Source organism: Lytechinus variegatus, chromosome 4 (genome assembly GCF_018143015.1).
Source record: "Lytechinus variegatus isolate NC3 chromosome 4, Lvar_3.0, whole genome shotgun sequence".
NCBI lineage: Eukaryota > Metazoa > Echinodermata > Echinoidea > Temnopleuroida > Toxopneustidae > Lytechinus > Lytechinus variegatus.
In genome coordinates, this window is record NC_054743.1 from 55,733,602 (window position 1) to 55,795,412 (window position 61,811).

The 61,811-nt window shown below is 36.5% G+C and overlaps 1 protein-coding gene and 1 long non-coding RNA gene across 2 annotated transcripts; one reads left to right on the top strand and one right to left on the bottom strand.

Moving 5' to 3' along the window:
• The first annotated feature begins 12,031 nt into the window (after window positions 1-12,031).
• LOC121414358 lies at window positions 12,032-59,566 on the top strand. The gene is made up of 6 exons (XM_041607512.1): window positions 12,032-12,418; window positions 39,696-40,451; window positions 50,181-50,344; window positions 50,828-51,093; window positions 53,273-54,855; window positions 59,108-59,566. The coding sequence occupies exons 2-6, from the start codon at window positions 39,711-39,713 to the stop codon at window positions 59,324-59,326; spliced, it is 2,973 nt and encodes a 990-aa protein (XP_041463446.1). The 5' UTR covers window positions 12,032-12,418; window positions 39,696-39,710; the 3' UTR covers window positions 59,327-59,566.
• Window positions 16,409-16,980, bottom strand: LOC121414359. Its single transcript, XR_005969844.1, has 2 exons — window positions 16,906-16,980; window positions 16,409-16,869 (listed from the first exon to the last, which is right to left on the bottom strand). It is a non-coding gene; the product is annotated as an uncharacterized LOC121414359 (long non-coding RNA).
• Window positions 59,567-61,811: the final 2,245 nt, after the last annotated feature.

Genomic DNA, 61,811 nt, shown 5'->3' on the forward strand with positions numbered 1-61,811 from the left:
TTTTGCAGCAGATGAGGATAATCATTATTAATGATAATTATAACATTATTGTTATTCATTATTTATTTCTGCATCGCAGAAGTGAGAACTTTCTGCTGTTTGTGGCGTTAATTTGATGAGTATGAATACAGATTGCTGGTTCAAGTAGTGTAGATCAAATATAATGAAACTGATATGAGATTGTCATTTAATAGCATAAAAGATATGTAATTAATAACAAGTTTCTCAATCTCAATCAATGAAGGTCAAAGTTCATTTGAGGTCAACAAACTTAGTGCATCTATTTGTCTCCATTTGTGAAAAACTATTCATCTTGATTGCTTTCAAAGTCAACCATTATTGTAATATTTCTTCCCCCCCCCCCAATTTTTTTTCGTGGGTGGAGGGGAGCATTTTAGAAATAAATTAGCAATGTAACATTTTTGTTCCTGGACCTGATTTTTCCCATTTGAAGACGCAAGCCAGTGCCATTGCCACTGGTGGGATTAGTATGCTGTGCATGCCTAGTCTGCAGGCACAGACCATGGATGGAACTTTGATCAACAAGTGGGTCTCCACACAAAGACTAACACATACAAAACTTGCTTGAGCGAGAGGGCCTTCAGTACACAAGTCGTGAGTAGGCTGCACATTCATATCCTTAACTCGAGTGAAGGCTTTGCACAGTAGACACGTGCAAACCCTTCCTCGAGGAAAGTGGTCTGAATATGCAGCCTAAAGTTTCGGCCAATGACTCCAAAAGATCATTTTGTTCAACAGAAAGTTGTATTTGTGCTAGTCTTGTGTGAAGACCCACTTGTGGATTAAAGTTTTAATAAGGGTCTGTGCGTGCAGACTATATGTAGGGGGGGCAATATTGTCTTAATGTGTTATAAAATGGCATAAAAAGTATTGACATTCAAGGAAAAATGAAAAATAAATAAAAAATAGTGTAATGCAAAGTTTTATTTTTTTCCATGTTGAATTGAAAAGCATTAATGCTCCATCGTGTAATGGATACATGGACTATAATGTTTTTATCTACAGTTTGATAAGTAATATATAGCCTGGGCAATTTAAAGAATGAAGAAAATTTTAAATACAAATGCAAAATATAATATTCGAGGATATCAATTTATAATTTTGTTTTTAAAAACAGAATTTGTCACTTTTTGTGAAAAAAATGAAAATTCCCAAAACATTCCATAGAAATTTTCCCAAGTCTCCGGAAAGTTTCCGGCACTTTGCAACCCTATCATTGTGTAATACCCCCCCCCCCTCCTTGAGCAAACGCCCCCTCTCCCTTTCTATTTATTCCTTTCCCTCTCCCCTCAATTTCTCCCCAGAGTCTTTTAAATGCGAATCTCTCTTTGTATTACTCGTTAATTTCTCTTTCTCTATTTTCTCATTTTATTATTAGTCTTTTTTTTACTCCCAATACACAACAGCCTTATTAATATGTGTATATTTCTCTTTCTTCTCTCACACACCTCTATACAGTAAGAAGTTTTGAAGATGAAGTTGCGGCATCAAGGTCATGACGAATCAGACGAGCTTAATATTTAAGGATGGCAGCCAACAAGAAGCCATGAGTTATTTTATTTCGGAGTACCATAATTGGAACAGATTTACTGATAAGGAAGATCCCACACCTCAACCATTTGTTAATGTGTCGGTTAAATCATGGACCTATTAGACATTCAACGCTATCATTTCTTTGATCGAACGAGATCCGCCACCCAATGATAATGTGCATCTTAACGAGAACATACAGGTATTTTGACAATGGCGACTACCATGGCGTATATCTCATTATTGTCAAAGCACAACTTTACTGGTTTTAGTTATGTTGGCTGATGCCCTGTGTTAGAGAATGCTTTTCAGTCAACATGCTTTAGATTTGAAGCAGCAAAATTAGGAAGCAGCCGATTTTTCTGAATAAATTATATTATCATTTTATCCGCTGGCTTTCGTACGCACATATTTACCTCAATCAAATTAAGAGATAAACGATCTCTACATAATATGAGCCATGCATTTCTTGAATATTAGGATAAAAAATAAAAAAGGGATTATAAATATAAGGCAATCAATCACAATATTGCATCTATCTTGAAATATGCATAGGGTAAACCAGAACTGTACATTTATTTCTTAGGATTTAAGTGATTTTTCATCTTCTGCGCATGCAGTTTGTGCAATATCAATGCCTTATCACGAACTGCTTCTTTCACCTCAAGGCCGAATTGACAGCGGAACATGGCAGGATGAAAGTAAAAAAACATATAAACCAAATGAAATTCAGCAACATTGGCCACGGCATGATTTTGTTAAGGGTTGAATGCCCGCCTCTCCCCGGCAGTCCCCGCTCACGCCGACCCTGCGTAATACTCGGGGGGGGGGGCTGTATGCGCATTCTGGTCGTTATGCAAATGAAGAATTAATACAGTAACCGACTCATTATTCCTGTTGTGTTTCATTATCAAGTATTCCTGTATGCTATGTGCCATTGTTGCAATCTATGGTGATTCAGTGACAATTGATATCCTTATGTAAAAAGTCCATGCATTGGATAATACTGCATGGATGTATAACTGTATTGTGGATATAAGCGAGATTCTTTAAAAAGTGTATAAGCTATTAAACTTTTATAGATTACTGAAGCGACGACGTCGGTTGCCATGGTGACATGGCGGCCTGGTTCTAAACAAGTGAACCCGGAAGTATTGCGAACTGCTCATATCACAAAGCACGTGTTTCTCAGGAAAAGAAGGTTGCTATCGGAATTTCATCGCTTGCAACCTCACAATAATGGTAACAATCAGGGACAAACACATCATCATTTTTCAAAATTAGAATGTGTATAAACGATTGTCAGCAGCGACTCTGTTTAGAACCAACCGGTTCATTGCCATGACACCGTGACGTCACAATTCGGTACTGAAAACGTCGGTCCATATTTTACATCCGATTTTGAAGAAATTTCGCTTGTTACACTTGTTTTGCGTCCCCTATTTCATTCAAATTTATCTTCTTGGTGGTGGACGGGTCCTTAAATTATTTTGTGACCAACCGATTCAAAGACTCGAAGATAAAAAGATACCCAAACATAACCACTGCAGCTGTATGACCGTCCTGTACCATGAAAGGTTGTGTTTGATCGAACATTGTCATAATTCTATTAGATATTTCATTCTTACCGAGCAGTTACAACCTTTAAACAATAATGGACGTTCGTACGCAATTGATTTCTAATGCCTAATACGATACTTATTACTCTATTTTTCTTGTTTAAAGAATTACTTTTCATTGAATTTTTACATTGTTATAATCTTGTTTAGAAACAAGCAATCATTCCAATGTGTGAAAATGAAGTTGAATCGTCTGTAAATAGGGTAACTACATGATTTGAACCAAACGTAATCTAAGCAGAGAAATACAAACTTACTAATATGTTTATTAAAAAACAAATTATAATTCTATTTTGCTCATTACATCATTGGTTCGATGTCTTGTTTTGTAGCATGTTGTATACTGTAGATATTGATGGGATGACCAAACAAAAACAAAATCCGATGAGTTTCTATCATCTCATAATTTCATTTAATTTTTCACTCTTTCCCATTTCCCGCGATGGCATGTAATATTTTGTTTGTTCATCTTGACATAAGCAAATACAACATAATATATTTAAGTACAATCATTCAAAGTGGGTATGAATGGAGAATGATGTAAAAAAAGTTTTTAGAGGGATTGAATGCATGAGCGCTGAAAGGCAGCTCGAGCTAAAGCCGGGGTAATAATAACGACATCGCGCCTCGGAATAGAATATTTCTAGATAGATGGCGCTATATAAATGCCTATTATTATTATTGTACAGTGCATCTTTTTTTGAAATATTGTTGTAAATAATATGAATAATAAAAAAAAATCAGAAAAAGGAAAAACCTTATTGCCTGCAAATTGCACAAAATTAAAGAGAAATAACACAAAAGAGATCAGGAAAACCATTTTTGTCAATACAGGGCAGTAACATGAATGCGAAGTACGTGACAAAAATGCATGGTAAACCTTAAACTGGCGTGCAGGAAAAGATGGGTAATCATAAATGGTTCGCTATAACGGTATAAGTTTGAATTAAAAAACCGGATTATGTTCAACAATCTCTACAAACTCTCAATATTGCTTGTTACTGTACTTGTATCAAATCACATAGTATATGATGTAAATAGATTAAAAGTGGTGTCTGTATATTGTGTAAATACTATATTACATAACGTAGTTATATTATTTGTTCATTGTTTTGCATTACGGTAATTATTTACAATGCCCTACCAGACGAAGTTTGAAATGAAATGAAATGTGGCTCACAAATTGGTCTCGAGGTAAAAATGTGCAGGAAATAATGCTTCCATAAGTCACAAAACATGTTGCCGTGGTAAATACATATGCCATATTTAAAAAAAATTGCAAAAAAAAACAGTTTGTACTACTTCATCAGTTTATAAGCAATTATCATGATATGTATCTCACACATTAGTCTTGAGGTAAGAATAGTTAAGACATTTATGTTCATGTGTTGGAAACTGTTGACATGGTAACGACATACAGGTGGGGCATTGGTAACCTACATTGATAGTTCTAGTTCCTATGTTTGAAGTCAACAAGGGCACATGACAAAATGTATATATATATTTTTATGGAACTAACCTTACAACGTAAGTTTATTAAATTTGTATATAGTTTGTTAAAAAGTTTTTTTAAGATTTGGTCTGATCCAGGTATTATAATATATTGATCATTAGGAAGTTACATTAATCTTCCACTAAAGTTAATTTACTTGAGTTATAGTATAAAAATATTTAACGTTGTAAATTTTACTATTTCGAGGCCCCGTTCCGATGTTTTGTTTAGTTGAATACTCGAGTTCTAGCCAACAGAAACAATGATTTTTTTTTTGCTGTCGAGGCAACATGCATAGAAATCCAATCAATAGATTTGTATTCTAAGTATGCTTTTAAAGAAAAAGCCCAATATATAACAACTATAAAGTTGGACATGATCGCATGTATACATACTGTATTTTCTAACAAGTATACAATGTAATGTACTTTTTTTAAGGGCAAGAAGGGGAAGAATGTTGCTGCAAGATTGGCGTGTTTATGAAGTGTGTAACATACTGGTTACTAAGTGCTTATTGTCCCTAACAAACATCATGGGTGTTGTTAATAAATACTTGATAAGTGTAAGTGACGCCTGGATTTAGCCCTGGAATTGGATTCGATCCTATGACCTGATAATTGACAAGGAAGAATCAGAACCACTGCCATGACTACTAGTCTCTGTTATCATCCATGTTTATGTTGACTCGCTGAAACATTTCAATTCGGTATAATCTATATTGCTTAATGTCTTGTGATTCTTTTTAATTTGTAATTTATGTTTAAATTGCTTAGTGAAAATAACGCATGAGGTAAGATTCGATCCTACGACCCGATGATTGAAGTAAGAATCAAAACCACTACTAGTCTCTGTTATCATCCAGGGTTATGTCGACTCGCTGAAATATTTCAATTTTGTATACTCTAAGCCGCTTTATGCATTGGATTTTTTTTTTATTTTTAAGTCATGTGTATATTGCTGAGTGAAAATAACGCCTGAGGTAAGATTCGATCCTACGACCGATGATTAAATAGGAGGAATCAGAACCACTACTAGTATCTGTTATCGTCCAGGTTTATTTTGCCTCGCTGAAATCTTGAATACTCCATATTGTTTAATGTTGTGTGATTCTCTGAATTTGTAATTCATGTTCATTAAACATGTAGGCCTACTTCTAGACATGATGCTTTGGTAAGATCGATTTATATTAGAGATTGTGGATATTTTTTTTAGATCTATTCAAGGTCAGAATCATAAATGATTCATTCTGTGGAGGCATATTATAATAGTTAATATCTAAATACATTTATTAATCATGATCGTTCTATGCGTTATATCACAGTGCTAAAAACGGTTTATTGCCTTAATTATCAATATGTGCCCGTCAATCAAAATCTGTCTTTCTACTACATATCATAAATTAAATGATTACCGATGTGTTACATATTCGTTCTTCATTTACCGAATAAAGAAATAAAGACACAAATAAATGTTCAACATTTTTTTATTGAGTTTGTAAAGATATTCTATGTAATGAGATCTCGCCTCGAATACACATATCATAAACGAAGAAACCCTTCAGCGCCATAAAATAAAGGTTGTGTTATTCACGTCATAGCGCCACCTTATCTCGCTTTGGCTTGTTAAGTTTCTGCTTGTTTTCGATGCAATTCGGTAATGCCGCCGCCTACCTGTTGCGACATTTATGGTTTGACACTTAAGCAATTGGAACCTTTTTTTAAGGGTGAGCTTATGTAGATTAGAGCCGTAAAAACGGAAAGAAAGGGGCAGGGGTCAATAAAAACATGAAGTCCATTTTGGACCCGAGAAATTATACAAGAACAGAATTAAAGAAACTAAGAGAGACAAAATGAAGGTCATTTTGTTTTTATTTCTCCATTTTCCAACACCTACCAGAATTCCATGTGGTGCTGCCTATGGGGAATAACACATAGACCAGCCCATGTAAATTTGTGAGGGTGTTTCAATGCTTCACCGCCCTGCTTCCGAGGGCCATGGGTTACACGTGAGACCAAATGAGATCAAACTCAGAAAGTGCATTTGGATATGACTATTAAGTACAACAATGTTAATTTGTATAAAAGAGTGAATGAATATTTATTTCAATAGGGAATAATTGCTTAATTTGCATGACCATTCATTTAGACCACTTCTCCATGATTGAATGAGTGGCATGTTTCTTACATTTTTTTCTTACTGTTTCTCCCAATGTGTGCATAAGGAAGATGTCTGTAAAATTCTACCTGAGAAAAATATCAGATACTACCGATATCATCAATAATGCTTAAAGTGTATATTCATGTTGGAAGCCTTAGACAAATATCCAAAGGCGTATATCACTAGCCTACTACATGTCCGAGCCCCTGAAATAATATGAATTATAATGAATAAAGATATATATGTTTTTACAATAATTCAATTTTCGATTTTGTATGAAAATCAAAATAAAATTGATGTGGTTGTGAGTCCAAACTGCGCGGATGTCCATATTTTACGCATTAGTACAATACGCGATATAATGACTGCGGAAGGACGTTCGAAAAACGGAAGCAACCAACCAAAGTTAAAAATGCGACACAAAAGACGTAAGTTAATTCATTTTAAGTTCATTTCATGCAAGTAAATCATGATTATTTACAATATTTCTGCTTTATTTGAAAGAAAAATCTAAAAAAATAACCATCAAATTATCGAATTCTTGCCAAAAATTTAGCGTTGATTCTCCCGTTGTCAGATACATGTAAATCATTTTGCCATGATTCAAGCATAGAAACTAATCGATGTATTCATGTGCAGATACACCTTTTTGCCATGATATTGCTGTATGAATTGTATGATGTATCTACAGATATATCATTTTGCCATAAACGCAGGACAGTTGAATAATTTTGCTTATATGGTGTATCTACATAAAAACAGTTATTTTGATGAAAAACAAAAGTTAAATGTTATAAAAACTATTACGGAAGATGAATTGAATGACATTCTTATAAATCTAACTAAATTCAACACTGGGAAATTTTCTTTTGAAGAAAGACAAAAGCTGTAACTTCAAAGTGATTTTTCTAAGAATGTGCATTTTGCAGATACATCGTTTTGCCGTGTAACGGCCGCTTTGTTAATGGAAGTACATTCAAGGATAACAAGGGGAAGACTTTTGTTTAAAAAGTTTGATTTCTTTTCCCATAGACATTGTATAAACAATGAATGCATGAGCTTGATAATGAGTAACCCCTTATTCAATATGGTGAAACTTTTTTTTTTCAAAACTGTCTTTAGCAATGTTATTTGGTAGTAATGTTGATTAATCTATCGGCAGAATTCTGTGCAAAAATTAAATCGATTTATGTATTTATGGATGAGTAAACACGCATTACAGAGGAAAATGACATTTTCTAACGTCACAGAGTCTTTTCTGAGGGGTTATAAAGGGAATATTGGAGGCAAAATCAGTTTTAGATATGACTTAATTGTTGTTTTATCATCCATAATTTTTATTGCCACACACTCTCTGAACTTTTTTACACCTTCATGGTTGAGCGAGCACATTGGAAAACTAATAAATGAATGCTATTTATATTGCATAAATGCATTATGTTTTAGAACAATTTCTCAGGATCAGCTAAATTTATGGAGTATTCAGTGATGGATCCAGAATTAAAATATAGAAAGGGGCCGATGATTTGTGAGAGGGGAACATGATTAACATTTCCCAATTTTAACATTTTTAGTGATAGAGGATATTAACATAAACCCCTAAGATGATACGTCACCAAAAATTGTGGTCACTCAACCATGAACATACTATGATGGATAGTAAAACGACATTGGCACTCGAAAATTCACCAACAACATTCGCTCGACTTTACCCAATCTGAAAAACGACTCATGAGCCTTTATAAATTGTCATTTATTATTCACTATGCTGCTTGCATAGTTGTAAGACCCTACATCTAAATAACAATCCATAATATCAGTAATCAAATCACCCATTGATATAATCGGAACGTTGACTTCCCTTAATAAATCAATTTTCATAGGAATGAAGTACTTTACAAATTTACAAAAAGACAGGTTTTGAATATTTGATGTTAAGAATACAAACATTTTCTTAGTGTTCAACACAACTGGGTATGCACACTTGTCAAATATGATACTTTCATGTACATGTATGCTAACCCCTCCTCCGTTTCTGCTTGTATATCTTCGGCCATGCGTTTTGAGTTTTGCCAGTTTTGTGCGGCGAGTTTTTGCGACATGCAAGTTTCGTCTTTTTTAATATGAACACTTGTTTAAAACGTTTATACAACTTCTGTGCGATTCACATAATAAACACTGTTGTTTACTACTGTGTAGTATTTAACCAGACCCATCTGAATCTAGCTAGTCGCTATCAAAATGATTGTCAGGACCCTGCTGTATGTAATCAAACAAAATAAGAATAAATTATTGTTTGTTTGCTTAACATTTAGTATGGCGTAACATTTTACTCATCTATGGTTATTAAAGGTTTGATCTCCATGCTATCCAAAGTGAATAGACGGATTTAGATAAAAGTTACAAGGCAGTTGTACACATTAGGTCTCCAAGACCCTCTTTTTCAAGAATGCAAAAGTTATCTGTCTTAGGAAGATGTATTCCCCAAGTTTGGATTTAGTACAATTATATTGCCTCTTCCATGTTTTTGGTACTTCCAATACTTCACATTGCCATTCCTTCAGTTAGACTTACATATTTCTTGATAAATGACAATGACGTTAAATAATTCTGTTGAGGGCTTCCATGTAACGAGGATTTCATTGCTGAAAATTGTCTCGTAGATGTCTGTCCTCTACTCAACATATTACTGGCTCAAATCAAAACGCATGGCTAGACGCTTTGGCAACCAGAAATATAACATTTTTTGAATACATGTAATATATCACTAATTTCATCGAGGTTCTTCAAATAAGCTGACCCCATTCAATTGAATAAATTTTAAATCGCTACCCCACGATTCCCTGAAATTACCGGAATTGTAATGTGCTTAAAAATAAGAATTATTGATAAAATTGTGTGACTGTTTTGCTTTCCGTTTTTGGATGCAAAGGGTCTTACTCAGCTGAAAAGAGTAAATGTTTAAATACACAACGTGGACAAATCCATTTTACAAAATGTTAAAATAGATCATTGTATCATAATAGGTATCTCTTTAAAACGTTTATAGTTTACTTTCACAAATCTTTGACATATTTGCCACAAAGATTATCCCTACCCCAAAACGAATTTATCCTTAAAACAAAACTTATGACAAAAAAAGTTCATCAAAATGAGAAAAAAGTGAGATGTATTAGAAGGATGTGAATAGACCTGCAACATGGCCATGGGAAGCGGGGATGCCGAAGCACCTCGAATATTTTCCAGGGGGTGATGCGCGTATTATTCTACATAAGCAGCATCCCTGGAATTCTGGAAGATGCGAAGCAATGGAGAAATATAAACCAAACTGACCTTTATTTTCCAGTGGAATACCTCATTTGCCTTTCAAATTTACGTCAGCATCCCAAGTGGAAAAAAACTCGCTCCCAGAGTCTTGACTTGCAATGATGGAAAATGCAGGAAGAAAAAAAATAATACATGTATAAGTAATATATAGCGTACATTTCCATATAGGTCTGATGCTTTTTTTAACGGACATAATGGGTTTCTTTATGGACTTTACAGAGCTGCGAATATTTTTAAATCCATTAGAGACCAAAAAATGAAACAATTTTTTTAAATCCCCGTTCTGTGTTCAAGATTCCATACTTTCAGTTTTTGGCGGTGAGGTCCTCGGAAATTGATATCCCAGTTTTATTCAGTTTTCTTCTGTTAAGGAAGGTCAAAAGTTTCTGATGCAATTTCGTCTCCAATTTTGTTCCTCTGAATTGCCATCATTTTTTATGACTTAAAATCTTAAATTACCAATTGATTACTTCTGACTAATCATATATCTGTTTCTCCAGGTCGTTCAGCGTTGAATATTTTGAATCTCTGTCAATTTCAAACACTATAGATTTCATTTTTATATTACCTCCCCTATGCAGATGACCCGGTTCTTTTGGCTGAATGCAAAGAAGATATACAGTCACTTGTAACCAATATCAAATATAGAAATGAACAATTAGACCAGAAAAGAAACATTTAGAACACAAATACGGAATGTCCTAATATAGATAGTGTTATAAAGTGAAAGGTGGTGAAAAAAGATCAATAGAATATATATTTTGGTCAGCAAATAACAGAGGATGACAAATTTGAACGAGAAATTAAAAGAAGGATCTGCCTTGCAAAGAACGCTCTCTCATCAACCGGATTATAAGCTGTATCAGTTAGCACACGATAATGCCTCAATAAATGCTTCGTTTGGTCCATCTTCATGTACAAATATTATGGAAAGAAAGGAAATCGAAAGATTATATCCCGAAACTCATGGATCTCACACGGAAAGAACGATTAATATTATTCAAGGATCACAAACTCTCATACAATGGCCATACAAGAAGACACGAATTTTTGCCAAATAAAATAATAGAGGGTAAATTTGAGGGAACAAGAGGGAGGGGCGAAAAGACAAATCTGGTTTAGGAATATATTGATGAGATGACAGGCAAAAAGATATATGCATGTTGTGATATAGCGCTGGACACAGACAGACGGAAAACCATGACCTCCAACCTCTTTTAAGGAGAAGGAACAGCAGTAAGGCACGGTAAGATTTTTAGAATCACTTTGTTTTGCAAGATTCGATAACTTTTACCTTTCATACTTCAACTCTTGTATTTCCTCTATTATCACTTGAAATGCAATATTCCTTGCGTGGTATCTCATGCAAACATTCACTGGTATACGAGTGCGTTATTATTTTTTTTCTAAGCCGGATTATGCCTATAAAAAGTCGCATTTAAACTTACTAGATATGATAAATTAAATACGCGAAAAAAACCATAGGGGTCCTTTTCAGAGAGCTTATCTTGTATAAATATTTTATAATAAATAAATGAAATGAATGAATCCACTCTCAACTTATACACACCCATAAACGCCCACAACACGACACCCTGAGGATCAGAAAATGATTTCCTCTTCCATGTATCAAGTCAACATATATCATTGGACACGAACGATAGACATTACGACATATTATACAGTATTTTATTTTTCTCTCTCTCTTATTCTCTCCCTCTAATTTCCGTCCCAATTTTTCCATTGTTTCCATCTACAGTATCTCCACATGTCAACGAAAAGAAGAAAATGCGAAATAAATAATGGAAACACCCACTCCCCTTGTGCAAACTAGAGTTGCCTAAAAATCCACAATACATTCGCACCAACACTCTCATGGCTATCAAGCTGCACAAAACCTCGTCCCGCGTGATCGAACAAAGATTCCAATGTCATATTCGTGGTTAAAACCCCTTTATACAATTTAAAAACTTTGCTTGTGGGCGTCGATGAAGTTCGTAGTCGGTTTTGGCATTTTGCAGTACATAAACTAAGTTGCAATAATTCACCAGGAACCGAATGGCAGGACTCTAAGGGTTGTCCTAACTTTTATGATAGGCCTACCTCTCAGAGGAAGGATACCAAGTTACGTCACCTACGCCTACATCTATCTTGAATGTGCTTGAATGTGGAAGATAAGGTGCAATCGAGTCATCATGGATGGTAATATTATGCACCGGCATGAAGGAAATTGAGATTGTTTCATCGTTGATATTGGAACACACTGTTAAAGGTAAGCGCATTACAAACGTGCATGACCACGTATATTCAATTTTGACCCAGACAAACCGACACACACCAACTTTTTGGGCCGGCAAATTATTTCGTTTTAGAAGCGTGTTTTAAATTTGCAAACTAATTGAAGCACTAAGGGATGCATTTGAACTTCTTTTCTCACCCTTCCCCCTTATTTAAAATCTTGTCTTTATTTGGTTCTTATCTTTTTTTTTCGTGTTTCGAATCCATTTCTCTCTCTCTCTCTCTCTGCTCTTATTTTTCCCCTTCACAAACCATCAGATTCTCTTTAGTCTGCTATACAGACTCTGAATGGCTCGTGAGATTGGAGCACAGCGCGCGAAGCGCGCTGCTGCTGGTTTGCGATGCAAACCAGTCTGAAAGGACGAGCGAAGCGAGCCATTAGACATGTTAGACCTAGTCTGCTATGTAGACTTTGTCTTCCGTTCTTTCCCCTTTTTTTCTTTTTCCCCTTTCATTCTTCTTGACTTCTTTTCCTACATGTATGCAGACTCCTTGAATCAGCTGTGGTGCAAACACTGCAGATGTGGGGCTACATTTGTAGACCAGTTTCTCTTAGCAGTACAGGAAGCGCCCTGGTGTAGCTGTTCTGAGTTTCGCCTTGTAAGCAGAGGGTCATGACTGTTTTCAAATCCCACCATGGCCTAGCGTCCTTTGGCAAGGCTTAAATCCACACTTTGCCACTCTCACCCAGGTTTTTAATTGGGTACCTGTAGGAAACAACCGTCATTGCGGTTGGTTTAGCAAGTGTGCACCTACATTTAACAGGCGGCTTGAAATGCTATAAATCCAGTAACCGGGTAATAATAATTGTGAACAGCTTTGAACAGTCGTAGATTGATAAAACGCCATATAAATGCAAATTATTATTATTATTATTGTTGATATTATTATTACAATTAAAATGGGTTTGCTTACAGCACCAAAGAGAGGTGTCAGTGGTTACATATATGGGCATATTTTTTATAACATTCAACGCTTTCAACAGAAATGTTCACAACAAAAACGGTCAAAAAGAGTGCGCTGAAATGCTTTATTGTAATCAAAGATAATAATCATAGAAAAAAAAGTGTTCCGGCGCTCAGTAACGGTTAAAGGTAAAGCATTGCTAGAGCAGGATTCAATTTCCATTGATGGAGAGAAACCCTTTCTTTGTATATCATTATGATTTCCTCCTGTGTATTCAGAAAAGATCATAAAAACTGATACCTAGCTTTTCTTTTCTGAGCATTGCGTAGATAAAATTTATCTCTCTTAAAAGAAATAAGGTACAATAAATCGTCGAATGTTTTATGGCTACATATGGAATAATGTCAGCAATTTATACAAATGCAAACACTCATCTAAGAGGTATTCTGAATATAAAAATCGTTCTTTCATTTAAATATCTTAGATTCAGGATATTTTTGTGATGCAAAACGTCGACCACTTCATGGTCATAGACAGAAAACAGATCTCGTCGTACGAACTTTCGTCTTATTTTCTGGAAGTTCTCAATACTTTCATGACTTTCTGATGTTTCTGTGTACAAGATCAAATGATTTTTTTGCTATGCAATAATGATTGCCGTATACACATGAGCATGTTCATGTATACACAACAAACATGACAAATGGGTTTTCTTCATCTTTTATCAGCATGAGATTATATCGACCATATGCATCAGACACCTGTCACCTTTTATCTCGTAAAACCATCCTTCATTGAAATCTAGGATACCTTGAACGCACAGAGGTCCATGTGAAAATCAAGACTTTCATTTAGTTTCTCCAAAATACTCTACTGTGCACAGTATATTTGCTGTTTTGTTTTGAAAAAAGAATCGTTTATACCAAGTTCACTGGGTGAAATGACCCGTCTTTTGTTTCTCATGTTTAAATGTTTAACAAGACAACCTGAATATAAGAGAGACTGTGGTATTGTCCTAGTACATTTACCGAATTGGCAATAACTCGTAGATAGAGTGCAGTAATGATTTACAATATGGATGTATAGAATAATGAACAAAGCAACTCACGAACACATTCATAATATTGTGTTCAATCGAAATTAAATTTCCACACTTAATGTAGAGCTATCTGACCGTGTTCTATTCGTAAAAAATCCGAGGCAAAAAGAAGCTGCTGAAAACTGCTTATCTAAAAAAAAAGAGCCAATGAAGAAAATAAGAGAGTCAAAAGGGGCCTAAGCTTTCGATCCTAGCAGAATCTTCTTCGGAGGCAAAAAAAAATCCGAGTCAACTATTTTAAAAGATCTATTTTTCTGTCAAGGTTTTATTTTCATTCATTAAATAAACTGAAATTTTTGAAAAGAAAAACACTACAAACATTTTTTCCACAACATAATCATGGTTTTTTTTTTTACAATAGGCCTATTGTTATTCGTGTATTGTTCTTTGATTAAAACTGACTCACACCCTGCCTCGTTTCGATATCATTGTACATTTCTTGCTTATTTTCTATACATTGTATGTGATCAATGTACATCGATATTTTGTTACCATAATGAATAATTCAGTTTTCATGATGGAATGGTCACTTGAAATAAGACCTCGTACCAGTGTGCGAAAAATGGTTCTGATAGACTGGTCCTTTTTGCTAATCTTGATAATTTTTACCATGTTTAATCAAAAAATGATTCTGATTGGGATTCAACCCTATCTAGGCCGGGGTATTTTGGGAGTTCCTATGGCCGGGGGGGGGGGGGGGCCTCCCAGGCCCCCCTAAGATCTCGGCCGTCGACCGCGCGATCGCGCCGAAAATTGGCACGTGGGTTATCTGGGACATAATCTACAAGATTGTATAGTAATTTATTTCATGCGAATTGCTATTAAGTGATTATGCTAATTTATGCGTAATTAGTATGCGAAATCATACTTTTTCCTCTAACTCCCTAAATAAAGCTCCAAATGTACTAATTTTTGGTATAGAAACTCTTTGTGGTGTCCTTAGCAAGAATATATGAAAAAAATTGTGATATCAAATCATTTTCTTATGTATTATATTGTTTTTTGCAATTTCTTATGTATTTCTCTGTTTTTTGACCTTTTGTTTTTCATTGTTTTTTGAATGAAATTTGTTGGGGACTCTTCTGTGATCATAAAAATCATAACATGAATAAATTTAGACTAGCAAAACTAAAAATAATCATACATTTATGAAGTTTGGTTGAAAACACAATTTGCATTGACTTTGTACACAAAATCACGTTTTTGAGCAATTTTCGGTCTGACATGCACTTTCATAATGTTGCGTAATTACGGAACCACGTATCTTGGTGACGCGAAATTGGTCTCAAAAGTTGCGCAAGACTTGCACACCATCAATGAACTGTTTGCAGTTATTTTGAGAGAGGAATTATCAGTTCTCATCGAGATCATCAACATCATCAACCTGTTCAATGAACTCGCTTCAACCCATGGATTGCTGAAATTGACTGTTAATCGTCGTCAACATCGTCTTCACGGACACTTCAACTCGTTACAGTGACTCTTATTATTCATCGTACTTCAGCATCAGTTTCATCATCGCCATCATTAATAAGGAATCTTCCCAGCCTACCTGGAATCTATATCGGACTATCATAACAGTGAACTATAACCATGGATTGTACATCAGCCACTTCAAGAGATTAATGTAAGATTATTTGGCTTTATTTTTGTTTAAGTACATGATCAATTTCCTGTGATAAGATATGGCGGGAGATCGTGTGGCAGGGAATCGTCTCTGACTAGTTTGGAAGTGGAATTTGTGATGCCTTTCGGGGTTTTTTTTTCACTGGATTACTGTGAGTCCGTTGCAATTTTTATTAGTAATCGATTTTATCCTTGCTTTTTGAGAATTTGTGAGGGAATTTTCAGTGGTTTTGTATGTATTTTTTCGCTCCTTGCTATCGAGTGACATTTGTTAAAGTTGAATTAAGAAGGGGGTGAGTTTCCATAAATATGGTTTCCACACATAATATAAAGTATATATCAGTTGTTCAAACAAATAGCATGTCACAAAAATCTTCTGCCTTCTCGATATTTTGCTTTGAAAGTCTATGAAATTAGCCACCTGTCAGAGCCCGAGAGACGAGTGTACAGAAAAATCACTCTGAGTGTGACGTCACCGGAGGGAATTTAGTGTAAGAGGTGCCTGGGTGTAATACAGAAATGCTATGCAGAGAGTGAAAGATGATTTTACAATTTTTTGTCAAAGCAACTCAAATCAAACAAATAGGAATCATATGTACAAATCTTTACTTTACCTGTATAAAGAACAGTATGAATAACTATCATGAACTCTTAAATCATGATGAAAGATTGAAAACAGTGAGTTATTGAATGATATTTTCACTATTTCTCATTTATTTTATCACGATGTTCCATCAAGTGAGTAGCTGGAAAGTAATTCCGGCGGCTAGCTCAGCTCTGCGCGCGCTGCATGCCTATATGCTATATACATGTACAATACACTCAAGTACACCCAGGCATTGAGTGTGTACTGCACTGTAGTGGGGAAGTGTTCTGGTATGTCGACCCCCAGACCATCCCCATATACATGTATATCTCTATGGTCGAACCGCAGTTCATGACCATGCCGCAATCCCCTAACGTCTTTTTCTTCTTTCCTTTTGTCTTTGACACCATTTTTATATCCTGTGGATCATTTCCACTCATGGCTCATTCCACAGAACAATCTTGAATCAACTTACTATTCTTCTCGGCCTCCCGAGTTGTTTTCTACCTGTATATTTAATTACGCTAGAGGTCACCGTCAAACATACAAATGCAATTCGCAAGTGAGTTCAAGACAGCATGAAAGGTATGCGGTCCGGCAGCTCGACAGCTAGCTGCCCCGGAGCGGGTGGCCGGTCGGCACAAAGCAATTCCGCAACCAACTGTGTTTTTTGCAAGAGCCGCGTCACACGCGGATAAATATATCATGATAACACGTCTGCTACGTTATCGACTGGTGAGAAGATCTTGGTCAAATTTCATATTATTCGTCTTGAAATTATTCCTTTAGGGTCTATGGTATCATTATGAGGGAATTTACATATTTGGAATAATAGTATGGCCATAAATATAATTTTAATCATTTCCTTTTTGCAAGTTCTCCGGCTCGAAATACAACTTCAACTGCAGTTTATTCAATTGTTTCGCCACGGACACAGTCCGGAACGAAAACAAGGCATTAAAATCGTCTAAAATTGCTACAAAGAAGAACAGTTTTAACAATGTAGGGTCATATTATTGACAATATGTCTTATGATAATTATTACTTCCTTTCAACATCGTTCACATAAAATCAATAGCGATAAAATGAAGTTTTGACACAAAAGTAAATATGAAGGCGTACGTGCATAGTACACAAAACAGCACTGCCTTGTTTACTACGATACCCCCGGTGACGTCACAGTCAAAGAACACCCGTCTCGGTAGGCATTGCAGGAACGAACTCGAGGAAAATGAGTAGGGATAAATCGTTCAAATTCAAAAAAGAAAATGGGGGGTCGAATCACCCCTTAGTGTTTGGTTGGTTGTAAGGTTGCTATTAATGTAAATATCTCAATATTTTGAATCGTCTTCTTAATTCAAATGACATTTGTTAAGCAGTTTAGTCCCATGTACTGATTTTGGTGTGAGTGACATGATTTGCAGCTGTTCGCTGCACAGCCACTTGACTACTAGATCTAGGTTAGTTGTGGACATTATACTCGTGAGTGTGAGATTTTTCTTGTCTTTTCAATGGTGTCTGGTTTGTTAGATTACCTTATGATATTTTTGTGAGGTTTAGACTGCTTCTCTTGTCTTGAGTTTAGTCTTGATCTAGACTTGAAGTTGAAACTTGAAAGTTGAATCTTGATTTTTCTTCTGTCGGTTGTTGCTGATCTTGACATTGCCATTGCCTGTGTTTAATTTATACTTACTTTTCACATTGATTGTGTATGGTTTGTGTCTTTGTGAGAGGTTGATCATTAGATCTAGTTTTTTTTATCTCGCTCTTCCTTTTCTTTTAACCTCAATATGGCTGCTAAGAATAGTGGTAATGAAAATTCTTCCATGCATGATCGTGCGTCTCAAGGAAAAAGTTCCACTAGTTCTGGTGTTCAGCTTCCCCAGCTGTCTCACTCAAATACAAAGTGTATTGGTCCTTGCCAGACTAGGTACAAGGATTCTAACCGTCAGATTGAAATGTTAGAATGTGATGTGTGTTATGGCTGGATGTGTTTCAAATGTCTTCCGTATAACAAAACAGAGAAAAAAATGTTAAGTAAGCCTGAAATACAGTGGAAATGCCCTTCATGTGTGACCCTCCCAGCCATTGATCAGTCTGATAAGTCTTCGAATAGACTTGCCAGCATTGAGAGTAAGTTGGATCAGGTTATGACTATGTTTCAGAATAGCTTTAAGATGGTGTCAGATAAACTTGAGCAAAAAGCTGATAAATGTGAGGTTGAGTCCCTTCACTCCCAGCTTACTTCTGTGCAGTCTGACTTGGATTTGTTGAAATCGAAACAGTCAAGGAATGTCGAGTCAGGTGTTGATACATGTCTTGGTGAATTGGATGAGAGGGAGAAGAGAAAATTCAATGTTATGATCTTCAATGTCCCAGAGAGTGATAGTGCTGATGGTAATACTAGGAAGTATGAAGATACAGAGAAAGTGAAAGCTGTATTTACCAGCATTGAAGCGGCGCCAGTTGTTATCACAGACTGCAGACGCCTCGGTTCTTCCAAACGTGACTCAGCGACAGCTGCGCCGCGCCCTTTGCGCATCAGCACTGATTCTGTTTCTCAGAGGGATACAGTTTTGAAGTCAGCTCATCGTCTTAAGGAGTTTGATGATCTGAAGAGTATTCAGGTTAGGCAAGATCTAACTCCGCTCCAGAGGAAGCAAGAAAAAAACTTGATGGAGGCCTTAAACAAGAGGAAGAAAGAGTCCTTTCAGCAGGGCGACCTGTCTGCAAAGTGGATAAGGAGAAATGGAAGGGTTGTGAACATCGGAAGGTACCAAGCTTCTCCTATGAGATCAGTGCAGGATCCTCGCCAACCCCAGGTGATAGGGCAGCAGGTAGCTCCAGAGCTGGATCTGGCAAGTCGAAAAGACTTCCCGGAGATCAGCAAGTAAATGCATATCCTAGTAGCCTCAAGTGTATATATTCTAATGTAGATACGTTCCTAAATAAAAGGCATGAGTTACAAGTTCTTATTTCTAGTTATCATCCCCATGTTATTGGTTTGACAGAAGTTAAACCAAAGAATTCTCGTTACAATCTATCTTTAGCTGAAATTCAGCTAGATGGTTATGAAGTTTTCCACAACCTACAAGAAGACGGTCGTGGAGTATGTTTGTATATATCTTGTTCTTTGAAACCCGAGTTATTTACAGGTTTGTCTGTGTATGGATTTCAGCAGGCTGTGTTTGCTCAGATTCCTTTCTCTGGAAGCACCAAACTTCTAGTCGGTTTAGTTTATCGCAGCCCAAATAGTAATGATCTTGAGAATGAACAACTCTGTTCTACTTTACGTGGGATTGGATCAGGTGGTTTTAAAGATGTTTTGATTTTTGGTGATTTTAATTATCCCGAGATTGATTGGAAGTCTGAAACATGTATTCCTGGTGTAGAACACTCAGCCTTTAAATTTCTTGAAAGCACGAGGGATGCTTTCCTTGTACAGCATCAACAAGAACCAACTAGACACAGACAAGGCCAGCGCTCTAACATCTTAGACTTGGTTTTTACTTGCAGTGAGGATGACATTTCTGAAATTAATACGACTGCAGGCATAGGGAAAAGTGATCATTGCACTCTCATTTTTGATATGAAGATTAAGGGATTTATCTCTTCCATTAGAGACAGCAAGTACCTGTTTAACAAGGCAGACTTTGCAACTATGAGTGATAAGCTACATGATGTAGATTGGGAAGCTGAGTTTGCAGATAAGTCTGTTGAGGAATCTTGGCTCTTTTTCAAGCAGAAGTTACATGATGCTGTCGATAGATATACCCCAAAGATTGACTCAAAGAGGCATCAACAAAAGAAACCTTGGATGGATGCAAAGACCCTTGGCCTTGTGCAGGAGAAGCACAGACAGTATAGGAAACTGCGTGATATGCTAAAGGATGTTAATCGTACAAGATACAGTGGAAGGGATATTGATGAACAACGCCAATGTTACGCCCGTTCAAGTAATCAGGCCAGATGGGCATGTAGAAAAGCTGTTCATAATTTTGAGGGACGTATTGCATCTGGATCTAAACAATGCCCTAAAGCTTTTTGGTCCTATGTAAAATCCAAGACCACTGTCCGGGAGTCAGTTGCCAACATTGTCAAACCTGATGGGAGTACCACTACTTCAAACAAGGAAAAGGCTGAAGTTTTGCAGGATGTTTTCACATCAGTTTTTACTCAGGAGAATATGAATGACATGCCAGCTCCCCCTGTGGGTGTTTTTATTGCTCCGTTTGATGACATAGAGATATCTTCCAATGATGTATTCAATCTTCTGTGTAAACTGCAACCAAGTAAAGCTCCTGGGCCTGACCAAATCCACCCACGTGTACTCAAGGAATTAGCTGATGTACTTTGCTTTCCTATTTCCATTCTGTTTCAGAAAAGTGTAGGACAAGGAGTTTTGCCTGAAGATTGGAAGAGTGCTAATGTGACCCCTGTATTCAAAAAGGGTAGCAAATCAGAAGGTAGGAACTACAGGCCTGTAAGTCTGACATGTGTTATTTGTAAGTTACTTGAAAGCTTGATAAGGACACAACTTATTCGTCATCTCCAGGAGAATGAGCTGCTCTCTGTTCATCAGCATGGTTTTATTGCTGGACGTTCTTGTACTACACAGTTTTTAGAAGTTTTGGATGAGTGGACCCGCATTTTGGATGATGGCGGTAGTATAGATGTAGTGTTCATGGATTTTATGAAAGCCTTTGACACTGTCCCCCATCACCGACTTCTTAGTAAACTACAAGCTCTTGGAGTCAAAGGGAAAATGCATGCATGGATAAGTGATTTCCTGCTTGGTAGACGTCAAAGGGTCGTTGTCAGTGGTCAACATTCCCACTGGTCAGAAGTTTGCAGTGGAATACCCCAGGGCAGTGTTCTCGGCCCCATTTTGTTTTTAATGTATGTTAATGATCTCCCAGATATAGTGCAGACTTCAGCCAAACTGTTTGCTGACGATACTAAGTTGTATGTTCGTTCTGATGTTCCAGGGGCCACCGGTAAATTGCAGGATGATTTGACTGAGCTTGAGGCCTGGGCTGAGAAGTGGCAGCTACGTTTTCACCCAGATAAATGTACTGTGTTGAAGATTTGAAGAAGTAGTTCTGACTCTGAGTATCATATGACCAAAGGTTCACAATCGGTTGTTCTACGTGAATGTGAGAGTGAGAGAGATTTAGGAGTTCAGGTAGACTCACGTCTTTCTTTCAAGGAGCACATTTCTAAAGTGGTGTCAAAGTCTAATAGACTGCTTGGTATTATTAGAAGAACTTTTGTACATTTGGATAAGACCTCTATTAAGCTTTTGTTTAAGGGTATTATTCGCCCTATCTTAGAGTATGGCCAGGCTGCATGGTCACCGTATAAGCTGGGTGAGCAGAGGCGGTTAGAAAGTGTCCAACGTAGAGCTACTAAATTGATCCCAGGTATTAAGCACTTATCATACTCTGAACGTCTTCGCCTCCTGAAATTGCCATCACTCAGTCATCGACGTAAAAGAGGTGACATGATTGATGTGTACAAATATCTGCATGGTTACTATGATTCAAGTTCTGAACTTTTCTATCTGAGACAAGGTGGTAAAACGCGAGGTCATTCCTTAAAGCTAGAGAAAAGATATTCGCGTCTTGATGTGCGTAAGTTTTTCTTTGCTAACCGAGTGATAGATGTGTGGAACAGTCTCCCAGAAGATGTAGTTACTGCTTGTTCAGTGATTGCTTTTAAGAATAGACTGGATAAGCATTGGGAGAAGATTGCCTATGACTTTTAGTAATTTTCGTTTCTTGTGTGTTTCCATGGGATTTTTCACTGTCTACGATACCCCTGCCACCCCTCCATGCCAACATAAGTAGCGCATCTAATTTTGTCTGAAGGAGAGCAACAATAGACATTTCTACTTTGATCGATGAACAGGCTTCGTCCTACAACATCGTTGGAGTAAACTAAACTAAACTAATAAAAAAAAGAAAAAAAAAATAAAATCTGCTTAATTATTTGTTGCAGTATCGTACAAATGTGACTCCCCGTAAACAAACGGGGAGTCACATTAACGCACGCTTTCCGGACAACCGGGGAGCTTTTCACGAAAGGCTATTAGCCCTCCGAAACAGTTCGTTCTATGACAATTATTTATCAACCAATAACAACAGTTTATTATTAATAGATTATCAGCACTGGCGTACAGATAGAAGGGGGGGGGGCTGCCTACCACCCCACTTAATTTTTAAAGACCAATAAAAAAGGGAAAGAAAAGGAAACAGGGACAGAGATGGAGAAGAGGCAAAATTTTACATTTCGTCAAAAATCTGATAGAAAATTGGATTTTCAAACGCATTAACCTTAAAAAACCTTCACATTTATAACTTAAATGAAAGAGGAAGTACAAACGGCGTATCACCAACTTATTGACAATTAGTGTTTTTGCGCGAGTAACTTCTTTTTTGTTTGTTTCGGATGAGTCTGGTTTTCCCCAATTTTTTTTTGGTCAAAATTAAGTTTCTTTCCGCTATCGTGTTAAGCAATTTGCAGCAATAGTCGCACTTTTGGTGAGGAAAAAAAAGTATACGTAACAAATAGCAGAAAAAGGGTTATTGTTTTGTACAATAATCGAACTTTGCAAACTGTAATAAATGTTGCATAAAACATGTGCTTAAAGAGTACTGTATTAAAGATAGCAAATAAAGATCAGTACTATATTCAACGAAAAACAAAACTATGTGCTCACAGAACGGAATTTTGTATTGGGAATGACGGTCGCACCGGCGGTCGCAAGTCATTTAAGACCAGCCCTTCCAAAGTCAACAAGTCCTTAGGTAAACATCCCATTTGGTTCTGCTCTAGTCCTTAACAATGCGATTTTCGCATACATATTAATTTACGCAGTTCCCCCTCCCACACCCTTCCTCCCTCGGCTGCTTTGCTTCCACGCCGATCAACCCCAAATCATCACAAGAAATCGACTCCTATGGTCGAAATAGTATGAATGTTATTATACACTCTTCCCAATGTTGGTAAATGATATAATGTATTTAAGGGCAGGATTTTATTTGCAATCAGATTAATCATTAAATTCCTTAAGATGGCAGCACATTGAAAGTTGAAGATCAATTTTTTTCATTTAAATTTGAAGTAAAAAAATCGAAGTTCCTAAGTATGTGTGTTGGTTTCAAACACATCGCACTCAATTAGAAGCATGTAGCATTAAAATTGAAATATTGATGTTGCCAATTTGAGTAACATAATATAGATTTAACCCTTAAACAAAATAAAATAATTTATTTTCTAAAGGTGTTATTTAGTCAGCCTGTTCGTACAGCTACAACTTAAACTCTTGTAAATCTAACATGCCTAAAAAACGACATTTGAATAAAATTGAATAAATAATCATTTCTTCAAATACAGCAACAACTTCAGCCACGTTCCCTTTTAACCAACATAATACTAAAGAGTTTCATATTCCCTATTGTGCCAGATATTATGCACACTTTTTAAATAGTAAAACATTTTACACAACATGTACTCTGTCACTTTTTACCCAACAACAACAACAACCATGTTCCCTTTTACCTAACAAATACTTAGAATGTTACATTCCTCGTTGTGTAATACGTATTCTGCACATTTGTTGATTAAAATACTACGCATTTATTGTGAAATAGTTTACTCAACCTGTGTAGTGCCGTGTTTTACCCAACAACCGTGTTCCCTTTTACACAACATTAATACTAAAGATCTTACATTCTCCATTGTGTCAAATGTTCTGCACATTAGTTAAGTAAAATACGGCAAAAAACATATTCGTTTTACATAGGTAAAGGGTATTTTTTTTTACTAGATATTGAGCAATTATTTTTCAGAGTGTAAATTTGAATTATCGCCCTTGACAATACTAATTCTCTTCCAGTTGAATTCGTACAAATCTTCCTAGCTATACAAGCTTCACCTTTATGTAGAAAATTACAAAAAGTGTACAACAATAGAGAATACCAAGTGCATTCAAATGAAACATATTTTTCATAAAGAATCGGTGAATAAAGTCGTATGATGTATTCAGACCGGATTGTTCGTACGATATTCCAATATTGCCCCATTCCAATGGTTGTGTACGAAGCTTCATGCAGTCTTTCAAAGATATTTGAATATTCACGCGTGATTTGTTTTCTTTTAAAATGGCTTTATTTGACTTGCATCAGACAAGGGACGTCACAAATATCACGTCTGGATCTATCAATGGATAATAAACTACAATATGGCTAAAAATAGAGTTCAATGTGAACACTGGCATGCCCTTAGCATTTGCGAGTGACGATGTATAGTCTCCAATAACGGTGAGTTAGGAAACTAAATTAAAGCTTTACGTACATTTGTCTTTATGACTTTTTTGACTCGACATATTTATATCTCTATATACATATGTAATGGGAGATCTTAATGGTTACACCAGCAATGTGTCTGATCAGAATACACCAGAAAAGACAACATAGTTCGATTAATACCACAATATAGAATAGAGAATTATTTTAATGTGATGGATAGAAGAAACAAGGATTGTAGACCCCCCCCCCAATAAAAAAAGGGGGAAAGATATGAATTATGTAAAAATGTGTGATCTCCGAATTCTAAATGGTCGTACGTTTGAAGACCCGGATGGAAATGTTTCATGTTATAGTGCAAATGGTGCTACACCGAGCGTTATTGACTATACACTGGCAGATAGTGATTTATATGCAGAGGGGGGGGGGGGCGAGGGGCGCCCCCCCCCCTTTGGCAAAAAAATAAGAAAAAAAGAAAAGGAAGGGAAAAGAGAGGAGAAAAGAAAAAAAGGCAAACATAAGAGGAGGAACGTGATTGAATAAAATAACATGAGGGGAAGACTTTGAAAATAATTTTTTGAAAATCTATTTGTTAGGATAAAACATTTTCGCTCGCGCTTCGCGCTCTCATTGTCTCTTAGGGGATTTGCATATCTTGATCAATATGGAGGTTGAAATTTTGAAGTATTATAAAACATATTTCAGCTGGGAAATTGAATTTTCATTATTTTGTTTGATTTACAAATTGATTTTTAAAAAGTGCTCTGTAAAAATGTCTGTGTTATGGTCTGAATATTATCATTTTCAGCTTGCGCTGCGCGCTCGCAAAATTTGATTTGCAGGTTTTACTTGTATTCCATAAAGTTCTCAAAATATCCCTATTCAAGTCATATTGTCAAAACGTATCAGCTAGCGCTGCACGCTAGCATTTTGATTAGTGAGTTATGTATATCCCAATATTAATTCTAAATCAAACTACTTTGATGACAGTTTATCAAAAAATTCGGATCGCAATTTCCGCTCGCATTATCATGCATCTTATGCATAATTACAAAAGTGCTTTAAATGTCCAATTTTCAGGCCATAATATTAAGAGATTTCGCGCTCACATGCTTAGGAAGAAAAATAGGAAGAGAGTCATCATTTTCATATGATGGCATAATGCCCTTATAGAATGTTCCGGTCCTATGTAAAAACTCAAAGTAATAATAATAAAATACATCAGCTCTTTTTAAACTGTGATCCATCACAATTCACAATTTTCCCACAAAGTGTTTGCATTACAGAGCTTAAATTGACCCTTTATAGATCGGAATATCATATACTTTTAGCTCGCGCTTTGCGCTCGCTTTATTAATTTTCATGATAAGAAAAGTACTTAGAATACCCGAATTCTAGGTCGAAATCTAAAACACACGTTTATTTAGATACGCAGATTGTTCTCTGTTTAAATCATTATCCAGTTTCAGATCACAATATCATTGTCTGCTCGCGCTTTGCGCTCGCATTATTTATGTATGAAAATTGATAATAACTTTTCATGATTTACAAAACATGAATAGAGTGTCCAGAAGTTTTCCGCTCGCACTTCGCGCTCGCATAAAAAAGTTTAGTTTATATACTTAGAGTCCTTCCAAGATTACAAAAAGTGATTAGAATTTCCATTATTCAGGTAAAAGAGGTCAAAAATTTCAGCTCGCGCTTCTCGCTCGCAATATTTGAATGTTGAAATATGTAACGTCTTCATGGCTAAATGCAAGCAATTCAGAACAGGTACAATTTCGAGCAGTTCAAAACGTATACAAATATTTTCTGCTCGCGCTCTCCGCTCGCATTATTAATGTAAGGAAGATCCCCACTTACTCATCATTTTCATGATTTACAAAACTAATTGAATAGCGTCTTGTTCAGTAGGTCTAAATCTCAAATCTTTTTGCTCACGCTTCGTGCTCGAATGTTTAATTATATACCTATTCTGTTAAGTTACAAAAAGTGCTAAGAATTTCCATTACTTAGGTAAAAATGTTTAAGAAAATCGGCTCGCGCTTCGCGCTCGCATTGTTTGATATCTAAAAATATGTAACGTATTCATGGCTAATTGCAAGCAAGTATTTAACAGTACCTTTTCCATCACTTCATTTCTGCTAACTGTTTACGCTCGTAGTAATTATCAACTTGCATACATGTTTTTTCAGGAAAACAAACATTTCCAAGAATGTTCAAAATTTTAGGAAAAAGTACATAAGATTATTTAAAAAATTAGCCCGCGCTTCGCGCTCGCATTATATAAATAAGGGTTATGGTATGATACATTTATGTTTCATAAGAATAAAGCTAAAAAGTGACCATTAGGACTACCCCTTCAAAGAAACAAAGAATCCCGGCAAAAATCATATTCGAGCGGCCGATCAGGGAAAATAATCTATGGCTGAAAAAAATTCCGCCCCCCCCCCCATTGGCGATAGCTGGATCCGCACCTTATATGGTCTAATCACATTCTTCCATGTATTACCTTTAACGACTCATTCAGACCACTGCACAATAGAGGTATAGATGAGGGCAAATCATTACAGAGATATACATAAAGATCAATGTGAAAGCAGTGTTAAAGAGTTAAAGCAACCCTTAGAAATTTTTAAATGGCAGGGTCGGTTTAGCAGGGAACAGTCTGAAAGGGCCCCGAAAGAGCCCCAAGACAAGGACATGATGAATGCTTTGTATGAAAAGAATTACATGTTAGATGAAAACGGAATAGATACTGCAGTGAACGAGCTGACTGACTGTATTTTACACGTGGCCGTTTCAGCTCAAATACCAAGGAAAATACCAACGAATAAACATAATATACGAAGAAAATGTACACATTTTCAAAGTGATAGAGAAACAGAAGCACTTAGGAAAAGGTTAAGACATTGTGTCGGGAAGTATGTAAGAATCCATTCGATTGTCAATTGAGAAATACGTATTATACGTGTAGGAAGTTATTCAAGAAAAAACTCAAAACAAATGTTAGAGAAAGCAGAGAAAATATGTTAACAAGGTTAGAAAACATGTAAAGCACTAACACAAAAGAATGGAGTATAATAAATTATTTGAATGAACTGCATACTGAAAGAAAGGATATTTCCGGAAAGATTTCAGATATAGAGTGGTATACTTACTTCCGCAAATTAATGAATAAGGACTACTCACTTACTGAAAATCAACGGGTGATTGAGGGTCAACTAAATGAAGAACATCTGAAAAGAACCTTCAGTTCGTTGGATTTTTCTATATCATCTTCCGAAGTCATGGCATGTATTAAAAAAACTTTAACCAAAGAAAGCAACTGGTTTTGATGCGATTCTAAATGAAATGTTAAAAGCAGGTATATACAATTTTTCACAAGTGTTAGCAAAATGTTTCAACTTGATCCTCGTCAGTGGAAACTTTCCTCAAAAATGGTCAGAAAGTTATATTATACCATTGTGCAAAGCAGGGTCTAAAACCAACCCTGCCAAACTATCGAGGAATTTCCCTTTCAAGCTCCATTGGAAAATTATTTTGTATTATTCTAAATAAACGCCTTGTGAAATATCTCATGGATAATAATATTTATGTTAAATCAAATAGGTTTCAAGGAAGGCCATCGAACATCAGATCACATATTTACGTGAAAGACCATCTTAGACAAATACGTGAGAACGCATAAGATGGATGACAAGTGTAATATATATTTGTGTTTTGTCGACCTGCAAAAAGCATTCGACAGTATATGGAGGAATGGTCTGTTTTATAAAATGCTGAAGTATGATATAGGAGGCAATTTTTATGAGATTGTAACTAATATGAATTAAAAAACCTAAAGTTGAGTGTAAAGCTGAATGAAGGGATTACTGAAACTTTTGGAAGCAATTGTGGTGTCAAACAAGGGTGTACGTTAAGTCTCACCCTTTTCAACCTCTATCTAAATGACTTGCCTCAAGAGTTAGGAATTACTGACACTGATCCAGTTGAGTTGAATGGAAAGTAAGTCAACTGTTTAATGTATGGAGATGACATTGTATTGGTATCAAAATCAATGTGTGGAATGCAAGCAAAGTAAGATAGACTTGGTATTTACTGTGATAAATTGTTATTGAATGTTAATACTGACAAAACAAAAATGATGATTTGTAACAAAAAATGAAAGATCAGGCTTTCGAGGTACATGATCAGAACATTGAAATTGTTAAACATGCAGCATATTTACGTTTGATAACTGCGGCTCATTCAAAGATACAAGAGTTAATCTGGCAGATAAAGCCAAGAGAGTATTATTCATATTATTTCAATCCTTTGGCTACAATCTTCTAAATATAAAAACCGCATCACGAATATTTGACTCTTTAATAAAGCCAATACACTAATATTGTTCGGAGGTATGGCGGGCTTTCACCATCAACTTTAAAAAGTTAGCGGAGCTTGCAAATGATAATTCAAAGTTGTATTTGAGAAATGAAATTCAGTGTGTCCAGTTTCAATGGCTGAGAAATGTCTTCGGAATTAACCAAATGAGTAGCCACTTAGCAATACTTGCAGAAATTGGAATGTATCCACTGATAACACAAATTAGCGGAAACTTGGGAAAATATTATGGTCGAATGAGGAGTATAGATGAAGATTCTTTGCTACATCACTCCTTTGAAGAAAACAAAAAAGATAATGGAGAATAATTGCGAACGCTGGCTACGAAATCTGTAACATCTTCTTATTAGGGATTTAACATATATTTGGATGTGAATAAGAATAGTTTAGAACTAGGTGAGATAGTTGATAGTGATAGAGTAGTAAAAGAAGAAATAAAAAGAACAATTTTCAATCGCCAGTTCTTTTGGATTTACGTCATGATCGAGCAAGTGATGCTGAGCAAAATAAATTGAGAACTTATTAACTTTTTAAACAGAATATACAAACAGAGAAATATCTTTTAACTGTAAAAAATCAGAAAATATGGAAAAAACATCTGTGGATTTAGAATAAGTTCCCATAATTTATCCATTGAAAATGGAAGACAGACGTCCAAATAAAGTACCCTTACATTTAAGAACGTGCAATAATTGTAATTCAGGAAGTGTTGGGGATGAGTATCACACGATAAAAGAATATGTACACACAACAGAAGGGGTGGTGTTTTTTTTGACAAAATAGCTGAAATGTATAAACATTTTAAAAACCTTAGCAATGAAGACAAATTTATATTCATTATAAAACTTGATAATGAAAACATAATTGATAATTTTTGTAAGTTCTTCAAAGCAATTATAAATAAAAGGGGTGAGTGTTAACATCAAGTACATTTTTCTTTTAAAATTCCATTCAAGCTATCTAAAAGCCACCAAAGCCACCATTACCAAAAAAGATATCTCTACCGTACACATTTATTTACTTCCCGATTCGATAATTAGATAACTTATATATATTGTATTATGCTACACCTTCTTTGTGTTAAATTTCAATTTGTCATTTCTTTTTGTATATAGATGTATATCTTTATGATATTTGGAAATCTATCTATTGATGTATTACTGATATATACGACATACAGTGATGAATGTTTTTGTTTAAGTTACCATTGTATATATTTTCAAACAAAATACTTATGCCATGTGAATGAAGTTTGCTAATAAATTCAATTCAATTCATATGCCTAATATTTTTTCCTCAACATATATGTAAGGAAACGTGTGGTATGTAATGGGGGATCTCTTATTGTCTAATGCCAGTTCGTCCAATTACCAGTTCGTCCAATTACCAACTCGTGCACTATCAATGGGCCTATCATTAGTGGGTCCACCATCTACATTGTCTAATTGCCATTTCATCCACTCACCATTTTGTCCAATAACCATTTGGTCCGATGGCAATTTACCATTTTGCCTGACTGGAGTTGGTGTTGATTGAGTGACATGAATTAAAAGAAATTGGGTATTACACCAACTTGTTATCAGACGAAATTGTTATAGACGAACTGGTGATTAGGCGAAGTGATTATTGGACTAAATGGTCATTGAACCAAATGGTCGTTAGGCGAAATCGTAATGAACAGAATGGCACTAGACCAGGGTCGGCAGAATGTTTTTTTTTTTTTTTTTTTTTTGGGGGGGGGGCAAGCTAAAAAAGGCACTTTTGGCATTTTGGTGCTTACGGGTATTTTTAATCCTCAGATTATCATCTGCTTGAAGTAGTTTGTGTTGTAATTAAGTTGAGCAAATCTTTTTTTTTTCAATTGATTTTTGACTGATAAAATATTAATTAAGTCCTTATCCCTTTTCCGCGAGCGAGCGCTTTGGGGAAAAAATCATTTCATTGAAAAACACACTTTCTATTTTAAAAAGGGGCATTTTTCCCCAAAGAGGATTTTTTTTGGGGGGGAGCAAGTCCCCCCCCCTGCTTGAGTGGAAGAGTTGGCAATAGACGAATCGGCAGTTTAGCAAGGGGAATGGGGGATGGTGACAACATTGTGACATGCCAAAATGCTGTTTTCCATTGTCATGTTCAATCCCCCCCCCCAAAAAAAAGAGATAAAAAATAAACAATTTCAACAGTAAATCATCACAAACATGATATACATGTACATGAATGGATGTAAATCGTGTATATCTGAGGATGTTTATACATCTGTTTACACGAAGTTTACAGTTGAAAATTGTATTTAAATTGATCATCAATTGACCAATAAACGTATGGATAAACAAAACTAATCGATTTGCTATTAAAGTTGCTAACTACTAATATCAAGTTTTCGCAAACCTCTGGGACGCGACATTAGGATCCGATTACCCAAAAGTTAACTTTTAATCAAACACTCGATTCTTAAAATTGATTGTACAGTATATTTAATAGAATCGAACGTAGAAAACTGTTCTACAATCGTTTCTAAGCTTTGTGTTCCAGACCCTATCGATCTGCTTTTCGTGTGCAAATTTTTTTCATGCGACACCAGCATGCCATTCCAAATTCTTAGAATCTCGCTTTTATGCATGTACGACTGGTCATCATAGCATATCTCCACCTAAGCTCGGGGGCGGGGCTGTACTATCATGACTTTGGCAGCAAATCAAGTACATATTGAGTGAGGAAAAACTTAGACTTAGACTTCGACTCAGAAACAAGTATTGGAAATATATATCTTTTTTTCAGTATTTCGAACATCGTTTTTGACATCTTATAACGTTACATAGGCCTATACTTAATGTACTTGCCCTCTCTTTCCTTTTTTACGCGTGGTCGCGCCTCGTATCCACTCGTCAATGGCCCCGGGCGGACTCTTGAGCTCTGGGAGGAACCGAATGTGGCTATGGAAAGTCGTCATAAATCGGATAAACCGCTGTTACCAAAGTAGCAACCATAATTTTGCAAACGAAACGCAAATTAAATGTTTTCGTTGAAGATGCGAAACGAAAAAAAAAATCTGTCACACAACTTGCATTGCAGGGTGTATTGCGACCATGACTACAGGCCCAAAAGTATCTTCTAAAATCAATATGCCGTCGTAAATGCCGTCTGCGTTGCACACCGAAAGTAGGGATTAAGCGAAAAATAGGAGGCACAGTGTATATGCAATACTATTATTAAATTCCTATAATTCCGTCCTGTCGGATTGACACAACTGAGCATAAACAAATCGGTATGCAAACGAGGAAACCGAATTATCCATTGCCTGACATTGGTGAATTGCAGATGTTGGAACACAGTAGTGATTTACCCGAAAGCTTCCATAGTGTCAACTATGTAGGAATTCAAACATTCTGTATTTCATATCATTAAAGTAGTAAGGGCCTGGCATTCCCACATTATTAGCATTCCACATGCGTTTAAAAACTCCTATCAAAATATACGAATACTAGTATTTAAAATATAGCTTCCAGATATAAAAAATGTTGAAAAATTAGGGTTTTTTGCTTTTGTTTGGATAAGGGGAACTTGACATCTAAAGATAAGATACCTGGCTGGTTGGATTTGATGAAATATTACTATCATAGTAAGATTGAACTATCCAGCATGTTCAGCATACCACCTTCACAGATCAGACAGTCAGATCAAACAATATACCTAACATGATATAATGCGGAATTCTATCATACCGGAAATGACATGACGTGACGTCATGTCATCATGTCTCTTCGTGGAGTGTCACACTTACAATCACAAGCTATGTTAATACAAGCGTTGGAAATATGTAGTGGCAAACTTGACCACTTGATGAAAATGTACAGTGCATAGTCAAATCATGAACATTTTTACATGGTTCTAGGACAATTACCCCCAGACAATTACCCCCCGGACAACTACCCCCGGACAATTACCCCCTAGGACAATTACCTCCGGAAAACTACCCCCCGGACAATTACCCCCAGAGGACAATTACCCCCGAAGACAATTACCCCCGGACAATTTCCCCAGAAAATTACCCCCGGACAACTACCCCCGGACAATTACCCCCAGAGGACAATTACCCCCCGGACAATTACCCCCAGGACAATAACCCCCTAGACAAAGGGAGTGCACAGAATCATAGATCCAGGGGGGCCAAGGGGCCCGCCCCCCTATTGGCGGAGCAAAAAAAAATGAAGAAAAAAAGGGAAAGAAAGAAAAAAAGTAAAAGGGGAAAGAAAGGAGGGACAGAAGAGGTAAGATAAGATGAGGAAGACGAGTGAAAAAAGGGGTCAGGGGAAGACTTGGAAAATGATTAAAAAATATATTTCACACTCGCTTCACGCTTACATAGCCTGTTTGATGAGGTACATATCTTGCTAAATAGGCTGATATGTAGCTTAAAAAGTTTTGAAGTCGATATACAAAGCATATATCAGCTCAGACATTATTCATTATTTTTGTTTATTTACAATTTGATTTTTAAGTACTCTGTTTAATGTCGCATCGCTTGCATGCGCTATCATAATTGGATTTGCCAAGTTATATAACAAACTACTTAAAACCCCCCTTTTATGACAGTTTACCAAAAATTTCGTCTCACGATTTGCGCTCGCATTTTGTTAAAAATATATCAACTCACAAATCCTATTCATGATTACAAAAGTGCTTAAAATATCCAGTTTTCAGGCCTCAGTGTCAACACATTTCACTCACTCATTAGGATTATTACATTAATAAATATAATAAAAAATTCATGAATTCTTAATGACTAAATTGTTCCTTTTCAGAAAAGAATATCGACAATATCACAGTTTCATATGTTTCATATCGCGCTTAGGAAGAGGAATAAGAAAGTTGTCACCAGTTTCATATGACAAAATGTCCTTAGACCTAGAATGTCCAGGTCCTAGGTCGAAATACTAATGAAGATATCAGCTTGCGCTTCACACTCGCATCATTTATTAAGTGCTTTCCACATCCACTTCACCATCTTCAAACCGGAATATCAAGTATTTTCCGCTCGCGCTTCGCGCTCGCATTATTGATTTTCGTGTTAAATATATCAGAATGCCCAGATTCTAAAACATGCGCACAATATTGAGATATGCAGCTTCATCTTTATTCGAAACGTGCTAAAATTGTCTAGTTTCAGATCAGATCGCGCTTTGCGCTCGCATAATTAATGTAGGAAGAACAAAAAAATTACCCATCCTTTTTCATGATTTACAAAACATGATTAGAGTGTCCCATTTTTAAGTCTAAAATCTCATTTTTTTTTCTGCTCGCGCTTCGCGCTCGCATCAATTGTTTGGTTTTATACCTATACTGTTAATGATTACAAAAAGTGCTAAAAATTCCCTTTTTTAGGTCAGAATTTTACCAGAAATTCAGCTCGCGCTTCGCGCTCACATTAGTTAATAGTTGAAATATGTATCGTTTTAATGGCTAACTGCAAAACCTTCTTAACAGGTCTCTTTTCGATCGAGCCAGAAACCGTATTAAAAGTTTGTGCTTGCGCTTAGCGCTCGCAGTAATTATCTATATAGTTACATACGCATCTTGTTTAGCTTCACAAACATTGCCCAGAATCGTAAATTTTCAGGTGAAAATATATATTATTATTGTTTATTATTACTTATTATTTGAACTGCGCTTTTCCCATTAGGCCATAACCGCTTACAATGAATTAATTAAATGTAATATTTTAACAACTACAAAGTACGAAAGAGATTTTGAGTATTTCGCGCTCGCACTATTAAATAGGGCTTATAAGACAATTACACTTTTTATGTTGTTTTATAAGAATAAAGCGTAGAAATGACTAATACGATATCAGCATTTTGCCCCCCCCACCGCCCTTATTTTTCACGACTAAGAAAAAAAGACAAAAGCAAAGGGATGAGGGTGAAATATAAGCCTATCATTTTCGAAAAATGTTATGTCAAAATCTATCAAAAACTTTGATTTTTGTGATAAAAATGTTGAAATTTTTGCTCGCTCGCTTCGCTCACAACTTCTTATTAATGTTTACGTGATACGCTGTATTGAGCCCCCTCAACATTTTTGGCCCATTACTCCACAGGGACAACCCCTTCAAAAAACAAGTTAAAATCAAATTTGAGCGGCCAATCTGGGTAAATATGGGTGACAAAAATTTCGCCCCCCCCCCCATTGGCAAGAGCTTGATTCGCCCCGGCCATCTACAAATCTTAACGAAACCCAGAATTCGATCATAATTTGTATGTCACCATAGCATAAGATCATTCATTTTGCAATCTTCGCATTGGCGTAGTATACGGGGGGCCAGAGGGGTACGTGCCCCAGGCCTCCCTGAGACTTGGTTTGCCCCCTGAATAAAATTGACGGAGCAAAACAAAGGGGGAGAAAGAAAAAAAAGAAGGGGAAAGATAGAAGAAAAAGAAGAGGAAATTGAAAGGAAGAAGAGGATTGAATAATATAAGGTGAAGGGAAGACTTTCTTTTTATGTCACTTTATAAACTTTTCGCTCACGCTTCCCGCTCGCATTGCCTTTTCGATGAGATTCATATCTTGCTCAATATAAGCTGATATGGAGCTTAAAATATCAAGTTTTGAAGTCAATATAGAAAACATATTTCATCTCGGATATCGAGCTTTTATTATTTTTAAATTTACAAATTGATTTTTCAAGTGCTCTGTAAAATGTCCGTTTTATGGTCTAACTATTAATATTTTCAGCTCACGCTGCTTGGTCGCATTATTTGATTTGCATAGGCCTACTTCTTTATAAATTCTTACAAACCGTCCTTATATGTATACTACCATGATTGTCAATTTGTATAGAAAAAACACTGTATTTGATTATGTCATAATGTTTACAATTTCGTAATTTTAGTACTTAATTTCCTTCTGTAATGTTTACTTGCTTTCACCCAAGAATAATACACACAAAAACACCTTGTAATTTTACCATTTAGGGCCTAAATGGTATAATGACAAGGTGTTCTTGTGTGTGTTATTATCTTTGCATAAATTATTATTTGTTTGGCGTCACCTGTGCCTGGGAGGCGAAAAGCGAACTGAATCACTATGACCCGCAGGTCTCTCCTCCCGATATAACTGATTGGGGGGAATGCAGGTGGACCACTACACCGGGGTTTCCCCCTACTCTTATACGAATAGTGCAGTGGGTTCTTAACGTGCAAAGGTGGTGACTCTCCTCTACACGGGGCCTCCATTTAACGTCCTATCCGAGGGACGGAGTGTTTTCCATTGTATCATAGCCTGCATCTATGAAACATGGGAGAGACGTTTACACACAACGCACTGGCTTCAGTCATCCGCCCGGGGTGGACTCGAACCCACGATCTTTGGTTCGACGGGCAGACGCGTTACCGACTGAGCCAACACCGCTCTCTCTTTTACCTTACTGTATTAAGTCATAAAGCCACATGTGCTGCACTCAACCCAGGTGAGGTAAATGGGTACCTGGCAGGAATTTATTTCTTGAAACGCAGCGCGCGTAACAGCTGCACTGCTAAAGCCAGGGTAATTATGCTGCATATACTGTAGAGCGCTTAGAGACTTCTGACAAAGTAAGTGTTAAGTGCTATATAAGCAAGTTATAATTATTATTAATCTGGAATGTGCACCAATTGTTTCATAATTCTTAGCTACTTGTTAGTTGAATTGTTTTAAAATATCAGGTTTATAGGTCCTACTTGACGGTGTTAGTGTTGATAGTTGCGTTATCAATATTTCTACCTGTGAAGGTGTCTTTTTTACGTTTTATCTATTTGCCTGATTTCTTTCCTGAAATTAAACCCAAAATAAATATTTTTAAAAATCAGATCAGTTGGAATCAGAGATATTCAGCATTTATGATTATTATGACTAATCGTGTTGAATCTTTCTATGAAAACTTGGTATGAGGGCCACTTAACACATTTTCTGATGTATATATGCATAGCCAAATGGGAGGTTTGAGGTAGAAGCCCCCCCCCCCCATTTTTCATGATGCAGAAGGCGCCGCTAAAGAAAAAAAAAGGAAAAAAGAAAGTGAGAGAACAGGAGAAAGACCAATATAATAGAGAAAGAAAAAGTAAAAAGTTATTAACGTAAGATAAAATATTTCGAAAACCAGTGACACCGACCAAAACTTACAATAGGTCCCGCTTAATTCTAACCTTGATGCTGGAGAGAAGGGGGGGATTTTCTGGGGGTAATTGTTTGGGGGGAGGGTATTTGTCCGGGGGGTAGTTGTGCGGGGATAATTGTCCAGGGGGGAATTGTCCGGGGGTAATTGTCCGGGAGTAATTGTCCGGGGGTAATTGTCCGGGGGTAATTGTCCGGGGGGTAGTTGTCCTCGGGAGGTAATTGTCCGGGGGGTAATTGTCCGGGGGTAATTGTCCTCGGGGGGGGGGGTAATTGTCCTCAGGGGTTAGTTGTCCGGGGGTAGTTGTCCGGGGGGTAATTGTCAGGGGGGTAGTTGTCCTGGGGTGGTATTCTGAGGTCATTTTATCTTTAAAATATTTTATTTTATCTCTTAAAATGAAATTGGTATTCTGAGATGAGATTTTATCTCTCAGATAAAATTTTAGATTTTATCTTGCGTATAAATTTTATCTTGCGTATCTACAGATGATACGCAACAGAACAATGCCTGCGTACACATACCCATCGCGTATCTGGCCATTGCAACGCAGATGATGTGCTTGCGCCCATGTTACTTTGAAGAAAAAATAAAATAAACTTAAAAGAGGGTAGAGGTTATTTTATCTCTGCGACGTTGATTTCACCAGTATTTCTTGGTGAATTAACCCCAAATGGTGACATGAAAATGAAGAAAAATTATATACTTATTGAGAATAACACATTAACTTTGTTCCAGTACAATCAGAGAGTATTTCCTAAGACTTTTCTTTACTAATATTGTCTTTGAAATGATGTTTGAAAAGATGCGATATAGACTTCGAAAAAAGATGAGAGTATTGTCATTTTTGTTAAAAAGAAATCTCCGTAAAGACGCGCAAGCGTATAGTGCAAGCGTATTTGAAGTCAATAAATTGACGCAATCTGGCCCCTTTGCCACACCTCCTGGCGGAATGGATTTCAATTGGTTGAGTGATATGAGAGAGCTATAAAAGCGTGTTTCTAATTGGATATTGATTAAAAAAATAGGTGTGTCTTACAGAGATAAAATGTAGATAAAATGGTTCTCCGAATACCAATTCGGAGAGATTTTAAGGGTATTTTATCTCACTGATTTTAACGGAGATAAAATATTTTATTTAATCTGAGATAAAATGGATCTCAGAATACCACCCAGATCCCTTTTTACATGTATAATGCCGGGCCTCAATTACTTCTTTCCATTTCACTTAATGTTATCCAAACACACAAGTTTGTTTTATAATATTTCAGTTGTTTGTAAGGTTATGTACAACATGACCGCTTGCTCTTAATGATCAGGGATCCGGATGGTATAATAATTCTTAGGATAGTTTTATTGCACGCATTAGTTGGAACCATCTCAATTTTCCATGTTGGGCTGCACTAAAAAATTGCAACTAGCTTCCCATAGATTTGCCCCAGACTTATACCTTGTTTTAAGATAAACCGCTGTAATGTGAGCCTATCTGTTGATGTATTTTGTTCGATATTTTATTCATCATGAATTTGCATTCGAATTAAAACAAGGTGGCTCGCAAACAACGAGTTTCGTCTGATGTCGCAATTAATAAAATATGCAACGTAAAACTTGACCCTATCATCGTTATGAAGACACATGTGGTTAAGGATGGTTTTTAGCAAGTGTAACACAAGTGATGGAGAAAATTCAGAAATTATACCAAGTTGAACAAAACCCTGACCTTTTGACCCCTACTTGACCTTTTACCAATCTACCTCGACACATCATGTGATACTACCCAAAGATCATTAGAACCATGTGTGTTAAAATTTGATTCCGAAAAAAAAATGAGAGCAAGTTTAACAAAACACTTTTGATCGTCATCATCTTCGCAAGCATACATGCTTACGAAGATCGTTTATTTTCAAACAAGGTTTATAAAGTCTGGAGTAAAACTATAGGAAGCTATTTGCAATTTTTTAGTGCAAAATGTGATGACAAAATGATCATATGATTATGGATAATTGCGTCACATTTGTCTCCCATTAGTGATAACCACAACTGTACACCATGGTTTATGTTCAGAATTCTGACCACTATATTTGTATTCGAAAAAGTATATTTTTGAAGTTCAATTATCCTGATATGTTTTAATACATTAATAAATCGATGCGTCAACTGTTTATCAATGTTACATTCTCTGCTTATGCCACGCAGTTTCCTGATGTCACCATGCCTGTATCTCTAAGTGTCTGGCGTGTTAGGATCGGCACGTATCTTAGGAGGTATCGTCATGATCCACAGAAAGAAACTGAACAATCAAAAGAAAATGACAATAGACAGAATCAATCTTCCAATGTTTCCTCAAGAGGTGAAAATAGCAAAAATGCCAGTGCGTCCTGTCAACAACATCCGTCTTCGGATAATGTAGAAATGAAAACCGTCAAAAATGAATTCCCATGTAACATCAACAGTAACACGGTTGATGTGTGTTCTCAGACTATGTCGACTTCAGCCATTCCTGGTTATGACACCGCCAATGGATCTCCATGTAATATAATAAGCATCCGTAATATCACTCAACAAGCTCAGCAAGGATCTTTGAAGTGTGCTGATGACCATACGTTTTCAACTTGTTCAACAGAGCCGACAGGGAAGGAATCCATTCCTGCCTCTGATCCTACTGACATCAAGGCTCCAGAGCCTTGTGACCTAGACGAGTTGGACATGAGATATATAACCATTAACGGCGTATCATCTCCTAGCCTATGCGATTTGCTTCAAATACGTGAACCAGACCAACATGATGGCACATCGGAGTCATACTCACAGGTAGCTAGTTCTCAGGACGAGGGCAAACATGGCGAGAAAGATATTACGTCAATACCTTTACGGTCGGGGATACATGGTCTATCGTCGCGTTGTACTGATCTGGATACATCTAGCAACGCTCAGCACATATCGTGTACGGGGGTAAGGCTGATATGATATATCAAGACTTTCGTTTCAAAAGGGGTTAGGTCCACTTTGGACTATTGCATGTTTTTTATTTTCACTTATTGCAATATCCTTATGAGAAACGAAAATGTCACGAGTTACTACCCTATCATGTGAACATAAAATTGGGTATCAAAGAAATCTACCTGTCTCCAATTTTTTTCTATATATTCTTTAACAAGTATCATTGTGTACCTAACCTCTTTTGCAAGCGAGCTGAAATGAATCCAAACTATTTTTATTAAAAAATATGATTTTTCTTTGTCACTTTTATTCACGTTAATTTGAAAGTTTCGTTGTTTTCATCAGCGAAAAAATGTAGAGGCTTTGAGACAGAAAACAATAAAATTTATGAACAATGGACATAACCCCTTTAAACAAATGATGTCTTCAAAAGAGTTTGTTTGCAAAAAAGAGTCAGGTCCACTCCAAGAAATTCTTTTTTTTTAATTCTCCCATATTGCAATAATCTTATGCGAAACTAAATTTTCATGAAACTCAACCATGAGAACATAAAATTGGGTACTAAAGAAATCTATCTGTCTTAAAATTTTCTTTTCCCAAAAAAAATCTGTGTGGACCTAACCCTCTTTGCAATTAACTGAAATGGACCTAACCCTTTTGAAAAAAAAATCTTTGCCACTTTAGATCACATTTTAATAAGAATTTCAACATTTCTTGGTGTCATCTTATAGAGCTACTAAAAAAATTTAAGACAAAAAAAAATCAAATTTGATGAAATTTGGACCTAACCCTTTTTGCAAGTGAGCTCTTCATGTGTATATATATGTATATATATAAACGTGAGAAGTTATACATGTACTACAGCGCTTTGGCAACCCCTTTATTTATATATTGTGTGAAAGAAATTGATGAAGAGAACAATGGTAGGCGTAGCTTAAATCAAGGTTCCCCAGAGCTTTCTACCCTTTGGAAAAAAATGGTGATGTCGAAAAAAATGTCTCTGCCGAGAATCGAACCCGGGCCCCCAGCTTCGAACGCCGTTGCCTTAACCACTAGACCACAGAGATGGGTTAGTGGCGAGGGCGACCCCGATACGATTGACCGTCAGATAGACAGATTTTCGACACCATACCAATTATAATTTCCTTTGTCGGGCGAAGGTGGGATTCGAACAATGACAAGCCGCCATGCCTCAGCTGGATCAAAGCTATTGCTTTGATACAGTATACGTATGGGAGAAAGAATACAAATGTGTGAAGTTATACATGTACATGTACTATAGCTTTGGCAACTCTTTTATTTATATATTGTGTGAAAGAAATGGATGAAGAGAACAATGGTAGGCGTAGCTTAAATCAAATATGTATGTTCCCAGTCAAGGAAGGAAAAAAATAATCAAACTAAATGAAGAAAAGTCACAGAATGCTCAAATATATTCTTTGACAATTTTTCATTTAGAGAGTCAAAAGGGGCCTAAGCTTTCGATCCTACCAGAATCTTCGTCTGAGGCAAAATGACAAACATATAAAGTGGAACAACCATAATATAGACCACAGACATTCAACAGCAACATTAGAAACAAGGGGACAAAAGGGGTGAGAAGAGATGACCAATCAGGTTAATGAAGGGGATGAAAGAAAGAACCTCATGGCCTGAAGATCCAAGAGGGGAGCGACCGATTAATCCTTCTAATCCACTTTCCATTTGTGTACACATATAATTTTTCCCCTCAGCTCTTTTAGATTAGTTACATTATAGTTTCTGCATCTACTTTCCTCCCATATCTCATACAAGCTCAGCTCCAATTTTCGTCCCTTGTTCAGGCGATATAATAATTATTATATATCTATTTTTTTCTCTCCACTCACCTCTTAGATTTACCACGTAATTATTTTGCTTATTTTCATGTTTACTATGGTTTTTCTTAAAGGACAAGTCCACCCCAACAAAAACTTGAATTGAATGAGAAGAGAAAATTCAACAAGCATAACACTGAACACTTCATCGAAATCGGATGTGAAATAAGAAAGTTATGGCATTTTAAAGTTTCGCTTATTTTCAACAAAATAGTTATATGAACGAGCCATTTACATGCAAATGAGAGAGTTAATGACATCACTCACTCACTATTTCTTTTGTAATTTATTATATGAAATATAAAACATTTTATTTTCTCGCCATTGTCATGTGAAATAAAGTTTCATTCCTCCCTGAGCACATGGAATTCCATTATTCTAACATTTTGTGCATCAGGCAAGGAGGTCCTAATCGTCAAATTCGTAAACATTGAAATATTGTATAATTCAAACAATAAAAAACAAAAGAAATAGTGAGTGAGTGACATCATCGACTCTCTCATTTGGATGTAACTGGCTCGTTCATATAACTATTTTGTTGAAAATAAGCGAAACTTTGAAATGTCATATCTTTCGTATTTTATTTCCGATTTTGATGAAATTTTCAGCATTGTGCTTGTCTGATTTTTCTCTATTGATTCAAATCAACATTTTTCTGAGGTGGACTTGACCTTTAATTTACCCTCTGTCTCATACAGCATCAGCTTCTTTATTTGCTTTTACCCTTTTAGGCAATTTGCTTCCCTCCCATATGGACAGGGTTTTTTTCTTCTACTTTTATAGTCTTCTTTTTTTCCCCTCACACCCAGCGGATTACAATATCAGTTACACCATATGTATATTTATACATATTTTGTCATATACATTGCTTTTGGATATATTTATATACTTTTATACTTACAGATTCATTTTTACACTTACTTTCTTCTCTTAGCTTGTTTAATGCTCTATCATACATACGTATGTCCTTTGCACATTATCAGTTGTTCCCCATTCTCCCCCCCCCCCACTCTTATGCACCAGTTTATTATGCCATTCTATGTTACCTGTCTGACCCAACTCTCACTAATTCTTTTGTTATTCATCTCTTCCTCATAACCTCTCACTAGCGTACCTACGGGGGGGGGGGAGTCTGCCCCCTCGTGACGAGCCACAACCCATGTAAAGGACGTGTCCCTGCCCCCCTGACGAGCTTAAAGACCTTTATTGCCCCCCTGACGAACTTAAAGACCGTTATTGCCGTTATTGCTTGTCAACTTTCTTTCCGGTACGAAATCCTTTATTTGTGATTGAAGACCTTTTTTATTGTCAATTTTTTTTGGCGGACGGTTTGCCTCCCCTGTGGCAAATCCTCTGTACGCCAGCGTACCCTTGATCAGTATTTTTTTTCCAGATCCTGTTTGATTTTGCCTGCCTCATAATCATCTTAATCTATATTGGCTTGAGGTCTTTCTTTGGCGTTACTTACATGTACACTAATTTCCATTTGTGTCTGCCTACTCCTTTTCTTTCATCCCCTTCATTAACCTGATTGGTCATCTCTTCTCATTTATGCCCCTTTTGTCTCCTTGTGGTCTATATTTTTATGGTTGTTCCACTTTGTTTGTCATTTTGCCTCCGACGAAGATTCTGCTAGGATCGAAAGCTTAGGCCCCTTTTGATTCTCTAATTTACTCCATTGGCTCTTTTTTTAGATAAGCAGTTTTCAGCAGCTTCTTTTTGCTATTAATCTCTTTTTCTGCTGTTGTATCACTCCCATGTGATCCTCCTTATCTTATTTGTCTTGTTTTATCCATATATGTTTGATTTTTATTTATTCATATTTTAGTGTTTTCTTTTTAATTTCTTTCCACAGTTATCTGGTATCTTTGTCTGTTCTAATTTCACCTTCTCTCCCATATTTTGTAATACTTCCTTTCTATCCCAGGGTCCTAATATGTTCTGTGTCGATTTTACTTTTCAGCTTGAATTAATTAATTTTGTGTATTTTTTTTTCTTTTGGTCCAGTTCAAATTTGCTTTACCTTTCTTTTTCTTTATATTTAGATTTTTTATGAATATCCATTTTCTTTGTTTTACACTTTTTTTATTCTAGGTCTCTTTTCTACCATGACTAACCATCTATCGTTATTTCACCAGCTCAGGAAGATCAAGTTGAAGGCCCTCAAGACTTCTTTTCACCAGGACAATTACAGATTTTATTCCCTCAATCGCATTATACCTACAGGCATCCAAGTTCATTGCACTCGCTGGAACCAGACCTTACATGGAGCTTCAGTTCGACTAATTAACATCCTCTCCGAACAGTGTATTGTTTCTCTTGATTCATTTTCAGCTGACATCAGTAGCTTGGAAGACAAACTACGTTCTTTTTGTACCCACACCCAGTGGCTTCAGTATAATGATGAAATTGAATCTGATCTCTCTAAACACAGGTCTCTCCTCATTGAACACAGGAACAAGAAAATAGGTAACCTCACAAAGAAGCGACAATGGTCAAACAGATTTAGACGACATACAATGATGCATCCCCCCATTTGGTTGTTAATCTCTCATCCTCCCTTCTCTCCCAAGCAGAAACCTCTCTTCTCTCTATAGGGCTCAAGTTTTTCCCATCGCCACCAGAAATTGAACAGATACATGTTGCTCTCAGCCAAGACCTCTCTACATTCTATCACAGTATACGTCTCAAAGAGTTCTTTTTAGATGAACCCCCTTCTGATCCAGAGCCCTTCTACCGAAACGCACATGGACTCCACTCAAGAATAGAGTTCCTTCCCTGAAAATGTACATTCAAGCTGTCTCATCCAAAGTTTGCTCCACAGATACCCTCGACACCAGAGTACATGACAACCCTCCTCGAGAAGAACACCAGGCTCTCTCATCACTCAAACAGGTCCGACATAATCGAGCCTGCAGACAAAGGATCACCCATCGTCGTCATGGACCGCCAACAGTACATCGATGAAGCCATGAAACATCTCAATAATCGATCTCACTATGCACTCCTTGATTCTGAACCCTCTTGTAATTTCTCCCTGCATATCCAATCGACACTGAATGACATGAAAGAACACAAGCATCTCACCGAGAAGGCCCACAAATTCTCTCCCCTACTAATGCTAAACATGCCCGCTTCTATCTCCTCCCCAACATGCCAAAGATCCACAAACCTGGCAACCCTGATCGACCCATCCTCTCAGGAAATGGTTCCCCAACAGGGAACATCTCTTTTTGTTGATTACCACATTAACCCCCTTGTCTCAAGTGCACCCTCTTACATCCACGACACTCCGGACTTTCTCAGAAAACTCAATGACATCAAGGACCAGATACCCGAGAGTGCGATCATCAGCACTTTGGACGTTTCTTCACTGTACACCAATATTCCCCCACGATGAAGGTATCCAAGCATCATGTGAAGCCTTGGCCGCCAGTGGCCATGTCAGTCCCCCATATCCGATATGAAATCTCTGATGTCTCATGTACTAACAAAAAAAAAAATCACCTTCATGGACCAGCACTACCTACATAAATTCGGCACAGCAATGGGCACCCGGATGGCTCCTTCATTCGCCTGTCTCTTCATGACCAAGCTGGAACAGCAAACGTTACATTCAGCGCCCTGTCGCCCATGGATTTGGTGGCGTTACATAGACGACATTTTCTTCATCTGGACCTCCACACATTCATTGACCACATCAATTCTTTCACAGGACCATCAAATTCACTTCTGATTTCTCCCAACGAGAAACCCACTTCCTTGATGTCACAGTCCAGAAAAAGCCTAACGGTATCACCACTACCCTGTACACGAAACCCACAGATACCACCAGTACCTCCACTCATCCAGCTGCCACCCCCGTCACTGCAAAATCTGCATCGCTTACAGTCAAGCCCTCAGACTTCGCCGTATCTGCTCCGAGGACCCTGATTTTTCCTTCCATACCAGGAATTTGCAGAAACATCACTCTACCAGGGACCACGGGGCCAGGACAGTCCAACTGGCAATCAACAAAGTTAGTTCTCTCCCCAGATCTGAAATTCTCAAACCTAAAAGTGACAAGAAGACTACCGACAGAATACCGCTTGTGACCACCTTCCATCCCAATCACCCCCTCTCCGCAAAATCCTTTGTGATAATCACCACACTTTACACACTTCTGATCGTCTCCAACAGGCCGTTCCTGATACTCCCCTTCTACCGACGCCCACCGAATCTCAGCAACCTCATCGTTCGTGCTGAATTGCCCTCGCTCACTAACAATTCTTCTCCCATACATCATGGCACCTTCAATTGCACCAGCAACATGTGTATTATATGTGTAATACACATTCACGAGGGCGACACTCTCACCAGCAACTCTACCAGCCTTTCTCACCAAACCAAGGGCAACATCAAATGCACTACCACTAATGTTGTATGTCTCATCACTTGCAGAGTTTGTAGGTTACAATACGTAGGGGAAACCAAGACCATACTCTAGAAAGGATTCTACAGGCACAGATCCACCGTCAACACATCAAAGCTGGACACTCATTTTGGCCGCCATTTTTACCTCCCCAACCACTCCATCACTGACATGATGCTACTGGGCATCGAATCTTTAGGTACCCGTCCTGACTCAGTCCGTACTAGCAGAGAGAAGTTCTGGATGAGACGACTTCGCACTATCCAACCTCATGGTCTGAACATCCAAGAGGGGAACGACTGATTAATCCTTCTAATCCACTTTCCATTTGTGTACACATATAATTTTTCCCCTCAGCTCTTTTAGATTAGTAACATTGTAGTTTCTGCCTCTAGTTTCCTCCCATATCTCATACAAGCTCAGCTTCAATTTTCCTCCCTTATTCAGGCTATATAATAATTATTATACATATTTTTTTTTCTCTCCACCCACCTCTTAGATTTACCACTTATTTTCATGTTTACTAAGGTTTATTTTTTAATTACATCCCTCTCATACAGCATCAGCTTGTTTATTTGCTTTTACCCTCTTAGGCAATTTGCTTCCCTTCCATATATACATGTTTTTTTTTCCTTCTACTTCTACTATGTAGTCTTCTGTTTTTCTCACACCCAGCAGATTGCAATATTAGTTACACCATATGCACCTATATATTTTTATATACATTGCTTTTGGATATATTTATATACGTTTATACTCACAGATTTATTTTTAAACTTACTTTCTTCTCTTAGTTTGTTTAATGCTCTCTGCACATTGTCAGTTCCCCATTTTTTCCCTTCCCCCACTCTTATGCACCAGTTTATTATGCCTTTCTTTGTTACCTGTCTGACCCACCTCTCACTAATTCTCTTGTTATTCATCTCTTCCTCATACCCTCTATCACTGTTTTGTTCCAGATCCTGTTTGAAGTTGCCTGCCTCATATATTAATCTCTATTTGCTTGAGGTATTTCTTTGACCTAACTTACACTAACTTCCCGTTGTCTCTGCCTACTCTTTTTCTTTCATCCCTTCATTAACCTGATTGGTCATCTATTCTCACTAATGCCCCTTTTGTCTCCTTCTTGCTAGTGTTGCTGTTGAATGTCTGCGGTCTATATTATGGTTGTTCCACTTCATATGTTAGTCGTTTTGCCTCCGACGAAGATTCTGCTAGGATCAAAAGCTTGGCCCCTTTTGACTCTCTAATAAACTCCATTGGCTCTTTTTGTAGATAAGCAGTTTTCAGCAGCTTCTTTTTGCCTTTATTCTTCATTTAGTTTGATTATTTATATGTATACGATACTACAACAAATAACAATAAAATAACTTGAAATCGACTTCCTTTTTTATTAAAGGAAATAATTACCATGTATAAACAAATCATAAATGATAATGGTCTTGCGTCTCTTGAAACCAGTTCTGGCATTTATTCCAAAAATAGTTTCAAGATAAATTAGTCCAAGTTGGCTGGCTATAATTCCTTAGGTTAAAGTACACAATGATGGCGATGATGAAACCGATGTTGAAGTACGATGAATAATAAGAGTCACTGTAAGAGTTGAAATGTCCATGAAGACGATGTTAATGATGGTTAACAGTGAATTTTAGCAATTGGTTGAGTTCATTAAAACAGGTTGATGATCCCGATGAGAACTGAGAATTCCTCTCTGTCAAAATAACTGCAAACAGTTCATTGATGGTGTGCAAATAATTCCACAGAAGATAAATAATCCAGGTGGAAATAAAGTCTGCTCTGACATAAAGTCTGGCGTAAAACTCTTAGTTCTGAACTGGTATGATGAAGTGATCTGGTATGATATGATGAAGTCCTTGAAGAAACTGCAGCTTATATATCCAAATTTCAACTTTTCTAGAGGCTTTTAGTATTCACTCTTCTAGAAGCTTCTGGTGTTGTTTTTAAAGGACAAGTCCACCCCAACAAAGACTTGATTTGAATAAAAAAGAGAACATCCAACAAGCATAGCAATGAAAATTTCATCAAAATCGGATGTAAAATAAGAAAGTTATGGCATTAATAAAGTTTCACTTCATTTAAAAAAAAACTGTTATATGCACATCTCGCTCAGTATGCAAATAAGGAACTAATGACATCACTCACTCACTATTTCTTTTGTAATTTATTATATGAAATATGAAATATTTTAATCTTCTTGTCATTGTCATGTGAAATGAAGTTTCATTCCTCCCTGAACACGTGGAATTCCATTATTTTAACATCTTGTGTTTTAGGCAAGTAGGTCCTAATCGTAAAATTCGTAAAAAATTAAATATTGTATAATTCAAACAATAAAACACAAAAGAAATAGTGAGTGAGTGACATCATCGACTCTCTAATTTGGATGTAACTGGCTCGTTCATATAACTATTTTGGTGAAAATAAGCAAAACTTTAAAATGCCATAACTTTCTTATTTTACATCCGATCTTGATGAAATTTTCAGCATTGTGCTTGTCTGATTTTTCTCAATTTAGTCAAATCAATTTTTTGTGAGGTAGACTTGACCTTTAAAAATGCACATTCTGCCCATTTCTAGAGCAGTCTAAATTCTAAAACATTCTTGAATGACCTCGGTGATATCAACAATGTTAACAAAAATAGCTTAGCCTATTGTTTATTTCCACTGCCAATGCAAGTCTATTTTAAAGCAGTCTGTATTGTCTCTCTTGGGTCATTCCAGATATAACAAATATTATTCAAAGATTTGTGTCCAACAAAGCTGTACTGGAATTTTCTTGATCATTCTATGCTATACATATCTTTAAAGAGGAAATAACTAAATAAATAAATGTAATTGCTCTTACAATTCTTCATATATATATATATATATATATATATATATATATATATATATATATATATATATATATATATATAATTCATTGGAGACATCTTTTTCTAAGTAAGAAAGATTAGGAATACATCGTTAGCAAGATAATAAGAAAATAAAATGTATATAAACGTTTGCCTTGCAAACGAGATGTGTATCCACTTTTAGATTAGCGCAACCTAGAATATCTAGAAATCTATGCAAAACAGGTTGATATCTGGACAATATTGAGTTTTGCAATAAAATTAATTTGTAATTAGCCAGAAACACTTTTCCGGCAAAAAGGGTAAAAAAATGAATTGATAAAATAAAGTTAATGTTTCTATATGTTGATAATTTTAGGCAAATGTTAGGTACGTTATCACCGCTTGAACAAAATAATAACAATGCAGTTCTTGTACTGTATTGCGCATATCATATCATGTCATATAACGTTCCTATGCGCTTCCAAAGGACCTGAATATTAATATAATATATAAATTAAGCTGGAAGGACATGAATCCGGTAAAGTTATATAACAGTATGCAAGGTTATCTGTTTATTATTTGAAGGTCTTTCTGTCACGTGTCCTCTTCGTTTTAGGAGATCGCAGAGTTTCATAGAACACCAATCTCTCCCGTGAGTAGGTCATGTTCATCAAGTGGAGACGCAGATAAAGTACAAAGGAATCTTTTCTGTTCTAGTATGACTAACGTGCTCCTCCTGAGGTCCGGTGACGTGGAGCAAAATCCTGGTCCAAATACCGAGTAAGAAAATTGAAATAATTCATCATTTTCATCATTATCATCACCATCATAATTAGTATTATCATTTATTATCATTACTATATTATTATATTCTACATTAATACGGCCTACTACATTATACCGTTATAAGTACAGTAAGGGACGATCAAAATACTATAAAGTAACTTTTGCCTTACGACGGGGTGTAAACACAATCGCAGGTTCGCAATATTTTCATGACGGTTTTGATCCAAAACTATATCGACAGAGCATAGTATACCTGTTGGCTATGTGTAGACATGTCTCAATGAACATGATAATTTATCCAGTTTGCATGGCGAGCTATAGTGCATTTTCTTTACAATGTCATATCTGAGAAATGCCAAATCTAACAGTTTTTAAGTAAAATATTTCTATGATTTAAACACAGTATATAATTTTCCATGAAAAGTAATTGAAAAAATATATCTTTGAGCCTCTCTAGTGTCTTTGTTTATGGTATAGCCCTGGCAATCTAACTGAGTTCGAACTCCATCTCCTTGCTGACGGTATGGATCCATCAGACTTCAGGAAGGTTGGACTAGCTCTAGAATTCACTGAGGCTCAACTAAGTCGGTTTGAGAGAGATAGCATTGGCAACATAATGCAAGCTACCTATAAGATGCTGTGTGAATGGCTGAAGACAGTCCCACAAGTTGAAGCGAGGGAGATACTGTCCAACAAGTTAAAAAACATCAATCTTGTACAGTTGGCCGACAGTGTACAGAAAGGTTAATACAACCACCTTCATTACTGCTATGCAAAGAACGGATAGTGACGTCAATTTTGATTAAAAAGATTATAATGACTGCTAAGCTGACAATTACAATAACGATAGGCAATTATGAAAACGATGTAAGTAATGTTAGTATAAGTTTAATATAAAAATAATAATAGCTGGATTTATATAGCGCGTTTTGCCTGCGGATGATCACTTGCTATTATTACCTCGGCATTAGCTCGAGCTACTAGTGGACCGTTGTGGCCCAGTGGATTAGTCTCCGGACTCTGAAACAGAGGGTCGTGGGTTCGAATCCCCGCCATGGCGTAATTTCCTTCAGCACGAAATATATCCACATTGTGCTGCACTCAACCCAGGTGACGTAAATGGGTACCTGGCAGGAATTTATTCCTTGAAACGCAGCGCGCGTAACAGCTGCACTGCTAAAGCCAGGGTAATTATGATGCATATACTGTAGAGCGCTTGAGAGACTTCTGACAGAGTAAGTGTTAAGCGCTATGTAAGCAAGTATAGTTATTATTACTATCACCGGCGCACAGTGGGCCGGGGCGATACAAAAGTGCGCCAAAAGTAATTTTGGGCAATTTCAGATTTTTAATTTTGTCATGCCCAGCTGAAAGATTACACTTTGAAGAATACTTCAGCAAAATATTTCGTTCCGGAATTTGCAGAAAGGTTGTTAATTTCCTACATGTACCTCAAATCGTAAATTTTGACATTTTGCGAAATGTCGTGTATATGACAACCTAGTTGAAAAATAGGCTATTTCATTAGAGGTTTTTCATTTAGAAATCTGAAATGGCTCCCACCTAATCCTGATATATTCCTTTTTCGTGTGAAAGGGTTCAAAGTAGATAAAAGATACACCTTTCAGCATGTTCAGGGGGTTTATAGGATGATTATTCCTCAAAATAGGCTGAAAATCCATGTTTTTTTTGCATTTACATTAGAAACGTTTAGATTTCCGCAAATTTCCATCTAAATTCTATAAGCATCATTTTTTCCGATGTCTAAGCTTTAAGTCGATACCAAATTTAGCTGCCCGTTTTTGCCCGTTTTCATGCTAGAGCCGATTTAACTTGAGACAACACCCCCAAAACCTGTTCAAAAACGGTCATTTTTATACCGAGCAGTCATCGTAGCGCACCGTATGGGTATATATTACCGTTCGTTTTTGCACGGCGAGGATGATTCCCTTCCATTCCATTAAAATTACATGAATTCCGGGCATAATGTAAACAAAATAAAAGTTGCTAACGCAAATAAGGGCTAAACCAACAATTAATTCAGAGATAAAACTTACTTGTAGAATAATTTCAGTCAAAAACCCTCCTCATGTTGATACATTTGTGGTGTTATATACTCTGCGTTTTACACAAGTAAACACAGCCTGATAAAGCACGGTTAATATTTTTCAGATTAAAAAAAATCGAATTATTGATCATTTTGATGCCATGAAATTATTTTCTGCATCTCATACACACTTTTATGCATGTGAGAAGCATAAACCAACATTCACTCTGGTTAATCTTAAAGTAGCATATAACACAAAGTTTATATGCTACACATTGTATAACGTAATTTGTCTTTTCACAGATAGGTTTAAAGTAGCCAATCAAAATTCTGTATCAAGGTAACGTCATATCGGCTTTAAATTATGTTCAGTTGATTCTACGCCCAAAATTACCCACAATCAACATGTTAAAGTGAAAATCTAACAGGGAATATACTTTTGGCGCACTTTCAACTCATTCTGGCCCACTATGCGGCGCTCAGGGCATTCAATGAATTAATCCTGCCGGGTACCCATTCACATCACCTGAGTCGAGTGCAGCACAGTATGGATGCATATCTTGCTGAAGGAAAACAAATACGATGAGATTGATGAGCATGATAATGATGATACGGATAATCTTATTAATCAGTTCATTCATATCAAAATCTCACTAATGATTACAAGACACCGAAATTGTTCTTCAATCTGACTCATAAGGTGCGAATATAAAAAACGAAACTTAAAAAAGTACATAAAATTTCAAAAGATATTACATAAAAATTAGATGAAAATATAAAAATGGCATAAAACAAGAACTTCATGTCCTTGAGTATAACTCATACAGGAAGGCATTCCTTTGTAATTGAGATATTTCATTTAAATTTCATTACAGGTAAGGCCGGAGATCACATACCATCAATGACGGAAGATGAATTCCAACGGGTCATCATAGAGGTCAAGAAATATTCTGCCATTCACCACTGTCAAATTCAAGCCGATCCACTGAACAGCGACCTTCTACTTAAATTTAATCGGATTTTCACAAATCTGACTTTGATGGAAGAAGATAAGGGAACAAAGCATAAGACACCGTTACTCTACAAAGACCTACTCAAGACCAAGGTAAACGGGGTCTTTCCTCAACGGCTGCTGGTTGAAGGTGAAGGTGGTGTAGGGAAGACAACTCTCTGTGCAAAAATCGTTTGGGACTGGATTCATGGAGCAAGTTACCAAGATTTCAAACTTGTACTTCTCGTCCTCCTTCGTGAAGTTAAGGATAAGACAATTGGAGAGATCATAAAGTCCTACCTCCCAGATGACAATAAGGTTACAGCCATGCAGCTAAACATGTATGTCTTTTCCCATCAGAAAGACATCCTTCTCGCTCTGGACGGTTTTGATGAGTTTGCTGGCGATCTGGATAGCTATTACCAAATCGCCCTAATCATCCTGAATCGGCTTTTCAAGTCAGGGAAAGTACTAATTACATCAAGACGATGGAGATCAGATGAGATACGGAAAATTACAGAGCTTAGAAAGCTGTATGCTTTCATTGCCGTGGAAGGTTTCTCTGATGAGAATCTCTCTTCCTACGTCACCAAGTTCTTCCATCCTGACACAATTTCGGCTGAAGATTTGAATCGATTTATATCAAATAACGATGTGATCAGAGAGAACATGGCTCCATACCCCATATACACAGCTATGATGTGTATCATGTGGAAAGAATTCGATGGAGCTCGTCGCATAGCAATGTCGAAATTACAAACATTTTCTCAGCTCATTAACGAGATGGTCCAATTCTTGGTCGATCATTATCTCTCAAAGCTCGGTCTGTCCGCAAGAGACGAGGAATGGCATGTACAGCGTGCAGAAATACTTCTCAATCTATCCCACATCGGTGGTCTTGCGTTCCAGGGGCTCAAGGAAAGGCGATTGGTGTTCACTGAACAAGAGTTCAAGAGCTGGCCCGGGTGTGTCACAATAGGTTGTCAAGTTGGAGTACTCACTAAACAAGCACCGATCCTTCAGAGGAGAAGCAGAATGTGTCACGCACATTCTGCAGACTCATCTGTGCAGTTTCCCCATAAGCTGTTTCAGGAGTATCTATCAGGAATGTATCTTGCATCTCTTCACAACTCAAACAAAAGCAAATACCATAGGTCGATGAAGGATATAATCGAAAAATCAAGTGAATTCCGTGAGCTTCTGTACTTCACCTCGGCTCAACAGAAGGAGGTTGGATTGGATATCATAACTCGTCTCAAAGCATCAACGTCAACACGATCAATTAGATATGGAGATAACGATGATGACTTCATCGTTGATGTAGCATATGAGAGTCAAGACCAAACAGTGTCCAAAACTGTGGCAAATCATTTATCGACTTCATCCAGCAACACACTTGAGATCAGGGGTGAGATGCAGGGACACACGGTTTCAGGACATATCTTCATCATGAATTATCGTAAAGTGGTAAATAATTTCAACAAAAAGTACACACCCTCTTAATTCGAAGATGTAATTTGTAAAAGCTTAGATATTATGTTTGTCTTATTTTATTTCTATTTTCTACGCGCAATATTCAAAACAAACGAGACCAAAGAGTCCTGCTCCTCAAAAATATGAAACATTCACGGTACATCACTCGGCCCAATTTCCCTGTTATTTATTTTTATATCTGTCACAAAATACACCCCTTGTCAACGAAATCAAATGACGCAAAAAGAATAATGTAATTTCCAATATTTGATAGCATTTATAAGATAACTATTTAAATACAAACTAAACGTAGGAGGGGTAAAGGTAATACAAAAAGTGTATGTACATGTATTTTGTATTGTTGTTGTTCTTAAACGTAAAAGAGTAAAGCCTTGGGTATGCAGATATGACTCAAATGTAATCAGGGGCGGATCCAGCTTTCGCCAAGGGGAGGGGGGGGGGGGGATTTACCCATATTTTCCCCGATTTTTATTTGTTTCTTTGAAGGGGTAGTCCTAACAGTAACTTGTTGGCTTTATTCTCACAAAACATAAATAAAGAATAATCTCACATAAACTCCTCAAAAAAGTTTGGAAATCTGACTTTCATCGATAGTCCCTCCTCGTTTTTAATATCGATATCTAAAAATACATTGTTTCATTATCTTTAAAATGATACCCTACATGATATGATTATGGTTCACATGGAGGTGCAGTCCCGAAATGTGGGGCAAGGTGTAAATTTAAACCTAACTGAATAGTACGAGCGCGAAGCGCGAGCAAATTTTTAAAGGAAATTTTATGTATTTTGTCCTGACAATTCAATATTTTGAGCAACGATTGTGATCGTGAACAAGATGTGTATGTACCTAAATAATCACTGCGAGCACGAATCGCGAGCGGAAATTTCTGATATCCGCTCCAGAAGCGGATCTAGAGGAGGGGAGGGGGGTTGCAGCCCCCCCCCCCCAAAAAAAAAAAAGAATCCGGGGACCATTTTTTTAAATCTTATCTATTTTGTAAACTTGCAATTTTATTTTATTCTATTTCTATGTATTATTTCATTTATTATTATTATTATTATTTCTTTTGGGGAGGGGGGTTGGGTGAGCAAATGTCACAGAGTCCCTTGCCCCCCCCCCCCATCAGCTTTTTTGAGGACACGGGCCACCGCCGAAATGAAAAGCTAGGCCAGCATTGCCTATTCTCATCCCCAAAATCCCCACATTAAAAGAAAAATTGTGCAGATTTGTACAAAAACATCCAATTCGTCTCTTCTGCCAGTTCATCATATTGTACTGAGATTTGCCAGTGAGTATCAGTGACAATCTGTTCATAACAAAAGTATAAGGCTAACAGTGTTTATTCCAAGGTCCCCAATTCTTTGTATCTGTGTTGTTAACTGGCCTTACATTGCAGGAAAATGCAACTTAATTTGACAAATTTTCATGGGGGTTAATTTGGCAACGACCTCTATACCAAAAATAGTGGTGTTTTAGATGCAGGAAAACGCCATTTTCACACACAGATTTTCAAAAAATTGCCCTATTCTGGGAGGGGGGACACCCTCTCTCCCACACCCTCCCCCTCCGCTCGCTTGGACTCCCTCGCATACCACCTTTATAAAAAGCTGGATCCGCACCTGCGCTCTGGCCTAATGGGAAAACATACCTACTACTGTTTGCAGTTACCATTTAAAGCGATACATATTTCAACAATCAAATAATGCGAGCGCGAGCTGAAAATTTATGACTTTTCGACCTAAAAATTTGACATTCTAAGCACTTTTTTCATCACAAACAGGATAGGTGTACAAATACACATTTAGAATTAGACCTAAACATGTGACACACTATTCAGGTTTCGTAAATCACAAAAGGATGACTAATCTTCCTTCATTAATAATGCAAGCGCAGCGCGAGAAGAAAATTTTTGATATTCTGATGTGAAACTGGATAATTCAAGCACATTTTGATTAATGAACAATGCTTTTGAGATTTATACCTAGAATCTGGAAATTAGATATTCCTTTATTATGAAAAGCAATAATGCGCGAGCACGAGCTGAAAAAACCCATTATGGCGATCTGAAAAGGGTCAATCTAAACACTATTTCAAGCATCGTAGGAAATTGAAGTCAAGTGAATAGTATGTATCGTACTTCACAAATGATGCAGGCACGAATCGCGAGCCAATTTTATTCAAACTATTTCTTAGACCAAGCACATGGGGAAATTGCAAGTATATATTTTTTTTTCATCATATGAGAATCACCATTTTCCTATTCCTCTTCCTAAGCGCAAGATGAAACTTGTCGATATTGATGTTCAATTCTGAAAAAAAGGACAATTTTATTATTAGGAATTAATGAAACTGTTGCCTTATTTATCAATCTAATATTAATGAGAGCTAGAAATCTGTTGATATTAAGGCCTGAAAACCGGAAATTTTAGGCATTTTTGAAATATTGTTTTACGGCCTACTAGTGCGCATATGGTAATCCTCAAGCAAATCGGCTGTTGATGGAATGCAGGATATCCATGTGCAGGAGAATGTCTTGATGCACGTGTAGTTGCGGTAGCGTAGTTTGCTTACAACTGTGGGGATCGGGCCTGCTGTTACGAGGCCGTAAATTAAACATGGATATTCATTCATTCATTCGTTTATTTCCATTTTCAACAATTACAGTTTCTTCTGTACATGTTGACATATATAAATAACAAAACATATTTCAAATATTCCTGTACAAAAAATTATATTCAAGATTATTACAAATCAGGTTGGAAATGGAGGAGGCTGCTAAAAAGCGGAGCTTGTAGAGTGCAGGCTCCTCATAAATATTCTTGCAGTTGTTTAGCATATAAAAAATAAAATAACAACTTATATTTTTTCTGTTCACAGCGTTTCTCTCAAGTAAAAAGGATATTTTTTTGGAGGGGGGAGGGGTTCCAAACAATACATTAGTTTGTGAACAAAATAATCACAAATAACTCAAATATTCATGAGGAGAATAAATTCTAGGATTATCACCAAAAGTGATTACAATTGAGAAAAGTTGGTGTAATCTGTTTTTTTTTCTGAAATATTTGGTAGACCTTTTGCGTTGTAATATTGACAGATAATTTGAAAAACATAAAAATATTTTTACTCTCAATATGATCAATACAACTTAATCAACAGTGAACATGATATAAATAATGGCCCCTTTGGATGATCAACATTATCAGAGTGTGAGTAAATATTCTTGCTAGACTGGGAACTTAAAAATTGTCGAAAATAAAACACACTATCCCGTCGAGACAAAGAGTTACGGATGCTCTAATTTGAATCATTTAGGTGTTGCTATGTGTGTCAAGCAAGTAGTGGAGAGTAGTTACTGACTGTGAATGGATTTAGTATTTAGGGATTGCTATTTTTGTAGTTTCATAAAAAAGACGAGGTTAATAACAGATGAGTGAATAAATAAATAAACATTTTCTTGCAATTAGGGCCCGTGTCCCTTTTTATGCAAATAGGCCCCAAATCTAGGGATAATGAGAATAATAAAATACTAGTAGTCAACAATGGTTCTTTGCTAGGTTGTCAAAATTTGCGTTTAACGTTTCCTATTGAGTGACTTAATCAGAAGAACTGGGAAATACAAGAAAAAAATCCTTGTTTGACTACATGTCATACATTTGATTTAGGATATTAGTTAAGGAAAGTTTTAATCATCTCGAGGTTATTATGTTCAAGGTATTTTTTTAATGGTAAAGTTAAATGACTGCGTCGTTATACTGAACATATGAAGAATATTTGTTTTTGTTTCTCAAGCATGCCTGGAAGTAATTGTCTATTCGTTAATGTATGAGAAGAACCAGTGTTGGGAAAAACACTGACTAACCCAAATAATATCAGAACATCGTGGAGTTCTTAGATTTTGATCTTAATTCTAGAGTGTTTTTGGTAAACTCAGTAATGAAATAGTAATTGTGAAGCGTATCCGTTGACATAATATGACGAAGCAAACCTTTCAAGTCTATTATTATTATTATCACCATTATTATTTTTATTATTCGGCCTTTCTGGCCACTTTCATTTTGGTGTATATTTCATTCACATTGGTTTGGTATATATTTATGAATGACAAAAAATACCGAATTATATAGATTGGACGATATATGATATTAAACTATCAGATGAAACTGATGTTTGGTTGTCTCTACATACTATGAATTGATCTTTTTCTTACAAATACTGTACATACAGGAGAAACTGGTCATTGGAAAGCCATGTGGACGGACTGCTTCAGAGGACCTGGCTGAATTCATGTGCTCCTCAAACACCCTGAGCTCTGTGACGATCCGTATGCCTGACTACCCACATGACCTAGAGGATGCACACATGCATGATGTGTTCTACTCTGTGCTTGCTCGGAACGCCACTGATACAAAGGTACGTTTAACAATGATTTTTTTTTCCATATAACAAATTCGTATAATATATAAATGTAAATTAAAGTCATTTTTGTAATTAATATGTTTTGGTAATATATAATTATACATCATGACCAGGAATGGTGGTAATCATAACTGCGTCTATCTGCATGACATAAATGGAGAACATTACTGATGAATGTTAATTGCTATTTACTATCAAAAGTATTACAATCCTCTCGCTCAGGCTACTTAAGATATTTCGGTGATTTTCCATTATTCCGCATTCACCCCCCTTTCTCTCACCCTTTCCCTCTATTCACATGATATGATTAATTTCGCTTTTCTCGTCTCTGTCCCTCCCTGGCTCTATTCTCGGTATTTTTTTTAATCTCGTGCAGTTCTTAATTTGTGTGCTTAATTTTACTTGTTGTGTTTTGTCCGCTGTTGTATGATTTGTTAAATGTCCCGCTCTTGCCCCATGCTGTCATTCTTTTATTTATTTTATAGTTTTCTTTATATATCTTGTCCTTGTACCGTTCTGTTGTTTTGTTTGTGTAACGTTTTGTTCAGTGTTAGCCCTTTTTACGTGTAGAAGTCAAGTCATGTTGATATCCACCCTCATTTTCCTGATATCAGAGAGAATATCAAAAATAATTTATTTATTTATTTATTCAAATATATTTATACAGGATGACAAGATCAGTTAAAAACTGTTTTACATCATGGTCCTGACATTAAAAACATAAATACATGTAAATCAATAATATACTAGAATTTTAATTCGTCTTACGGACGAATTAGGTGATCTGTCTGTGAATCTCATGATTATGATCTATTTTTTTATAATGATCACCGTGTCAATGCAGATCAATATGAGCATCATGATATTAAGCGCAGTTTTATTAATGAAAGGACATGTTGAATACTGTTGAAAGACATTATTTGAAAGAAAAGGTTGTAAAAAAAACTTGCTTTTCTAAAGAATGACAATTCAAATTTAGCAAGTGATAACACGAAATAGTGAGCAGTGGTGATGAAAGCAAGAATCTAGAATCCAGTTTTGAAAAATTTCAATCAGTATCCATAGACTAGATTTTTGGTTACCTCATGAACAATCATGACCAAATGACCTTTCATTTCTTACATTACGATAGGTAGATTTCATTGCAAGATATTATGCAAGCATGTCTTACATAGCAGGATGGAGAAATTGCATAGACCAAGTGAATAGAAAGCAAAGCAGTGAACACTGATGGAGGTATTTGGAATGCGTTCAGCATGTTCTTATAACAATACTTGGCCAACTCTGAAATACCAGTTGCTAGTACACGCATTGTTGTTTTTATGCGTGTATTGAAACGCACAATTCAAAAGAAAACTCAAGGCATCAAGGTTGTTGCTAATATCTCATTAAATATAAAACAATCATGTCACTTTAGTACAAATGAACTTATTATGCGCAGAATGGAACCACAAACTGGCTTATAGGGGTTACACGCAAAATGAGACAAAATTTAATAAATGAAAAAAAAATAGATCCTGATGGGTTTTGATCCAGGGACCCTCGCATTACAAGGCAGATGCACTAACCATTCGACCACAGTAACTGCCATACACTTTCTAGGCAACTATGAAATTTAACCTCAAATTGAATTTTTCAAGTGCAAGTTTTATCATAATGATATACTTTTATACATTGTTAATATTTATGATGATCTCTTGCTTAAAATGATAAGATTGCAAAATAATTTGGAAGAATATAAAACCAGCTACAATATGTAGAAAACCGGGCCCAAAACGACCAATGATTACGGAGTTATAGTCATATTTCCAAAATTATCAAAACGTCATAAAACAAAAATGGAAAATTTTAGTTCTGACGAAAATTTGATGACGTTATGATAAAATTTATTGTCAAATGTGACATGAAATCACATCTACAAGTCCTACTCTATCCGAATATAAAAGAAAATTTGGGGGTCAACGGACTATCTGAAGAGTTATATAGAATTTTGTAAAAGCATGTTTTTGCACATTTTTGGCCTATTGTGAACGCGCGCTTGCGCGCGTAATTCAAACTTTGACGGAGGCGCATTCCTTTATTACTGGTCGTAGAAGGTCGGTTAAGGTATCAAATTATTGGGAATTTCATAAAAAATGCATTGATGTAAAATAAAGTGCAGTTGTGCGTTGTGTAAGGACGTTACGCGCGTAAACGCGCGCGAAAACCTGTGAGCGCGCAAATTCCTGAAATGCTTAGAATGACCTGAAACGTACTCTACTTTGATCAAAAAGTGATTTTGAGCATTTTAAAATTTTGACGCGCGCGTACATGCGCGTCGTGACCTGTAAATGACCTTTGATGACATGGACAGTTGACCCTTGATCTGAAGTTAATTTGATGTTAATATTGTTAATTTTTGATGATTGATAATGGAGATATTGTTGATAATGTGATTTTACAAAATGGCGCGTAGATGACGTCACGATGACCATTTGACGTTGAACTTGTTTCGTACACATTGTATGATAAC

Bases quoted from the DNA above. Each gene is read 5' to 3' on its own strand.
- LOC121414358 (XM_041607512.1), top strand. From the start codon at position 39,711: ATGCCTGTATCTCTAAGTGTCTGGCGTGTTAGGATCGGCACGTATCTT. The intron at 40,452-50,180 runs GTAAGGCTGATA...TCTTCGTTTTAG, and splicing joins AGCACATATCGTGTACGGGG to GAGATCGCAGAGTTTCATAG. The intron at 54,856-59,107 runs GTAAATAATTTC...CTGTACATACAG, and splicing joins TCATGAATTATCGTAAAGTG to GAGAAACTGGTCATTGGAAA.